General features: G+C 36.9%; 3 protein-coding genes, 1 long non-coding RNA gene and 1 other non-coding gene across 6 annotated transcripts; 2 read left to right on the top strand and 3 right to left on the bottom strand.

Annotated features, from left to right (window-relative positions):
- The first annotated feature begins 31801 nt into the window (after window positions 1-31801).
- Window positions 31802-31908, top strand: LOC146922203 (small nucleolar RNA R71). Its single transcript, XR_015012982.1, has one exon. It is a non-coding gene; the product is annotated as a small nucleolar RNA R71 (small nucleolar RNA).
- A 1344-nt stretch (window positions 31909-33252) lies between these two features.
- LOC146922200 (uncharacterized) lies at window positions 33253-60478 on the bottom strand. The gene is made up of 2 exons (XM_085711489.1): window positions 58275-60478; window positions 33253-33601 (listed from the first exon to the last, which is right to left on the bottom strand). Exons 1-2 carry the CDS (start codon window positions 60476-60478, stop codon window positions 33340-33342), a joined length of 2466 nt encoding a protein of 821 aa, XP_085567615.1. The 3' UTR covers window positions 33253-33339.
- LOC146922202 (uncharacterized) lies at window positions 50673-55233 on the top strand. 2 transcript variants are annotated; one of them, XR_015012399.1, is made up of 6 exons: window positions 50673-52821; window positions 53102-53187; window positions 53279-53407; window positions 53543-53606; window positions 54628-54945; window positions 55051-55233. It is a non-coding gene; the product is annotated as an uncharacterized LOC146922202 (long non-coding RNA). The 2 variants fall into 2 exon arrangements; XR_015012398.1 differs by having other exon boundaries at window positions 53276-53407.
- On the bottom strand, window positions 55670-58218 carry LOC146922201 (uncharacterized). Its single transcript, XM_085710512.1, has 5 exons — window positions 58214-58218; window positions 57971-58109; window positions 57049-57244; window positions 56486-56847; window positions 55670-56239 (listed from the first exon to the last, which is right to left on the bottom strand). Exons 1-5 carry the CDS (start codon window positions 58216-58218, stop codon window positions 55670-55672), a joined length of 1272 nt encoding a protein of 423 aa, XP_085566638.1.
- Window positions 60479-62249: 1771 nt separating the features above from the next.
- Window positions 62250-63923, bottom strand: LOC146922199 (uncharacterized). Its single transcript, XM_085711488.1, has 2 exons — window positions 62973-63923; window positions 62250-62876 (listed from the first exon to the last, which is right to left on the bottom strand). The coding sequence occupies exons 1-2, from the start codon at window positions 63921-63923 to the stop codon at window positions 62250-62252; spliced, it is 1578 nt and encodes a 525-aa protein (XP_085567614.1).
- Window positions 63924-72089: the final 8166 nt, after the last annotated feature.

Genomic DNA, 72089 nt, shown 5'->3' with positions numbered 1-72089 from the left:
TGACCTTCGCATGTCAATTTTGTGGACTTTCCGAATGCACATATGAAGGGATAAAGCAATATAAAATCTGAATCATATTCAGGAGTAAAATTCATATTATCGATGTATATCAAATATACACAATGCAAAATTGATCCCAAGCAAATCGAAATGAAAATCGTATAGCATACACAATCTAAATCGAAGCAAATCATATACAAACTAAAATTTAAAACATATATGCTTTATCATACGCCATACATCTCATGTATAAGAATCAGAAGCATAAGTCGATGACATACATATTTATATGATCGTATCACAAAATCAAGTTAGGCAAACAACAACAGATTTGAATTCAATGATTTAATCGCAACCAAATGCTCTGATACCACTGAAGGGATTTTAAGAGAGGTTTTTCAAAAATATATAATCCTCTTAGCGGAACAAATCCCATTGAAACGTATCTTGATTAAATCATTAATCACAAATCAAACAGAACACATGCTTAAACACTTTAAGGATTCATGTGTTTACCTCTTGAAGCGCAGAACCTTTGTAGAAGAAATATCTCTGATCATGAGCAAAGCAAAGCAGCGATGCCTCTACTCAGTCCACACGAACAGAACTTCTCCGATGACCGGTGCTAGCCAATTCCAACGGAGATTAGAGAGAATAGGTTTAGAGAGTGGCGACTAGGTTTACTTTGTGAATTAGGTTAAGCGTTTCAACCAACAGTCAATCAAGCTTCAACACAAGGGTTATATTTATAGAACCACTTGTGTGGTCAGCAAGACAAACACTTAAGTACACCATACCTTACGGTGCACCATATTTCACTGAAACACACCGTACCTTATGGTGGACCGCGTTTCTCTATTTTTCGTAAATTAAATAATAAATCATATTTAATTATTTAATTACTAATAAGTCTTACTTATTATTTTATAAATAAGTCTCACTTATTTATTTTATAAATAAGTCTTACTTATTTATTTCTCTCATCTATCTGTCCTTTGTGTGTGACCCTATAGGTTCTCATAACGTTGGCAATAATATTAAATCACATATTTAATATTATAAACAGTGAGCGGTATCTAGCAACACATCACTGCTACCCAAGTGACGAGAATGTGATGTGATCTGACGAAACCTTTCTGTGATAATGATCATGTGTATAATTACCCTTTTGCCCTCATGTCTATATTGAACACAAGGCATAGACCGTGTCATCCTTGTCTAGTTCAATATTGGGCCCGTAGACATTTCTCCTGTTATGTAGGAGGGGCAAATTCCATCTAGGTCACTCATGTCCCTCAGCATGATTCATGGAGTACCCATCTACCAACTTTATAGTCATCCTGTTACGGACAACGTTTGAATGGTGACAAAGCACTCGACTCCAACATCTAGGGTACATAGTGGTTTTAGGTCGAAGGGTGGAATACACCATTATCACTATGAGAATATCTTATGACACTTTTCATAACTTTTACTATGTAGTATTCTCATAGCGGGTCAATCCAATATAAATATTACTCCTAATATTTATATCTATGTGAAGACTTGATAACTCTTTTATCCATGATCTGTGAGATGTGATCATCAGTCTACCCACATAATAGTCTCTATGCTTTAATGATATCCCACTTCTCAATAAAGCTTGACTACGGATACTTTAAGAATAGTGTCCTTATGTTTAAGGGGGTCTCACAATTAAGTTATACTTAATGTTCCATAAAACAGACTAACTATTCTAGGGACTTTATTATTTTGAAACAAAACAAAATCAATAAAGAAATGCCTTATTATTATATATTCACAATATATACTTATATCAATATCATGATACAAAGCCAAACCCAATCGACATAGATTGGCTATTAGGGCTTATTCCAACACTGTTGGCCTAGTTCAGGGTCCGTGGTGCATTCTGAAGCTTTTCTTTCAACGTTTTACAACTTTATAACTTCAAAACAACATCTAGGCAATGCACATAACATCAAACGATTCTTGAAATGAAAATCATGGCAAACTTAATAAGAATGGCAAGAGTGATTCAAGAGAGTCTTAAGCCGATTTTCTCGGGTAGCAAATGAATTAAGAAAGGGAATGAAAGTAGAGCCTCGACATAGTTGTCGAGAACTAGCAAGTTAGCAAGATCCCTAGAATGATAAGACGCGAAGTTTAAGCTCTTCGCATATGTTTAAGAGTATTAACTTCTTAAAGAAGTAAGAGCCATACGAGTATGGCAAGACGTGAATCGATTTCATATTCATTCACGAAGTAAGTTAAGCAAGCCTTTAGTTTACCTCTAGTGGGATCGTTCAAGGATCAGAGGTAAAAGAGTTAGTATGATTAGGTTTAACCTTCATACATGCATAAGACCAAGATTATAATAAGAGTGTTATGTCTCTTGAATTCCTTCCAAGGTTGGGTTCAAGGGGTCCTCCTAGGGGAATGGTTAAGCCGAAAGGGAGCCGCATTTCACTAAGTTAAAGTGTCGTGTCTTTTATATACCTTCCAAGGTTGGATATAAAAGGTTCTCCTAGGGGAATGGGGCAAGCCGTAAGGGACCCACACGTTCACTAAGGGAGTCCGGTGCGCTATTGCAAAGCATTTTCACCGGTAGTAAGGGATGAACTTCCGGGGTTACTCCACTCGGGACTAATCCGTAAAATGAACTCAGATAAGATGCTTGTTACACGCTAACATAATCAATGAAGCTGACTATGCATATTTATCATTCATGTGTATGTTATGTCATAGAGACTCGGCGTAGATCGTCAAGAAGTAGAAATTTTAGAAAGAATCACTTTTGTGATAAGAGAGGTTATGTTGGTAGATATAACTTACTCAAGCAAGTAGAAGTTAGAAAAGAAATATGATGCCGGTGACGATCTTAGGTTTCCCCTAATCGTCCGGGTTAGAATCGTGTCATGATTATGATAAGCTTAGGCCTCGATACAAAGAGTGTATTCTTGGCAATGCGGTTTTAGATTCCCCCTCGACCGCCATGACACGTATAGGAAGTGAAGCCTATAACAAGTGAGATAAGCCTATGACGGGTCTAGCAAGCACTACCGTCTAAGAAAGCAAGTCCCCACACACGTATAATCAACCGTCAGGTTGTAACGTAGACACGTGGTGACCGTAGGTTTCCCCTGAGGTTACCTATAGCCTAGGATATAGGGGAACTCACTGAGACATTATGTCTCATCCCAATCCTTATTTCTTTCAGATAAGCAGGACGTTTATGCATGCTCGTAGCCGGATGGATATTACTTCAAGGGTTCGTTCGTACCGCTGCAGGACGTGATGGACATCAAGGATGTATCTTTATGTATGGATGAGATGTATTGTATTATTTTTATACGAACGAGACTTGATGTAAACATTATTTTAATGTTGTATATTTTAATGTATCCAGTACTAAATTTAATGCACGTGCTAGACTTTCTAGATACGTCTGGTATGGGTGTTATAATTGAAATTTCATAAGGACTAACCTTAAAAACTCATGATTTTGTAGGGACTAAAAACTTATTTAACCCTTAAATTATTCGAAAAATATATGTTGATATATATTTTTTTTTTGAAGGATGTTGATATATATTTTATTATTTGGAAATTTTAAATGAAATAATCAATTTAGTCATTATTAGAAAGTTTTTCATAGTCGCCAAATTTTGTTACAATATTTTGGAACACATCCTGATATATTTTCGTATGCAATCTAATATATTTTCGTATGTGATTAGACATATATTTTGGAACTCAATAATATATTTTTGTACTCAAAATATATTTTTTGTACTCAATATGATATATATTGTTATACCCTAATTTTGGACCTAAAAATACTTATTCAAAATATTTTTTCCATCTTGAATATATGTCTATTACTCTTGAAGAATTGTCAATTTGCTATTGTTTTACACTGACATTTTACTCTGCTTTATTTCCCAATTTAGCTTTAAAAAGTCTTTTCAACTGTGTATTTGTCTACGTTTTCTTGCATTTCAAGCTATCCAAAAATATTTTTCTTGCATTTCAAGTCATTTGAATTTGTCTCTGATCAATTGCATATTTCTCTGCATTTTATTTCAATATTATTTGCAAAATTCATGAAAAAAGGTATTTTAGTCATTTCCTGCATTCAATCTCATTTATGTTTGTCACTTAAATTTATTCATATTAGGAATTTGCCCCTCCTACATAACAGGAGAAATGTCTACGGACCCAATATTGAACTAGACAAGGATGACACGGTCTATGCCTTGTGTTCAATATAGACATGAGGGCAAAAGGGTAATTATACACATGATCATTATCACAGAAAGGTTTCGTCAGATCACATGACATTCTCGTCACTTGGGTAGCAGTGATGTGTTGCTAGATACCGCTCACTGTTTATAATATTAAATATGTGATTTAATATTATTGCCAACGTTATGAGAACCTATAGGGTCACACACAAAGGACAGATAGATGAGAGAAATAAATAAGTAAGACTTATTTATAAAATAAATAAGTGAGACTTATTTATAAAATAATAAGTAAGACTTATTAGTAATTAAATAATTAAATATGATTTATTATTTAATTTACGAAAAATAGAGAAACGCTGTCCACCGTAAGGTACGGTGTGTTTCAGTGAAATATGGTGCACCGTAAGGTATGGTGTACTTAAGTGTTTGTCTTGCTGACCACACAAGTGGTTCTATAAATATAACCCTTGTGTTGAAGCTTGATTGACTGTTGGTTGAAACGCTTAACCTAATTCACAAAGTAAACCTAGCCGCCACTCTCTAAACCTATTCTCTCTAATCTCCGTTGGAATTGGCTAGCACCGGTCATCGGAGAAGTTCTGTTCGTGTGGACTGAGTAGAGGCATCGCTGCTTTGCTTTGCTCGTGATCAGAGATATTTCTTCTACAAAGGTTCTGCGCTTCAAGAGGTAAACACATGAATCCTTAAAGTGTTTAAGCATGTGTTCTGTTTGATTTGTGATTAATGATTTAATCAAGATACGTTTCAATGGGATTTGTTCCGCTAAGAGGATTATAAATTTTTGAAAAACCTCTCTTAAAAGCCCTTCAAACAGGCCAAAGCAAGTTGGCCAAGTCCAGAGAGTTGCGCTAATAGCTCAGCTGGGGCGTGGCTCATCCTGAGAATTTCGCTATTAGCGTAGATTTCGCTAATAGCGTAGTTCTTCGGGTCTGAGGTACAAAATTTCCAATTTTGACCCAAAACTTGTCCAGTTTAATCCTGCAATGCACCATAATCATCCGGCAACATATATATACATTTATAAACATATTTCATGGCAAACTAACATGTATTTGACAAGAATTGCTCAAAGAGACATTAGGGTTGAAAACCTCTCATAAACATAAATATATACTTGTAACATGAATTTACACAACCCAAAGGGTGGTAATCTATCTATGGAACTCACTTAACATGTTCCTTGCAATTTCCAAGCATCAACCCTAGCTTTGATCCATTCTTGATCTTTACCCTTTTCACCAAACCATGCTTTAATCCTTTCCTTTATGTGTTTCTTGCTTGCTAAGCTGCCTTAATCCATGCTTGATCATGCTTTGAAGAAGTTTGGATGATTTGGAGAGGAGAGGGAGGGCGATTTCTTAGAGAGAAGGAAGAGAGAAATTCTTTCTCTCAAACCTAGAGAGAGAAAGTGAAAGAAGAAATGAATATTTTGTGACCAAATATGCTTATATACTCCCTTGTGCGTAAATACTTATATGCCCTTCGTCTCAGTCGTGTTTACCTGACACTGATACATAAGTCCATACTTGAGTGATATTACATATTAGTGTCGTCAGTCGTACTTAACACTCTTCCTCATAAGCACTCTCCATATACCTTAGTTCTCTGATACATTTAACAGATAAAGTTTCCATTAGCTGACGAGCGGGATGTTACACTCTACCCCCCTAAAAAAAAATTTCGTCCTCGAAATTTAGAGATAGACTATCATCATGACCAAAAACTTACCATCTATGGTCTGAGCCAACGTTTTCCATTCATACATATCTGAAGGGTCCATCGCATCATGTTTTCATCTTGTTTCTTAACCCACATGTAACTGAACATAGCCTTGTTGATCTTAATATCACTCGAACTTAGAGTCTTCTTAGCATATCATGATTCAGAACTTACCTTGCCACACATAAACTTATTGTCTCAGACTCGGATCTTACCCGCTTGATATTTACTGAGTTCAAAGCATAATATCTTAAAGTAATTCTCATATGGTGAAAATTTAACTCTTTCATAAACTCGGCCTAATTCGAATCATCTTGATCATAACTTATTCTTGTGACAGTCTGGGCTAATTATCTCAGACCCATCTTACATCCACCTAATGTAAATCATCCATATAAGTAACTTATCATAACTAGCACACTCAAGATTTTCCTTTTTAACTGGGTCCTCATGGAAATTCAGGTTCGCTCTGCAGTGCTTGCTTGCAACATAAAACATCTTATCGTGTAAACACATAATTCTTACATCATTTTACTTATTGTACCTTGATACACATGTGCCTCTTTCTTACAATACTTATCTTGTCGATTCTACAAATCTCTTTTCAGAGTCTTAAGAAACCTTCCGATTTCATTATCATTCTTATTGCACCCGAATTCATGGGTAACTCATATAACTTGTCATGGAGAGGTGATATTAAATACGCCGATACATAGGACATTCATCAATCCATCTTATAGCTTACATGCCCTTAAAACTTCCAACTTAGACCTCTTGCATTCGAATATTCTCAACATAAGCTTGTACATTTCATATGACCCATTTGGAGAACCTTGTTGTTTACTTCATCAAATCTTACCTTACATGGTATCCTATATACTCTCAAGTGTCGCTTCTTGTTAAATAATGACGGTACTCATTCTAACATATTACTTTAAGAAGTTTTCTAAACATGAGTATTTAAATTCTTGGAACGAATAAAGACATAATCTTTTAAAAGAATTTTGTGAAAAATATCATGTCAAAAACAATTTCGTTTCCAAGTCTCTCATTACTCATTTTAAATTTAGGAGTTTTTTTAAATCATAGTACGAAATCTTCATAACAAGTATCGTAAACATTTAACAAGTTTGACATAAGAGGGTATGCACTTCATCGTGCATAAATCCTGATTTATATTTCGATCCATAATGAAATTTTGGAACTTCAAAAGTAACTTCTTTCTTATCATACGTAGATAAAGACACATTCCTTATACCCTTCACTATCCATATCGGTCTCCTTACCTATTTAACATTTCGAGAACTTCTAGCTTGTCCTATAATGCTTCTAACGAAGGCTCTTACTATTACATTCCATGATCCATGATTACTGTCTGAAACTTTATCTATTAACTTTCGTTACGCCACTCTGATTCCCACCAGTTGACCTTAATTAATACTCTAATCCATTGAGACGATTGAACTTCACATTCTTTCTCCCATATGGGCATCATCTTCTCGAATCTTTCTCAAAACCTTTCATGTGACAACCATTGCCATAAACATGCACCTCACAATACCTTGCAAGTTTGAATCTCACTGGCTGAGTTCACCTCATGACATATATTTTTCATACATAACTTTTTTTCTGAGAAATCTCAAATCCTCATAGTAGATTCATCATAAATTATACATACCTTTCTTGATCCTGCTTCATTGTATCCTTGTATTCTCGCATACTATGTTTTACGTAATTAACTAATGCTTGCTCGTTAATTTCTTTCTTTAAGAAAACATCATAATTTAACACATTAACTTCCAAAGCTACCTTAAACCGTATCGATTTCGTTGATGGTTGCCCATGCCTTTTTCCTTGAAAATCTTAAGATATGATATGCAGTCGTTACTTGATGTCATAAAATATTTTATAACCTATACATGGCAACATCAACCTTTTCGATACAATTCTTGGCACGTCGGAAATCAATGCCTTAATCCTGATAACATAAAACTTTCTCTTGAATTCTTAACTTCCACCACTATGAATAACTTACCTCTTTACGTTGCCACCTAACGTAACTTGATAACTTACATGTTCTGAACTTCATTCATATAAGGCTATTCCTGAGAGCCCGCTAACTCCGTCAACATCTGTCGACTTCTCCCTATCTTATAACCCTGTTCTGACATTCCGAAATATCATAAATCCGTTCCAACAACAACTCTTACCGAATCTTTCGCTCATACTTAGATATATATATATATATATATATATATATATATATATATATATATATATATATGAAGGTGAGAAAAACACAAGAAGGGGGGGTTGAATTGTGTTTTGAAAAATTCTTCGTTTCTCCTAAGAACTGAACACACTGATCAGAAGCTAAGTGAGACAGCTTCTGAAGTGATGATCAGAATCTAAATGCAGCGGAATAAAACAGAGAGAGAGAAGAAGAACGACACAAAGCAATTATACTGGTTCCTTCCACAATCCGGAAGTAGTCCAGTCCCCCTTGCACTTCAAAGGAGATTTCACTAAGAGTAATATCTGATTACAATTGCTCAAGCACACAAGCAAGAGACTTCCTTTGCTCAAGCACACAAGCTAGAGACTTCCTTTGCTCAAGAACACAATCAAGAGACTTCCTGCTCAAGCACAATTGCAAGAGACTTCCTAACTAAACAAAATTACACAGAAAATTGTTTAATGTTGAACACTTGATATACAGTCAGAGGTGCTCACAATACAAATCAGATACAGACTCAATGGACTTAAGAATTTCTAAGATATGACTTTGAAACACAGAAATTCTAAGTGAATGCAGAACAATTTCAGCAGAGGTTTGGCACTTGTAAAAATGTTGTGAGTCTTTCGTTCAGCGTTCTTGCATTACCAAATCTCTAGGTCTTTACTCCTTTATATAGAGGTGTGAAAGAGACGTTGTGAAATTGCCAGCACACCAAAGAGTCGTTGTTGAAGCTTGATCTTTCACCAGTGATCTTTTGCCTGATTTGGTTGTTGTCCTATGAAGAACCAATTTGAAATCCATTCCTTATCCAAAGGAACATATATGCAGGCGAAACCGTATTCTGGAGCTGTTTTCTTGTCTTGTAGCGTGGACACAAAACAGAGTAGTGGAGAAGGTGGTTGTACAGTTCGTACAATAGTACAATGTCAACGCTTTTGTCCAAATTGCAAGCACATGCCTTCAAACACCTTTGAAATGACCGTTGCAATGTTCCACTAATTTTCTGCTGTGTTTTCGAATCCAATAGACAGCTTTTGCAATGTAGATTCATCAATCTTTGAATCTTTTGCAAATCCAGTTGATCTTCAGCTTCTGGTGAAATGACTTCTGATGAGGCAGCTTCTGATGAAGCAACTATTGCAGCTTCTGATGGTGCAGCTTCTGATAATTGTGGCTTCTGGTCCTCTTGTCTTCAGGAGCGCTTTTACTATCTTTAGGAGCAGCTTGACTTCAGGAGCGCTATTTCTTCAGGAGCAGCTTGACTTCAGGAGCGCTTTTACTTTCAGGAGCGTATTGCCTTCAGAATCTTCTAAGCTTCATTTTCTTTTGCTATTTATTTGCTCATTTAGAACCAATCAATGATGTAACTTTTTAACTGTGGTCCTGTACACTTGAACAAATATTAGCTAGTCCAATTTTACAATTTTTAATACCTTGTTATCATCAAAACTCTTTAAGGTTCATTGTTAAACATATTTTGTTCCAACAATCTCCCCCTTTTTGATGATGACAAACAATAGTATTTAAAATTGATCAATTGTTGTTAATCTAATTAACAGGTTGACCTTGGGGTTCTGAGGTTTGTAAGCTCAGAGTCTGAGGTTTGTAAGCTCTAACTCCCCCTGAGTCTGATAGTTTTTAAGGTCAGGTTTGTAAGCTCCCCCTAAGTTCTATCCAGGTTAATTAAATTCATTTTTCGCACAATAATATCAGAGCTTAAAAAAAAATTGAAAGAATTGACTTATAGATAAGAAGAATGGTTCAATTAATTTTTATTTGAAATTTAATACTCTCCCTTTTTGATACACCGATAAAAAGAGATAGAAATTTTCAAAATTTTCAAACATTGATTAATGGGGCTCAGAGCCTTTAAATACTATCACATATACTCCCCCTTTTGTCATTAGCAAAAAGACATAAACAAAAAGAAGAGATGAGAAAAACATAAGATTAAAGGTTCAGAGCATAATTCAAATCATTTTAAAGCACATTAACCATCTTCAAAGAATAAATAAACAGACATAGCAAATAATAACATACAAGGTATAAACAGTTAAAGATTTTCAGAAGCAGGAAAAATTCAGAAGCATCTAATATCAGAAGCGAAAGAAATCAGAAGCAGAAATGAACATAGAGTATCAAAAGCCTAAAAAGACAGAAAAATAAGCTAAAAGTGTGCAACTATGGGTTTGGCTTATTTCTCTAAAATCTTCTTCAGAAGCTCTTGAACATCAGCATACTTCTTGTCCATATCTTTTCTGTAGTTGTCTTCTCTGATCTTGGCTTCTTGCATGTCAGCTTCCAACTTTGATATCTTCAGCTTCTGCTCTATTAGCACTGTTTCCAACCTCTCATTTTCTTCTTTGAGCACCTTGTTCTCCTGAGCTAGAGCTAGGTTAGGTGCATCAAACTTCTCTAGGATCTCAGAAGGAATACTCAGATGCAGCTCCTTAGGCAGGAATTCATCAGGTGCTCTGCCTCTGATACTGAGTGGATTCTTCACCCAAGTACCAAGAATTTCAACATCTCCAGTATTCTCTTCTATGCCATTCAACCAATCTTCCAGCTTCTGCTTGGCTTGCTCTTGAGCCTCAATACAGGATCATGCAGCGCTGAAATTAGGTTGACGACCCTTTCCTTGATCCTTCTCCATTGCTTCTGATAGCTTATTGTATGACCCAGGTCATTTCTACTTGCTATCAGTTTGAGAACTTCAGAAGCAATATCTTCCCACACATCCTTTAGAACTTGAGAATCCAGGTATATGGTGGGAGGTGAAGGTTGTTTAGAGGGTTTTGGAGGGGCTAAGGGAATAATTGGTAGGTTTGGTGATGATTGGTCATTTGTAGTTACGGATTGGCTGGTTGATGGTTGGTCAGGAGTGGGGTCAACTACCATATCAGAGGCATGATCATTTTGATCATCCTCAGAGGTTAGCTCAGGAACAATGTGTTCAGGAGCGGCAGTTTCAGGTTCAGGTTCAGGAGTGGGTTTAGTAACTGGTTGTTCAGGAACAGAATGTTCAGGAACGGTCTTTTGAGGAGTTGGTTGTTCAGGAACAGATAGTTCAAGAACAAATGGGGGTGATGAAGTTGTAGGGGGTGAAGATTGAAGTGGTGAAAAGGCTTTTTCTGGTGAAGGTTTTTGTTGAGCGGGGGTCTTCTGAAACAACGTTATCAGAAGCAGCTGCTTCTGGAGTCATTTCAGAGGCTTTTTGTGAGGTGGAGTTAAAGCTAAATTGGGGTAGTTCACCTAGATAATGACTTTCTAGGTGATCTAGAAAGGAAGTGTCTTCAGAAGGAATAGAGGATGTGTGAGAAACTTGAGGTACCTTAGATAACATTGATGAGTTACCTACTGCTTCTGAAGTTCCATCTTCTGGAGCATCTTCAAAAATGATCATCATTTCTTCTTCCTCGTTGACTTCATCAGTCTTACCAGCAATTTTTCTTACTTCGGCCAATTTCTCTTTGAAGAACTTATCACAGTCTTCCATTCCCAAAGTCTTGAGCTTGTCATCTCTTTGTTGAAGGTATTGTGCTTTTAGTTCCTTTTTGCTTGATAAAATATCAGAAGCACATTCATCTGCCATCCTTTTCATTCTTGGAGTCATCTCAACCATAGGACTCACAAGTTGAAGGGGAGCCTTCTTCTTCTTCAGCTTGGGCTCAGCCTCTTCTTTCTCTATTTCTTCAAGAGCTTCCTCCAGCTGCTCTTCGGTGATTACCAAATCTGTCTTACCTTTTCTTCTTTTCTGAGGAATAGAAGCAGCACCAACCTTCTGCATCTTTCCTTTATCCTTGACAGAAACAGATTTAGCTTCAGACTTAGCAACTTTTTGCTTCTCAGTTTTAGCAACAGCAGCTTCTGACACAGTACTAGTTCTGGCCCTCTTTCCTTTAGTAGGAGCAGCATCAGATTCTGAACTAGTTCTGGCTCTCTTTCCTTTAGGTGCATCAGAAACAGCAGCTTCTGACACAGCAACTGCCTTGGCCTTCTTGCCTTTCCCTTTAGCAAGAGCAGCTTCCTCCTGAGAACTCACATCTTCCTCCAAGACGTACTCAGCTACTAATTTAGCTAAGTGTTCAGGATTACTTTCCTTACCAATGGAAGGAAAGTCCCTGATAATCTCAGATTCTTCTGTGGTCATCTCCAACCACTTCTCATCTTTAGGGGCTGTCTTGAATATGTGCATAGAATGCAATGTCTTGCTACTGATAGTCTTCTCTGCAGTAGAGACTTCGAAGCATTTATCAGAAGCATCCCTTGTCATTCTCAATAAATCCAGCACTCTCCCTTGATAAAAGATCTCAGAGAGCAATCTTCCATAGGGCACTTGTTTCCTTCCTTTGACTGTGCCTTCATTAATAGCCCAGCAGAGATGATCCAATACATATCTTGGGAAGTTTATCTTTTCCAGATTGGTCATGAAGTAAATTGCTAGCTTCTGTTGGTTGTTGGGTTGATCAGACCCACCTGCTCTTTGAAAGAAGCAATCGTTACTGAATTTCACTAACATTCTGTTGTGAATCTCCATTTCAGAAGGCTTAGCATCTTTGTTATCACCCAGAAGAGTGTTGTAGTAGTTTTGCAGCAGGACATCATCCTTCTTAACTATTTCTTGAAACCTTCCTTCTGCATTCATTCTACAAGCTTTAGCAATTATCTCCTCTGTGATGATTACGGGAATACCCATCACTTCAGACCTTATCTCAAGGCTACTGAAGGAAGTGGGATTCAACTTAATCTCCTTCTTTCCTTTCTTCGACCCAGCTTGTTTACCTGCTACCTTCACAGGCTTTCCATTGACGATTTCAGCCCTTAACCAGAAATCTTTGACCAAGTTCACATACGTTGGCCCATTTAGCATCTTGAAGTAACCGGACAGTTTCTGAATTTCTACATAACCTTCCATGTCCACTTCGTACTTCTTAAGTGAAGTGAAGTCCACTGGCGATTCTATTTGGACGATTAAGGAATTCCATGGAATATCCATAGTCTTTTCTTTGTAGACTGACCCAGATTCTGTTGCGCCTTGCTTGCTTGAAGTAGATTCTGAAACTTTAGAGCTTGATGATGCCATTTGATGATGATTGAAGAAGATTTAGAGAATTTAGGGTTCTAAGGTTTTTGCGCTTACTTCGCAAGAGGTTTGAGAGCAAAATGTGTTTGTTGTGAGTGAGTAGTGTGTGAATTGACAAAGTGTTAAAAGTAAAACGTTTGCAATTCAAAAGAGACAAACAAACATAACATTAATGACAAAATTGGGGGCGCGTGAAAAGTACTTTCAAAGCTATTAAATCATCATTGCCCTTTTAGTTATACACCAACACATACAGGCCACGTAAGAAGTTCACAGAGTAACTACCAAGTTAGTGGGCCAGAAGTTACTTTTAAAAAGTAACTCCCAACGTTTCCACTAATTCAACTATTCGAAAGCAACAAATCCAGCTTCTGGACTTCAGATGCTGACGTCATCATCAGAAGCGAGTTTTCCTCAGAACCTCAATAAAGAGCTTCTGATGGACTACTGCTTCTGAACTGACTTCAGAACCTAAAATCCTATTCAGGAGCAAGCAAACATCTAATCAGACACGTAATGCATGTTCAAATTTTTCTTTATAAAATCAAATCTTTCAACAGTTAAAGGCTTAGTAAATATATCAGCCCATTGATTTTCAGTATCAATGAATTGTATATCTAAAATTCCTTTTTGAACATAATCTCTGATAAAATGGTGTTTGATTTCAATGTGCTTAGCTCTTGAATGCAAAATTAGATTTTTAGACAAACAAATAGCAGCAGTATTATCACAATAAATGGGAATACTGTTAGCAGTTATCTGATAGTCTTCCAACTGATGTTTCATCCAAAGTAGTTGTGTACAACAACTTGCAGCTGAAATGTATTCTGCTTCTGCTGTAGACATAGCAATAGTTGTTTCTCTTTTGCTAGCCCAGGATATAAGATTATCACCCAGAAATTGACAATTGCCACTGGTTGACTTTCTTTCAATCCTATCACCAGCATAATCAGCATCACAGAATCCAATTAGCTTATAATCTAAGGATTTCCTATAAAGGAGTCCAAGATTAGTTGTTCCTTTCAAATACCTGAAGATTCTCTTGACAACAGTCATATGAGATTCTCTAGGATCTGATTGGAATCTTGCACACAAGCATACACTGAATAAAATATCTGGCCTAGATGCAGTGAGGTATAACAAAGAACCAATCATACCTCTATACAGCTTCTGATCTACTTTAGCTCCTTCATCTTCTTTGCTTAAGGTGCACGTAGGGTGCATTGGAGTGTTCATCACTTTACAATCTTCAAGTTTGAACTTCTTCAGAAGCTCCTTTGAGTACTTTGATTGATGAACATAGACTCCATCTTTGCATTGATTGATTTGAATGCCAAGGAAGAACTTCAGCTCTCCCATCATGCTCATTTCAAATTCATCCTGCATTAACTCAGAAAATTCCTTGCAAAGAGATGCATTAGTAGAACCAAATATTATATCATCAACATATATTTGCACAACAAGAATATCTTTCCCAAGGGTCCTTCTGAAGAGTGTAGTATCAACCTGTCCTCTTTTAAAATCATTCTTGATTAAGAAATTACTTAGTCTATCATACCAAGCTCTGGGAGCTTGTTTCAAGCCATATAGTGATTTCTTTAGTTTAAAAACATGGTCAGGATATTTAATATCCTCAAATCCAGGAGGTTGATTGACATACACTTCTTCTTCTATGACACCATTTAGAAATGCACTCTTGACATCCATTTGATATAATATTATGCCATGATTAACTGCATAGGAAAGAAGTAACCTGATTGCTTCCAATCTTGCAACTAGAGCAAACGTTTCAGTGTAATCAATGCCTTCTTGTTGACTATACCCTTGTGCAACAAGCCTGGCTTTGTTTCTTGTTACTTCACCTTGCTCATTCAGCTTGTTTCTGAATACCCATTTTGTTCCAATAATGTTCTTGTGCTGAGGTTTGGGTACCAGATCCCACACATCATTTCTTTGAAATTGATTCAACTCTTCTTGCATAGCTAGGATCCATCCATCATCTGAAAGTGCTTCATCAACTGTTGTAGGTTCAATCATTGAGATTAGTCCGATCATTGACTCCACTTGTCTGAAATGTGATCTTGTTCTTCTTGGACTATCTTTGTTTCCAATGATTAGCTCCTCAGGATGTGAAGACTTGTGTTTGAATGTGTTTCTGGGAGGATCTTCTTGATGTGAGCCATCTTGTGCTTCATCAGAAGCAGCTTCATCTTGCGCTTCTGATGTGGGTTCAGCTTCTGGACTGTCTTCAGACTCAGCTATCTGATCAGGTTCTGGAGTAGCTTCAGGAACCTGTATCTCTGCAAAACTTTCATCTTGCTTTGAAGTTTTATCTTCAAGCTCCTTGTCATCAAATTTAACGTGCATAGATTCTTCAACACATAGTGTTTCTGAATTATACACTCTGTATGCCTTTGACCTTTCAGAGTAACCTAAAAAGATTCCTCTTTGGGCCTTGGCATCAAATTTATTTAGGTAGAGCTTGTTGTTCAGAATGTAACATGTACATCCAAATTGATGAAAGTAAGAGATATTGGGTTTTCTTCCTTTAAAGAGTTCATATGCTGTTTTCTCCAAAATAGGTCTGATATAGATCCTGTTTTGAACATAGCATGCTGTATTCACTGCTTCTGCCCGAAAATGTTTTGGTAAATTGTTTTCATGAATCATGGTTCTGGCCATTTCTTGTAAAGTTCTATTCTTTCTCTCTACAACCCCATTTTGTTGTGGTGTTCTAGGAGAAGAGAATTCATGGAAAATTCCATGTTTTTCACAAAAAGCTTCAAATGGCTCATTTTCAAATTCTCCACCATGATCACTTCTGACTTTCAAAATTTTTGATTCTTTTTCAGATTGAATTTGAGTGCAGAAGCTACTGAATACATCACACGCAACATCTTTACTCTTTATGAATTTCACCCAAGTCCATCTGCTGTAATCATCAACAATGACTAATCCATATTTACTTCCATATAAGGATGCAGTACTCACTGGTCCAAATAAATCAATATGGAGTAATTCTAAAGGTCTTGAGGTTGAAACAATGTCTTTGGTTTTAAAAGATGATTTCACAATTTTCCCTCTCTGACATGCACCACAAAGTGCATCTGAATGATAGTCAATGTCTGGTAGCCCTTTCACAAGTTGTAACTTACTAAGCTTAGAGATTAACCTCCAGTTAGCATGTCCCAACCTTATGTGCCACATCCATTTCTTATCATTCACTGATAATAGGCAAATCACCTTCTGATCAGCCAATTCAGAAAAATTGATTTTATAGACATTGTCAACTCTCTTTCCCTTGAACACAATGGATTTGTCTTCCTTGTTGATTACTGTACAGTTGGGTTTTTCAAAAAGCACATCATAACCATTATCACAAAATTGACTAATGCTCAAAAGGTTATGTTCAAGACCATCTACCAACCATACATTATTAATTGAGGTAGAGGAATTACCAATAGTTCCTGTACCTATGATCTTGCCTGACTGATTGCCTCCAAATTTCACATTTCCTCCCTCTTTCATTGTTAGGCTGAGGAACATGGACTTGTCTCCTGTCATGTGTCTTGAGCAACCGCTGTCTAGGTACCATGATCTTTGCTTTGGCACTGCTCTTAGACATACCTGCATCATTGACATTTTTAGATTTAGGTACCCATTGTCCTATGGGTCCTGGAAGGTTAGTACTTAAGGCTTTACTCTTCACTTCTTGTACCTTGTGTTGTGAGTTGGGTTGCTTCTGATTAACCATCACCTTAGGTTTTGGTACTTCAGAAGCAGTAAATGTCTTCTTCTGAAACTTAGACTTCAGAACCCCAGATTTTGGTTTCACCAGACTCTGAGGAATAGGTTCTGATCTTTTCAGGATCCTAATCTTTGAAATCTTGGAATCAGATTTGATCATAACCTTTGACTTAGAGTTCTTTTGCTTTGAAGTAATCTTAGCCTTAGAACTAGAAGCTTCAGGTTCTGATTGAACAACAGTTTCCAACTCAGCCCCTTCTGGTACAAAGAATGTTTTCAGACCTTCCTTGATGCATTCACAACAAGATTTTAGATTGGTTTTCTCAAGTTTCACTTCTGGAAAACCAATTCCTCTGCCATTGTTCTTGTAAATGCTATAAATCATAGAAGCTACTCTGCTTCTGTCAATGCCAGATATAATAAAATCTTCAAGAGCAATTTCATGGTTACTTAAAGGTTTTTCATTACACTTTTCTTGTAGCTTCTGACATAAGAACCTGAGCTGATCTTCATATGTTTTACACATGAAGTCAAAGCCCCTAAGTCCTTGTTCAGAAGCTTTCAGATCCAATAGAGTTGATTTTTGCTGTTGTACCAAATCAGCATATTTTTCTTTTAAATCCTTCAACTCATTGGTTCTTACTTCAAAATATGTAAGAAGTTCTTTAAGTGACTCAACAAGTTCATCTCTGGGAATTTTGGAATATACCTCGTTTTCATCTTCTGAGTCTGAATCTGATCCAGCTTCTGAAGTTGCTGTTGCTACTAACCCAACAGCTACCTTTGCATCTTCATCAGCTTCCTCTTTATCAGATCCAGATTCACTACCCAAATCATCCCAGGTTGCCATTAAACTCTGCTTAATCTGCTTCTTGAATTTGCTTGGTTTGAATGTAGACCTCTTTGACTTGTCCTTTGACTTTTCTCTTTGAAGATCAGGGCATTCAGCAATGAAGTGTCCAGGCTTCTTACAGTTGAAGCATCCCTTCCGATCTTCTTTCCTTAAGCTTCTGGAGTTACCCCTTTTGGCGAGAAACTTTCTGTTCTTCTTGGCCAGATATTGAAGTCTGTTTGAGAGCATGGCCATTTCAGCAGCATCTGGTTCAGAATCTGAACTTGACTGTTCTTCCTCTTCAGATTCAACCACTTTGAGAGCTTTTGATGACTTGCCTTTGGATGGAAGAGCTATTGATTTACTCTTCTTAGTAGACTCATGTTCATTAAGACTTAACTCATGAACTTTGAGAGAACTAACAAGATCTTCGACACTTAAAGTGTTTAAATCTTTAGCTTCCTCAATGGCAGTCACCTTTGGTCTCCATCTGGCAGGTAAGCTTCTGAGTATCTTGCTTACATGATCAGAAGCAACATAGCTCTTCTTTAGAATCTGTAGCCCAGAAACTAAGGTTTGAAACCTTGAGTACATCTCCTCAATAGTTTCATCATCCTTCATCTTGAATAACTCATACTGATGTACAAGCAGGAGAGCCTTTGCTTCTTTGACCTTCTTGCTCCCTTCATAATTTGAACAGAGAGAAGCAAACATAGCTTTAGCAGTGGATTTGTCACTCATCTTCATGTATTCTGCTTTGGGTATGGCAGTGACAAGAGCTCCTCTGATAATATGATGCTTCTTGTAGAGTTTCCTCAGTTCTGGAGTATGTTTCTTTCTATCCACAACAGCTCCTTCTTCATCAAGGACTAAATCACCAACACCATCTTCCAGAATATCCCATAATTCTTCATCTAGGCTCATGATGTAACTGTAAAAGTTGGTCTTCCACCAAGAGAACTCTTCAGCATCTCCATTGAACTTTGGAACTTTTCCAACACTGGTTTTCTTACTATCACTATAATCATGTGAGACATTTTTATAGGTAGTATCACCAGGACCAGTAGGAGGAGGAATAGACATGTTTTTCTCAGATCTTTGACTGTTGCACGGTTAAGTGTTACACAACAGACCAAGGCTCTAGATACCAATTGAAGGTGAGAAAAACACAAGAAGGGGGGGTTGAATTGTGTTTTGAAAAATTCTTCGTTTCTCCTAAGAACTGAACACACTGATCAGAAGCTAAGTGAGACAGCTTCTGAAGTGATGATCAGAATCTAAATGCAGCGGAATAAAACAGAGAGAGAGAAGAAGAACGACACAAAGCAATTATACTGGTTCCTTCCACAATCCGGAAGTAGTCCAGTCCCCCTTGCACTTCCAAGGAGATTTCACTAAGAGTAATATCTGATTACAATTGCTCAAGCACACAAGCAAGAGACTTCCTTTGCTCAAGCACACAAGCTAGAGACTTCCTTTGCTCAAGAACACAATCAAGAGACTTCCTGCTCAAGCACAATTGCAAGAGACTTCCTAACTAAACAAAATTACACAGAAAATTGTTTAATGTTGAACACTTGATATACAGTCAGAGGTGCTCACAATACAAATCAGATACAGACTCAATGGACTTAAGAATTTCTAAGATATGACTTTGAAACACAGAAATTCTAAGTGAATGCAGAACAATTTCAGCAGAGGTTTGACACTTGTAAAAATGTTGTGAGTCTTTCGTTCAGCGTTCTTGCATTACCAAATCTCTAGGTCTTTACTCCTTTATATAGAGGTGTGAAAGAGACGTTGTGAAATTGCCAGCACACCAAAGAGTCGTTGTTGAAGCTTGATCTTTCACCAGTGATCTTTTGCCTGATTTGGTTGTTGTCCTATGAAGAACCAATTTGAAATCCATTCCTTATCCAAAGGAACATATATGCAGGCGAAACCGTATTCTGGAGCTGTTTTCTTGTCTTGTAGCGTGGACACAAAACAGAGTAGTGGAGAAGGTGGTTGTACAGTTCGTACAATAGTACAATGTCAACGCTTTTGTCCAAATTGCAAGCACATGCCTTCAAACACCTTTGAAATGACCGTTGCAATGTTCCACTAATTTTCTACTGTGTTTTCGAATCCAATAGACAGCTTTTGCAATGTAGATTCATCAATCTTTGAATCTTTTGCAAATTCAGTTGATCTTCAGCTTCTGGTGAAATGACTTCTGATGAGGCAGCTTCTGATGATGCAGCTTCTGATGAAGCAACTACTGCAGCTTCTGATGGTGCAGCTTCTGATAATTGTGGTTTCTGGACCTCTTGTCTTCAGGAGCGCTTTTACTATCTTCAGGAGCAGCTTGACTTCAGGAGCGCTATTTCTTCAGGAGCAGCTTGACTTCAGGAGCGCTTTTACTTTCAGGAGCGTATTGCCTTCAGAATCTTCTAAGCTTCATTTTCTTTTGCTCTTTATTTGCTCATTCAGAACCAATCAATGATGTAACTTTTTAACTGTGGTCCTGTACACTTGAACAAATATTAGCTAGTCCAATTTTACAATTTTTAATACCTTGTTATCATCAAAACTCTTTAAGGTTCATTGTTAAACATATTTTGTTCCAACAATATATATATCCAACTTCTTCACTTACGGGTACACAAAGTATTTTGCTAACATCTTACCCTGACATTGTTGGAACGTCCCTTCTTAACATGCATTACATTCCCGAAGGATTCACACTTATACTTGCTTAGTTCACCGGTCACTTACTGGCACAATCAACCCCTTAGTATTACTCACTCCGAGTTCTTACTTCTGAGTTCACACTTTCCAGTGCATCTTCATCACACACTTCATTCCTCCTGGGTCCTATTCAGCTCTCAGGCATCCATTCTAATCGTTGAATGCTAAATTGAGTTGATCAGGCTCAACTAACATCAACAACTAAAACATTTACCTGGAACCCAATGGTCCCACTGCCTTAGTTGTAATTTAATGACCCAAGGCACGGTCTGAATCGACCTGCTCTGATACCAAATGTAACACCCATACCAGACGTATCTAGAAAGTCTAGCATGTGCATTAAATTTAGTACTGGATACATTAAAATATACAACATTAAAATAATGTTTACATCAAGTCTCGTTCGTATAAAAATAATACAATACATCTCATCCATACATAAAGATACATCCTTGATGTCCACCACGTCCTGCAGCGGTATGAACGAACCCTTGAAGTAATATCCATCCGGCTACGAGCATGCATAAACGTCCTGCTTATCTGAAAGAAATAAGGATTGGGATGAGACATAATGTCTCAGTGAGTTCCCCTAAATCCTAGGCTATAGGTAACCTCAGGGGAAACCTACGGTCACCACGTGTCTACGTTACAACCTGACGGTTGATTATACGTGTGTGGGGACTTGCTTTCTTAGACGGTAGTGCTTGCTAGACCCGTCATAGGCTTATCTCACTTGTTATAGGCTTCACTTCCTATACGTGTCATGGCGGTCGAGGGGGAATCTAAAACCGCATTGCCAAGAATACACTCTTTGTATCGAGGCCTAAGCTTATCATAATCATGACAAGATTCTAACCCGGACGATTAGGGGAAACCCAAGATCGTCACCGGCATCATATTTCTTTTCTAACTTCTACTTGCTTGAGTAAGTTATATCTACCAACATAACCTCTCTTATCACAAAAGTGATTCTTTCTAAAATTTCTACTTCTTGACGATCTACGCCGAGTCTCTATGACATAACATACACATGAATGATAAATATGCATAGTCAGCTTCATTGATTATGTTAGCGTGTAACAAGCATCTTATCTGAGTTCATTTTACGGATTAGTCCCGAGTGGAGTAACCCCGGAAGTTCATCCCTTACTACCGGTGAAAATTCTTTGCAATAGCGCACCGGACTCCCTTAGTGAACGTGCGGGTCCCTTACGGCTTGCCCCATTCCCCTAGGAGAACCTTTTATATCCAACCTTGGAAGGTATATAAAAGACACGACACTTTAACTTAGTGAAATGCGGCTCCCTTTCGGCTTAACCATTCCCCTAGGAGAACCCCTTGAACCCAACCTTGGAAGGAAGTCAAGAGACATAGCACTCTTATTATAATCTTGGTCTTATGCATGTATGAAGGTTAAACCTAATCATACTAACTCTTTTACCTCGGATCCTTGAACGATCCCACTAGAGGTAAACTAAAGGCTTGCTTAACTTACTTCGTGAATGAATATGAAATCAATTCACGTCTTGCCATACTCGTATGGCTCTTACTTCTTTAAGAAGTTAATACTCTTAAACATATGTGAAGAGCTTAAACTTCGCGTCTTATCATTCTAGGGATCTTGCTAACTTGCTAGTTCTCGACAACTATGTCGAGGCTCTACTTTCATTCCCTTTCTTAATTCATTTGCTACCCGAGAAAATCGGCTTAAGACTCTCTTGAATCACTCTTGCCATTCTTATTAAGTTTTCCATGATTTTCATTTCAAGAATCGTTTGATGTTATGTGCATCGCCTAGATGTTGTTTTGAAGTTATAATGTTGTAAAACGTTGAAAGAAAAGCTTCAGAATGCACCACGGACCCTGAACTAGGCCAACAGGCCAAAGCAAGCTGGCCAAGTCCAGAGAGCTGCGCTAATAGCTAAGCTGGGGCGTGGCTCATCCTGAGAATTTCGCTATTAGCGTAGATTTCGCTAATAGCGTAGTTCTTTGGGTTTGAGGTACAAAATTTCCAATTTTGACCCAAAACTTGTCCAGTTTAATCCTGCAATGCACCATAATCATCTAGCAACATATATATACATTTATAAACATATTTCATGGAAAACTAACATGTATTTGACAAGAATTGCTCAAAGAGACATTAGGGTTTAAAACCTCTCATAAACATAAATCTATACTTGTAACATGAATTTACACAACCCAAAGGGTGGTAATCTATCTATGGAACTCACCTAACATGTTCCTTGCAATTTCCAAGCATCAACCCTAGCTTTGATCCATTCTTGATCTTTACCCTTTTCACCAAACCATGCTTTAATCCTTTCCTTTATGTGTTTCTTGCTTGCTAAGCTGCCTTAATCCATGCTTGATCATGCTTTGAAGAAGTTTGGATGATTTGGAGAGGAGAGGGAGGGCGATTTCTTAGAGAGAAGGAAGAGAGAAATTCTTTCTCTCAAACCTAGAGAGAGAAAGTGAAAGAAGAAATGAATATTTTGTGACCAAACATGCTTATATACTCCCTTGTGCGTAAATACTTATATGCCCTTCGTCTCAGTCGTGTTTACCTGACACTGATACATAAGTCTATACTTGAGTGATATTACATATTAGTGTCGTCAGTCGTACTTAACACTCTTCCTCATAAGCACTCTCCATATACCTTAGTCCTCTGATACATTTAACAGATAAAGTTTCCATTAGCTGACGAGCGGGATGTTACACTCTACCCCCCTAAAAAAAAAATTTCGTCCTCGAAATTTAGAGATCGACTACCAATCATCATGACCAAAAACTTACCATCTATGGTCTGAGCCAACGTTTTCCATTCATACATATCTGAAGGGTCCATCGCATCATGTTTTCATCTTGTTTCTTAACCCACATGTAACTGAACATAGTCTTGTTGATCTTAATATCACTCAAACTTAGAGTCTTCTTAGCATATCATGATTCAGAACTTACCTTGCCACACATAAATTTATTGTCTCAGACTCGGATCTTACCCGCTTGATATTTACTGAGTTCAAAGCATAATATCTTAAATTAATTCTCAAATGGTGAAAATTTAACTCTTTCATAAACTCGGCCTAATTCGAATCATCTTGATCATAACTTATTCTTGTGACAGTCTGGGCAAATTATCTCAGACCCATCTTACATCCACCTAATGTAAATCATCCATAAAAGTAACTTATCATAACTAGCACACTCAGGATTTTCCTTTTTAACTGGGTCCTCATGGAAATTCAGGTTCGCTCTGCAGTGCTTGCTTGCAACATAAAACATCTTATCGTGTAAACACATAATTCTTACATCATTTTACTTACTGTACCTTGATGCACATGTGCCTCTTTCTTACATTACTTATCTTGTCGATTCTACAAATCTCTTTTCAGAGTCTTAAGAAACCTTCCGATTTCATTATCATTCTTATTGCACCCGAATTCATGGGTAACTCATATAACTTGTCATGAAGAGGTGAAATTAAATACGCCGATACATAGGACATTCATCAATCCATCTTATAGCTTACATGCCCTTTAAACTTCCGACTTAGGCCTCTTGCATTCGAATATTCTCAACATAAGCTTGTACATTTCATATGACCCATTTGGAGAACCTTGTTGTTTACTTCATCAAATCTTACCTTACATGGTATCCTATATACTCTCAAGTGTCGCTTCTTGTTAAATAATGACGGTACTCATTCTAACATATTACTTTAAGAAGTTTTCTAAACATGAGTATTTAGATTCTTGGAACGAATAAAGACATAATCTTTTAAAATAGTTTTGTGAAAAATATCATGTTAAAAACAATTTCGTTTCCAAGTCTCTCATTACTCATTTTAAATTTAGGAGTTTTTTTAAATCATAGTTCGAAATCTTCATAACAAGTATCGTAAACATTTAACAAGTTTGACATAAGAGGGTATGCACTTCATCGTGCATAAATCCTGATTTATATTTCCATCCATAATGAAATTTTGGAACTTCAAAAGTAACTTCTTTCTTATCATACGTAGATAAAGACACATTCCTTATACCCTTCACTATCCATATCGGTCTCCTTACCTATTTAACATTTCGAGAACTTCTAGATTGTCCTATAATGCTTCTAACGAAGGCTCTTACTATTACATTCCATGATCCATGATTACTGTCTGAAACTTTATCTATTAACTTTCGTTACGCCACTCTGATTCCCACCAGTTGACCTTAATTAATACTCTAATCCATTGAGACGATTGAACTTCACATTCTTTCTCCCATATGGGCATCATCTTCTCGAATCTTTCTCAAAACCTTTCATGTGACAACCATTGCCATAAACATGCACCTCACAATACCTTGCAAGTTTGAATCTCACTGTCTGAGTTCACCTCATGACATATATTTTTCATACATAACTTTTTTTTTCTGAGAAATCTCAAATCCTCATAGTAGATTCATCATAAATTATACATACGTTTCTTGATCCTGCTTCATTGTATCCTTGTATTCTCGCATACTATGTTTTACGTAATTAACTAATGCTTGCTCGTTAATTTCTTTCTTTAAGAAAACATCATAATTTAACACATTAACTTCCAAAGCTACCTTAACCCGTATCAATTTCGTTGATGGTTGCCCATGCCTTTTTCCTTGAAAATCTTAAGATATGATATGCAGTCGTTACTTGATGTCATAAAATATTTTATAACCTATACATGGCAACATCAACCTTTTCGATACAATTCTTGGCACGTCGGAAATCAATGCCTTAATCCTGATAACATAAAACTTTCTCTTGAATTCTTAACTTCCACCACTATGAATAACTTACCTCTTTACGTTGCCACTTAACGCAACTTGATAACTTACATGTTCTGAACTTCATTCATATAAGGCTATTCCTGAGAGCCCGCTAACTCCGTCAACATCTGTCGACTTCTCCCTATCTTATAACCCTGTTCTGACATTGCGAAATATCATAAATCCGTTCCAACAACAACTCTTACCGAATCTTTCGGTCATACTTAGATATATATATATATCCAACTTCTTTACTTACGGGTACACAAAGTATTTTGCTAACATCTTACCCTGACATTGTTGGAACGTCCCTTCTTAACATGCATTACATTCCCGGAGGATTCACACTTATACTTGCTTAGTTCACCGGTCACTTACTGGCACAATCAACCCCTTAGTATTACTCACTCCGAGTTCTTACTTCTGAGTTCACACTTTCCAGTGCATCTTCATCACACACTTCATTCCTCCTGTGTCCTATTCAACTCTCAGGCATCCATTCTAATCGTTGAATGCTAAATTGAGTTGATCAGGCTCAACTAACATCAACAACTAAAACATTTACCTGGAACCCAATGGTCCCACTGCCTTAGTTGTAATTTAATGACCCAAGGCACAGTCTGAATCGACCTGCTCTGATACCAAATGTAACACCCATACCAGACGTATCTAGAAAGTCTAGCACGTGCATTAAATTTAGTATTGGATACATTAAAATATACAACATTAAAATAATGTTTACATCAAGTCTCGTTCGTATAAAAATAATACAATACATCTCATCCATACATAAAGATACATCCCTGATGTCCATCACGTCCTGCAGCGGTACGAACGAACCCTTGAAGTAATATCCATCCGGCTACGAGCATGCATAAACGTCCTGTGATAAAGCCAAACCGCAAGTGCACGGCCTATCGAAGTAATAGTAGTAAGAAGAGTATCGTTCCGCTAGGGAGTTGTGAATTCAATTAACTTTTAGAGAATGATTAGAAGAGAGAAAAGTTTATAAAAAGGGGGTTTAATTGCTGAAAGTAAATAACAATAATAATAAAGGGCCTCGAGATCATTGGTTCATCATAATGACAAATCCTTCACTAGACAAAACCTAAACATCTAATTTCATGGTTTACACACTAATTTCTAAAGACCGGTTTCCCTTAGCCCCTCACCTTTCCGATGAAAGTCCGGTGAGAGTTTACTTCTAGCAACCAAGCCTATTTCGCTGACATGATTACTAGAAGATGCATAGAGGATTGAAACTACTCTTTGTCTCAATAATTGCAAAGACTATTTCACTGTTTTGCAATTATTGTCTAGATTCACTTGTTCCAACATCAAGACTCCGCTCTCGCTTTATGAATTGATGTTTGGGATGATGGATTAACGATTATCAAACCCTCCGCTTTCGCTTCCACAGTTTGATAATTGTTAATCCACGTTAAGACGGTGAATCTAGATTAGAAATTAGGGTTACATAGAAATTAGGGTTTAGGCTTGTTTTGTTTAGGATTGAGTCATTAGACTCCCCAACAATCCCAAGACGAAGAAGTCTACTCACTCATGTTCATCGTAGACATGGGGGAAGAAGAGAGATAAACAGTAAAATAAATTGCAAAGAAAGTAAAAAGGAAATAAAGACTTTTTATTGAAATAATACTTGAAATAAACAAAGTAAAAGGTGAATGTTTATGGTGGAGAGCTACTCTATTTATAGCTTTACAATCGACTTAGAAACTAAGCAACTAAAAGGGTAAAACAGTAAAGCTGCAACAGGGTAACTTGGGCCCGAAGAAAAAGCAGCAAAAGAGACTTCTGGAGGTGGCACGGCCGTGCCACATGTTGGCACTGGCCGTGCCAAGCTTCTGACTTGGTGGGAACATATTTTTGTTCCATATCTTCGTATTTTCGCACTGTATTTGTTCTAGTCCTCTTTCTTTTGCTCCAAGACACCTTCCACCATATATTCGTTCCTAAAATAAAATAAAAAGCAATTTAAAGTAAAATATTCTAAAAGGAAATAAAATGCAATAAAATCAAATCAAATCTTATTTAAAACTAAACTAAATAAAGCATTAAAATATACTAATCTATGACTCATCAAACTCCCCCACACTTGAATCTTTGCTTGTCCTCAAGCAAAAGGCAATAGACATAGCAGGCAACAAAAGATTTATTCATGGCAATATTAAGAACACATGTCTCAAAAGAAAGGCTTTGCTTCAAGTACACTAATTACAATTTCAAATACTTCTCATGAACCTATTCTACCCAACATCAAGTCTCAAGTGAGTGTGTGTGTGCAGTCCAACCCTTTTCTTGCTCCTGTATAAGACAGATATTATGAGGAATAGGTTCTATCCTTAGTGCTAAAGTAACCGAGAAAAGTCCTTTCTTCATTTCATATAAGAGTGATGGGAATTTAAGTTAAAATTAGATTAGATTAACAATTAAGCACAAGGGGCTGCGGATGCTTAGGGGCTATCTATCCTCGTAGGAAGTCTTCTCGGATGTAATTGTCCTTTCCCCCTAGATTCAAAATCACCCTAAGCAGTGCTGCAAAATTATTATTTGTTTCATCTCCGCGTAGGAAGTCTTTTTGGATGTAATTGTCCTTTCCCCCTAGCATTGATGAATTTGTTTCACTTTAAGTTCAAATTAGGGAGTCACCACCACAATTAGGAAGTTAGGGATTGTCCTTTCCCCCACATGTTGGTGCCATTCTCCCGCCCCATTTAACTTTAACAATTTAAGAATATAACAATTAAGAACATTGGTTAATTTCCCACACAAACTTATACTACTTTTACTCTTAAGACTTTAAAGGGTCTAAGTTAACACTAAAGATAGAACGTGTTCCTTAAAATACATATTCATACATTTGCTCAAGGATTGCAACCGGGTGCTTTTCTCATTGGAGATTTTCACAATAAAACAAGACATGGGTATAGCAAGAACATAAGAAACACAAGAAACTACTTTCATGTACAAGAAGCAACCTAAAGAAGAGACAAAACAAAAATTTTCATGCCATTTTTTACATTAAACACAAGCTACTAGTCATGCCTTTCACTATAAAAACAAAACAAAAGAATAAAGTTCAAGGGAGATTGGACACTACGACTCTAGACACTTTATTAGCCCCCCCCCCCCCCCCCCCCCCACACACACTTAGGGGAAGCATTGTCCTCAATGATTCAAAAGAAAAAGAAGTTAAAAGAAAGGAAGAAGAAGTAGAAGAAGAAGAAGGAGTGAAGAAGAAGAATTAGGGAGAGAAGAAGAAGAAGAAGGGAAGAGAGGAAGAGGAAAGCTCACATGTTCTCATTGAGGTCCATAAGGAGGACCTTGGAGATTGAATTGGTGCATCATCCTTCGGAGCATTGCATTGTTTTATTCCGACAAGCGGTTGCCCCTTTGGACATCATTTCTCAGCCCCAAAAGTTCGACACCTTGCCTTTGTTGCTCGGTGCTTATCCTTTCGACCTCGGTTCGCATCCATGCCCATCTTTCATCATTAATGAGTTCTCCGGCATTATGGTCATGGTGCTCCTCCTCATGGTGCAAGTTAGCACCTTCTCCTTCATCATGTTGCTCATGTACCTGTTCATTATCAACATACAACCAATTTTCCTCCACCTCGGTGTTAGTCCGAGATGGGTTAGGAAGCAAAAACAGAATAGGCACATTGAGTTTAAGGGCATATTGCATGGGTGGATGATGTGTAATGAATTTCATAGAGATTAGAGTCTCTATGTTAAGCCTATTGTTGCCCTGAATTTCATGTATCCCTTCCTCCTCGCTCACTCCAAACTTACTAGCAATGAATGTGATAACACCCCCCACTACTATGTCGGCTACAAGATTAGGCTTAGTTCCTATTGAGGCAAGGTAGTCAAGCATGTAAAAACAAGTATTCACGGGGTAATTATGAAGCATAGCCCAAAGCATAAAGATTTCATCCGTCCTACATGTTCCTACTTCCTTCCTACCCCAAATGGTACAAGCCATTACCCTTTGAAGGTACCTAAGAACTGGGTTGTGGATGTTACTAGCCTTGTTTGAATGTGAAACGTATTGATCTAGACCAGTTATGCGTGTCCAAAAGCTAGCAGGGTTATAGTCTTCCGGCTTTAAAGCTTGATTCCAAGAGTCATGGATGAACCCCGCATTTGGGAAGCCCATTTTAGTGCAAAAGTTTTCAAGGGACATCTCGTAATCAATATTCAAAAGCCGGAAGGAGACTCTATGATCGGGGTCATCTAAATTCAACTTATCTTTCTTGAATTGGATAGAACTTAAAAACTCATAAGTAAAATTTTCATACCCCCTCATAGGACTAATCATCTCACCCCATCCTAATCTATTCAGCAATTCAAAAGCATTGTCCCTAATCCCTAAGGTATTCATAGTATGAAAATGAGGGTACCTACAAGGATGCAAAGGTTTAGTGATAAGGACTTTATACCTTTCTTTTTGGTTGTTATCCTTGAAGGTGATGCCATGATTCTTTGCCGTTTCCCTTTTCTTTGATGGAGGTCCTCCGGAAGATGTTGTTGGTTCCTTGCCACTTCTTCTTGAAGCCATTAGACCTTTGACCTTGGGTTGATTATGGAATTTTGGTGAAGGTTAGGGTTTGTGAAGAATTTTGTAGAAAAGGGTGGTTGAGGGTTGGGGTTGATGTTCTAGTGAGGTTTATGTGTTTAGATGTGGAGATTGGTTAAGATTTTGTGGTTTTTGGGTTAGGGTTTATGGTGATAAGGGTTTGGTGAATTATGGGTTTGAGTGGATGAAAGATGTTTTTGATGGGTGGTTTGTGTTTGAAATGAAGTTTGTGATTGATTGGTGAAAGAAATGAGTGAATTGGTGAAGTTTTGAGGGAGATATGAAGGTTTGAAGGTTATGGAGGTTTAGAGAGTAGTTTGAAAGATGAAAGAGGGTTGTGGTTTGTGAATGAGGAAGAAGGAAGAAAAATTTATGTTATATGGTGTGTAGAGGTCGGGCACGGCCGTGCCACCCTTGGCACGGGTCGTGCCAACTTACTGACTTCATGCTCCAAATTTGCCTTAAAAACCTGGCACGGCCGTGCCAGCCTTAGCACGGGCCGTGCCAACCTTCTGGTCCTGGGGGCTTCAAAATTTTTCACTTTTCTTGAATCATACTTGGACAATTACCTACAAAACACTTAAAACAACCAAAAACAAACAAAACAAAAGCAATTAAATGCATGGGTTGCCTCCCACGAAGCGCTTGTTTAGAGTCACTAGCTTGACAGTTAGAAAGTGGTTTTAACTATCCTATACCCAATCACACATGGCTTTCTCAAATGTTTTATATCCTATGACACAAGGTATGGAAAATCTCTCTGGATCCTTAAGTTTAGGTGGCAATTTGTTTGGAAGTATTTCAATAAATTTCTAAACTGCTCATCTAACTTGGATTTAGCAAACTCTTGTGTTAAAGGAATTTTAGGCTCATGAGATGGTGAAACAAATGGCTTGTCATTCTCTCTTATAGCTTTCTCACTTTGAGGCTTATCACTTCCTATGTCTCCTTCATTGTTCTGAATTTTCACAACGGGGTCCTCTAATTGGTTACCATCCCTAAAAATAATAGCACTTATATGGTCTTTGGGGTTGGTTTTGGTTTGGCCTAGAAGGACTTCGGAGGTTTGAGAGGGAGTAGCCACCTGTTGGGGTACTTGAGAAGTCAGAGTCTCTATCACCTTACTGTGAGTAACTATGTAGTCTACGTTCGATGTATGTTTGGCAAGAGAGTCCTTCAAAAATTCAGTTTGATTTTTAAGCTCTTGGAGCTGCTTGGATTGATCAATAACACATTTTTCTAGTAAAATTTCCAAGCTGGATTTTTGAGGAACTCCTTGGTTGTTTGCATAACCGGGTGGTGTTGTTTATTGTCCAAAAAGATTTTGAGGGGTTTGAAAAAAAATTGATTGTTTTTAAACCCTTGATTATATTGAGCATAGTTTACTTGCTCAGGACTTCTAACAACACTACCTAGTTGGCAATCAATGCCAATATGGCCAAAACACCACAAACTTCACAAAGAGGTGATACAGGGGAAGGTGTGACAGTACTAGTATTTATTTTATCAAATTTTTGTGTGAGTGTGTCAACCTTAGCAGCTAGATGATCAAGGGAAGAATTTTCATACATACCTACCTCTCTCTGAGAGGGTGAAGGAGCAACATTAGTGGTGTCCCTTCCGTAGGTCCACTGAAAGTGGTTTTGTGCCATGTCCTCGATCAAAGCATATGCTTCTGTGTATGTTTTGTTCATCAGAGCTCCACCTGCAGCTGTATCAACATGAATTTTTGTGGGATACAAAAGACCATTATAAAAAGTGTGAATAATAAGCCAGTTCTTTAAACCATGATGGGGACAAAGTCTAAGCATTTCTTTGAAACGCTCCCACACATCGTAAAGAGATTCTCCATCTTTTTGAGTGAATTGTGTGATTTGATTCCTTAATTGAATTGTTTTAGAATAGGGGAAGAATCGAGCGAGAAAAGTTTGCTTCATTTGATGCCATGAAGTGATAGAACCATTTTCCAATGAATTAAACCAAGTACTAGCTCTACCCCCCAGGGAAAAAGGAAAGTAGTGCAGCCTTACGACCTCTTGGTTTGCATTCACGGTTCCACTGAGTCTTAAAAAAGTTGAAATATGAAAATTCGGATCCTCAGTGGGTGATCCGAAAAATTGATTTTGCTGCACTAACTCGATAAGTGCAGGTTCTATTTCAAAATTGTCGTCAACCGTTGGGTACACAATAGCATCGTATGACTCATTTGAAGATGGGATTGCATACTCTATGAGAGTGCATTCCTTAGTCATATCGTTATTATCTTCCCAAGAAGTTAAAGGCAAAAGAAGAAATAAAACAAGATAAAATAAAGGAAAATATTTTTTTTTTTTGGAAAGAAATATAAATATAAAATAAAATATAATAGAACAAAAGATTTTTTTTTTTTTTAAGAAATGTAAAAAGAAATAAAATAAGGAAAAATATTTTTTCTCTAATCACTATTAAAAAGTTAATCAAATTACAACAACTCCCCGGCAACGGCGCCAAAAACTTGATAAAGCCAAACCGCAAGTGCACGACCTATCGAAGTAATAGTAGTAAGAAGAGTATCGTTCCGCTAGGGAGTTGTAAATTCAATTAACTTTTAGAGAATGATTAGAAGAGAGAAAAGTTTATAAAAAGGGGGTTTAATTGTTGAAAGTAAATAACAATAATAATAAAGGGCCTCGGGATCATTGGTTCATCATAATGACAAATCCTTCACTAGACAAGACCTAAACATCTAATTTCATGGTTTACACACTAATTTCTAAAGACCGGTTTCCCTTAGCCCCTCACCTTTCCGATGAAAGTCCGGTGGGAGTTTACTTCTAGCAACCAAGCCTATTTCGCTGACATGATTACTAGAAGATGCATAGAGGATTGAAACTACTCTTTGTCTCAATAATTGCAAAGACTATTTCACTGTTTTGCAATTATTGTCTAGATTCACTTGTTCCAACATCAAGACTCCGCTCTCGCTTTATGAATTGATGTTTGGGATGATGGATTAACGATTATCAAACCCTCCGCTTTCGCTTCCACAATTTGATAATTGTTAATCCACGTTAAGACGGTGAATCTAGATTATAAATTAGGGTTACATAGAAATTAGGGTTTAGGCTTGTTTTGTTTAGGATTGAGTCATTAGACTCCCCAACAATCCCAAGACGAAGAAGTCTACTCACTCATGTTCATCGTAGACATGGGGGAAGAAGAGAGATAAACAGTAAAATAAATTGCAAAGAAAGTAAAAAGGAAATAAAGACTTTTTATTGAAATAATACTTGAAATAAACAAAGTAAAAGGTGAATGTTTATGGTGGAGAGCTACTCTATTTATAGCTTTACAATCGACTTAGAAACTAAGCAACTAAAAGGGTAAAACAGTAAAGCTGCAACAGGGTAACTTGGGCCCGAAGAAAAAGCAGCAAAAGAGACTTCTGGAGGTGGCACGGCCGTGCCACATGTTGGCACTGGCCGTGCCAAGCTTCTGACTTGGTGGGAACATATTTTTGTTCCATATCTTCGTATTTTCGCACTGTATTTGCTCCAGTCCTCTTTCTTTTGCTCCAAGACACCTTCCACCATATATTCGTTCCTAAAATAAAATAAAAAGCAATTTAAAGTAAAATATTCTAAAAGGAAATAAAATGCAATAAAATCAAATCAAATCTTATTTAAAACTAAACTAAATAAAGCATTAAAATATACTAATCTATGACTCATCATCCTGCTTATCTGAAACAAATAAGGATTGGGATGAGACATAATGTCTCAGTGAGTTCCCCTAAATCCTAGGCTATAGGTAACCTCAGGGGAAACCTACGGTCACCACGTGTCTACGTTACAACCTGACGGTTGATTATACGTGTGTGGGGACTTGCTTTCTTAGACGGTAGTGCTTGCTAGACCCGTCATAGGCTTTTCTCACTTGTTATAGGCTTCACTTCCTATACGTGTCATGGCGGTCGAGGGGGAATCTAAAACCGCATTGCCAAGAATACACTCTTTGTATCGAGGCCTAAGCTTATCATAATCATGACACGATTCTAACCCGGACGATTAGGGGAAACCTAAGATCGTCACCGGCATCATATTTCTTTTCTAACTTCTACTTGCTTGAGTAAGTTATATCTACCAACATAACCTCTCTTATCACAAAAGTGATTCTTTCTAAAATTTCTACTTCTTGACGATCTACGCCGAGTCTCTATGACATAACATACACATGAATGATAAATATGCATAGTCAGCTTCATTGATTATGTTAGCGTGTAACAAGCATCTTATCTGAGTTCATTTTACGGATTAGACCCGAGTAGAGTAACCTCGGAAGTTCATCCCTTACTACCGGTGAAAATGCTTTGCAATAGCGCACCGGACTCCCTTAGTGAACGTGCGGGTCCCTTACGGCTTGCCCCATTCCCCTAGGAGAACCTTTTATATCCAACCTTGGAAGGTATATAAAAGACACGACACTTTAACTTAGTGAAATGCGGCTCCCTTTCGGCTTAACCATTCCCCTAGGAGAACCCCTTGAACCCAACCTTGGAAGGAATTCAAGAGACAAAACACTCTTATTATAATCTTGGTCTTATGCATGTATGAAGGTTAAACCTAATCATACTAACTCTTTTACCTCAGATCCTTGAACGATCCCACTAGAGGTAAACTAAAGGCTTGCTTAACTTACTTCGTGAATGAATATGAAATCGATTCACGTCTTGCCATACTCGTATGTCTCTTACTTCTTTAAGAAGTTAATACTCTTAAACATATGCGAAGAGCTTAAACTTCGCGTCTTATCATTCTAGGGATCTTGCTAACTTGCTAGTTCTCGACAACTATGTCGAGGCTCTACTTTCATTCCCTTTCTTAATTCCTTTGCTACCCGAGAAAATCGGCTTAAGACTCTCTTGAATCACTCTTGCCATTCTTATTAAGTTTGCCATGATTTTCATTTCAAGAATCGTTTGATGTTATGTGCATTGAATAGATTTTGTTTTGAAGTTATAAAGTTGTAAAACGTTGAAAGAAAAGCTTCAGAATGCACCACGGACCCTGAACTAGGCCAACAGGCCAAAGCAAGTTGGCCAAGTCCAGAGAGCTGCGCTAATAGCTCAGCTGGGGCGTGGCTCATCCTGAGAATTTCGCTATTAGCGTATATTTCGCTAATAGCGTAGTTCTTCGGGTCTGAGGTACAAAATTTCCAATTTTGACCCAAAACTTGTCCAGTTTAATCCTGCAATGCACCATAATCATCCAGCAACATATATATACATTTATAAACATATTTCATGGCAAACTAACATGTATTTGACAAGAATTGCTCAAAGAGACATTAGGGTTTAAAACCTCTCATAAACATAAATCTATACTTGTAACATGAATTTACACAACCCAAAGGGTGGTAATCTATCTATGGAACTCACCTAACATGTTCCTTGCAATTTCCAAGCATCAACCCTAGCTTTGATCCATTCTTGATCTTTACCCTTTTCACCAAACCATGCTTTAATCCTTTCCTTTATGTGTTTCTTGCTTGCTAAGCTGCCTTAATCCATGCTTGATCATGCTTTGAGGAAGTTTGGATGATTTGGAGAGGAGAGGGAGGGCGATTTCTTAGAGAGAAGGAAGAGAGAAATTCTTTCTCTCAAACCTAGAGAGAGAAAGTGAAAGAAGAAATGAATATTTTGTGACCAAACATGCTTATATACTCCCTTGTGCGTAAATACTTATATGCCCTTCATCTCAGTCGTGTTTACCTGACACTGATACATAAGTCCATACTTGAGTGATATTACATATTAGTGTCGTCAGTCGTACTTAACACTCTTCCTCATAAGCACTCTCCATATACCTTAGTCCTCTGATACATTTAACAGATAAAGTTTCCATTAGCTGACGAGCGGGATGTTACACTCTACCCCCCTAAAAAAAATTTCGTCCTCGAAATTTAGAGATCGACTACCAATCATCATGACCAAAAACTTACCATCTATGGTCTGAGCCAACGTTTTCCATTCATACATATCTGAAGGGTCCATCGCATCATGTTTTCATCTTGTTTCTTAACCCACATGTAACTAAACATAGCCTTGTTGATCTTAATATCACTCAAACTTAGAGTCTTCTTAGTATATCATGATTCAGAACTTACCTTGCCACACATAAACTTATTGTCTCAGACTCGGATCTTACCCGCTTGATATTTACTGAGTTCAAAGCATAATATCTTAAAGTAATTCTCATATGGTGAAAATTTAACTCTTTCATAAACTCGGCCTAATTCGAATCATCTTGATCATAACTTATTCTTGTGACAGTCTGGGCTAATTATCTCAGACCCATCTTACATCCACCTAATGTAAATCATCCATATAAGTAACTTATCATAACTAGCACACTCAGGATTTTCCTTTTTAACTGGGTCCTCATGGAAATTCAGGTTCGCTCTGCAGTGCTTGCTTGCAACATAAAACATCTTATCGTGTAAACACATAATTCTTACATCATTTTACTTACTGTACCTTGATACACATGCGCCTCTTTCTTACATTACTTATCTTGTCGATTCTACAAATCTCTTTTCAGAGTCTTATGAAACCTTCCGATTTCATTATCATTCTTATTGCACCCGAATTCATGGGTAACTCATATAACTTGTCATGGAGAGGTGAAATTAAATACGCCGATACATAGGACATTCATCAATCCATCTTATAGCTTACATGCCCTTAAAACTTCCGACTTAGACGTCTTGCATTCGAATACTCTCAACATAAGCTTGTACATTTCATATGACCCATTTGGAGAACCTTGTTGTTTACTTCATCAAATCTTACCTTACATGGTATCCTATATACTCTCAAGTGTCGCTTCTTGTTAAATAATGACGGTACTCATTCTAACATATTACTTTAAGAAGTTTTCTAAACATGAGTATTTAGATTCTTGGAACGAATAAAGACATAATCTTTTAAAAGAATTTTGTGAAAAATATCATGTTAAAAACAATTTCATTTCCAAGTCTCTCATTACTCATTTTAAATTTAGGAGTTTTTTTAAATCATAGTTCGAAATCTTCAGAACAAGTATCGTAAACATTTAACAAGTTTGACATAAGAAGGTATGCACTTCATCGTGCATAAATCCTGATTTATATTTCCATCCATAATGAAATTTTGGAACTTCAAAACTAACTTCTTTCTTATCATACGTAGATAAAGACACATTCCTTATACCCTTCACTATCCATATCGGTCTCCTTACCTATTTAACATTTCGAGAACTTCTAGCTTGTCCTATAATGCTTCTAACAAAGGCTCTTACTATTACATTCCATGATCCATGATTACTGTCTGAAACTTTATCTATTAACTTTCGTTACGCCACTCTGATTCCCACCAGTTGACCTTAATTAATACTCTAATCCATTGAGACGATTGAACTTCACATTCTTTCTCCCATATGGGCATCATCTTCTCGAATCTTTCTCAAAACCTTTCATGTGACAACCATTGCCATAAACATGCACCTCACAATACCTTGCAAGTTTGAATCTCACTGGCTGAGTTCACCTCATGACATATATTTTTCATACATAACTTTTTTTCTGAGAAATCTCAAATCCTCATAGTAGATTCATCATAAATTATACATACCTTTCTTGATCCTGCTTCATTGTATCCTTGTATTCTCGCATACTATGTTTTACGTAATTAACTAATGCTTGCTCGTTAATTTCTTTCTTTAAGAAAACATCATAATTTAACACATTAACTTCCAAAGCTACCTTAAACCGTATCGATTTCGTTGATGGTTGCCCATGCCTTTTTCCTTGAAAATCTTAAGATATGATATGCAGTCGTTACTTGATGTCATAAAATATTTTATAACCTATACATGGCAACATCAACCTTTTCGATATAATTCTTGGCACGTCGGAAATCAATGCCTTAATCCTGATAACATAAAACTTTCTCTTGAATTCTTAACTTCCACCACTATGAATAACTTACCTCTTTACGTTGCCACTTAACGCAACTTGATAACTTACATGTTCTGAACTTCATTCATATAAGGCTATTCCTGAGAGCCCGCTAACTCCGTAAACATTTGTCGACTTCTCCCTATCTTATAACCCTGTTCTGACATTCCGAAATATCATAAATCCGTTCCAACAACAACTCTTATCGAATCTTTCGGTCATACTTAGATATATATATATATATATATCCAACTTCTTCACTTACGGGTACACAAAGTATTTTGCTAACATCTTACCCTGACATTGTTGGAACGTCCCTTCTTAACATGCATTACATTCCCGGAGGATTCACACTTATACTTGCTTAGTTCACCGGTCACTTACTGGCACAATCAACCCCTTAGTATTACTCACTCCGAGTTCTTACTTCTGAGTTCACACTTTCCAGTGCATCTTCATCACACACTTCATTCCTCCTGGGTCCTATTCAGCTCTCAGGCATCTATTCTAATCGTTGAATGCTAAATTGAGTTGATCAGGCTCAACTAACATCAACAACTAAAACATTTACCTGGAACCCAATGGTCCCACTGCCTTAGTTGTAATTTAATGACCCAAGGCGCGGTCTGAATTGACCTGCTCTGATACCAAATGTAACACTCATACCAGACGTATCTAGAAAGTCTAGCACGTGCATTAAATTTAGTACTGGATACATTAAAATATACAACATTAAAATAATGTTTACATCAAGTCTCGTTCGTATAAAAATAATACAATACATCTCATCCATACATAAAGATACATCCTTGATGTCCATCACGTCCTGCAGCGGTACGAACGAACACTTGAAGTAATATCCATCTGGCTACGAGCATGTATAAACGTCCTGCTTATCTGAAACAAATAAGGATTGGGATGAGACATAATGTCTCAGTGAGTTCCCCTAAATCCTAGGCTATAGGTAACCTCAGGGGAAACCTACGGTCACCACGTGTCTACGTTACAACCTGACGGTTGATTATACGTGTGTGGGGACTTGCTTTCTTAGACGGTAGTGCTTGCTAGACCCGTCATAGGCTTATCTCACTTGTTATAGGCTTCACTTCCTATACGTGTCATGGCGGTCGAGGGGGAATCTAAAACCGCATTGCCAAGAATACACTCTTTGTATCGAGGCCTAAGCTTATCATAATCATGACACGATTCTAACCCGGACGATTAGGGGAAACCTAAGATCGTCACCGGCATCATATTTCTTTTCTAACTTCTACTTGCTTGAGTAAGTTATATCTACCAACATAACCTCTCTTATCATAAAAGTGATTCTTTCTAAAATTTCTACTTCTTGATGATCTACGCCGAGTCTCTATGACATAACATACACATGAATGATAAATATGCATAGTCAGCTTCATTGATTATGTTAGCGTGTAACAAGCATCTTATCTGAGTTCATTTTACTGATTAGTCCCGACTGGAGTAACCCCGGAAGTTCATCCCTTACTACCGGTGAAAATGCTTTGCAATAGCGCACCGGACTCCCTTATTGAACGTGCGGGTCCCTTACGGCTTGCCCCATTCCCCTAGGAGAACCTTTTATATCCAACCTTGGAAGGTATATAAAAGACACGACACTTTAACTTAGTGAAATGCGGCTCCCTTTCGGCTTAACCATTCCCCTAGGAGAACCCCTTGAACCCAACCTTGGAAGGAATTCAAGAGACATAACACTCTTATTATAATCTTGGTCTTATGCATGTATGAAGGTTAAACCTAATCATACTAACTCTTTTACCTCGGATCCTTGAACGATCCCACTAGAGGTAAACTAAAGGCTTGCTTAACTTACTTCGTGAATGAATATGAAATCGATTCACGTCTTGACATACTCGTATGGCTCTTACTTCTTTAAGAAGTTAATACTCTTAAACATATGCGAAGAGCTTAAACTTTGCGTCTTATCATTCTAGGGATCTTGCTAACTTGCTAGTTCTCGACAACTATGTCGAGGCTCTACTTTCATTCCCTTTCTTAATTCATTTGCTACCCGAGAAAATCGGCTTAAGACTCTCTTGAATCACTCTTGCCATTCTTATTAAGTTTGCCATGATTTTCATTTCAAGAATCGTTTGATGTTATGTGCATTGCCTAGATGTTGTTTTGAAGTTATAAAGTTGTAAAACGTTGAAAGAAAAGCTTCAGAATGCACCACGGACCCTGAACTAGGCCAACAGGCCAAAGCAAGTTGGCCAAGTCCAGAGAGCTACGCTAATAGCTCAGCTGGGGCGTGGCTCATCCTGAGAATTTCGCTATTAGCGTAGATTTTGCTAATAGCGTAGTTCTTCGGGTCTGAGGTACAAAATTTCCAATTTTGACCCAAAACTTGTCCAATTTAATCCTGCAATGCACCATAATCATCCAGCAACATATATATACATTTATAAACATATTTCATGGCAAACTAATATGTATTTGACAAGAATTGCTCAAAGAGACATTAGGGTTTAAAACCTCTCATAAACATAAATCTATACTTGTAACATGAATTTACACAACCCAAAGGGTGGTAATCTATCTATAGAACTCACCTAACATGTTCCTTGCAATTTCCAAGCATCAACCCTAGCTTGCTAAGCTGCCTTAATCCATGCTTGATCATGCTTTGAAGAAGTTTGGATGATTTGGAGAGGAGAGGGAGGGCGATTTCTTAGAGAGAAGGAAGAGAGAAATTCTTTCTCTCAAACCTAGAGAGAGAAAGTGAAAGAAGAAATGAATATTTTGTGACCAAATATGCTTATATACTCCCTTGTGCGTAAATACTTATATGCCCTTCGTCTCAGTCGTGTTTACCTGACACTGATACATAAGTCCATACTTGAGTGATATTACATATTAGTGTCGTCAGTCGTACTTAACACTCTTCCTCATAAGCACTCTCCATATACCTTAGTCCTCTGATACATTTAACAGATAAAGTTTCCATTAGCTGACGAGCGGGATGTTACATCAATGGTAATTTTAGTCCTCCAAAATTTTTAAGTTTGTAAAAATAGTCTCTATTTTGAAAACATTTTACAAAAATTGGATAATTTTAGTCCTCCAAAATAGTCTCTATAAAATTCAAATAGGGACTAAAAGTTAATAAAAAAATTTAAGGAGGGACTAAAAACATATTTAACCCATAATTTAATCTCGACAAATTTCCACTGAATTTATTATTAATTCTGAAAGGAACAAATTGGAACAATAAAAATAGAATTTGAGGTCTTTTAGAAAAAGTTTCTCAAATTTGTTTTGTTCTTTGAGCATATTTGAAAATGAGTGAAGACATATTCTGGTCCCGGGGAAAGTCATCGACAAAAAATAAGACCAATTTTTGTTCTATTTTTTTTTTTCTATTTTTTCTTCAAAATGTGGGTCCAATTTATCCCTTAAAATATACACAAACTTTAGCGTAGTAAAAAGAGAGGTCAGGCAGGCATGATAGTTCCCTTATTTTCGCTAGTTATTTATAAAAAATGTGCTCCCATTTTACTCGGTAACTCGAGATTTTTTTTTCATATTCCAGAAATTTAGGTTCATCAAACATTATTGCTTATGTGACTCATGAAATTTTACAAAATAAATCATGGGAATGCTTCGGTCATGATAAATAAATTCATATGATATATTAATAAATTAATAACAAGAATTCATCAGCTTATTAATACAAAATAAATAACAATCTATTATGAAACCAACTTGTGTTAAAGGTACTCAATTTTACACGAAGTTAAAATATTACTGAATCTAGTATTGCTTTTAAGATTTTCTTCTTACATTCAGTAATTTTTCATAAAAGTTTTTGTAAAAACAGTTTATCGAGTCACAAGTTAGTTTTATCAGTTGCCACAATCATGCTTTTAGGTGGAATTTATCTCCAAGAAATTATATACAATTGTAGAACTTGATATATATACAAAAGCGAAAAGGAGATACCATCATTTAGTTATATATATATATATATATATATATATATATATATATATATATATATATATATAGTTCTTTAAAATCATTCTCCATCTTCTTATTCTTCTTCTTCTTCTTCTTCTTAAAGTTTCTTTTTAACCAAGAAAGTCTACATGAACAATCAAAACGATTAATTTGTTAATTAAAACACCTACAATGAAAAACAACAGGAAAAGAACATAGTGAGAGAACCATTCCAAGCCCAACCCCAAAACTGATGAGGCTTTGAATTAGTTATTTCCAAAAAAAAATTTCGTAACAAATCAAAAGCTTCGTCAGTCATGGAGTTGAACGAGGAATAGTTCTCTCTCACTCTATTTTTTCCTTTTGTTTTTCATCATAGGAGTTTAAATTCACAATGTAAATGTTTTTATTTTTCTTGGACACATACTTGCTTAAGAAGAAGAAGGCAAGGATACAACAAATTTTAGACAACTTTTGTGACAATTTTGGATAGGGGTGACTGGAATCTGGATTACCTGATCTGCAGGGCCAGCTTCCGATTCTGAGAACTATATATAATTAGTTATATGCTTGTATCTCCCTTTCTAACATCTAACTTATGCAAGAATTGAGGTGGAATATATTTTTATGATCATTATGATTATATCGAAAAAGGGACCATGGTCTTAAAATATTATTTATTCCGAAGGGACATAAATTATCAAAGGTACTAGGCTCTTAAGACCATTCTTAATTCCCAAGTGACATTATATCTATAAGGGTATATGGTCTAAAGAACACTCTTAATTTCGAGGGAAAAGAATGAGATGAAGGGAAGAAAACTTCTTCAACACAAATCAAAAAGGGAGAGAGAAGAAAATGGTTAATTTCATGGACAAAAAAAAAAAAGGAGATGAAGGGAAGAATGACTCGTCAACACAAGTCATAGAGGGAGAGAGCAGAAAAGTATTTGAAGTTTCAGAATACCTTTCAGTGTGTAGAATGCAATATATGTGAGCTCGCTATTTATTGAAGAAATTCACAACTAATATATGAGAAACTTTGGGAAGAAGTTAGATCTAGTACAAAAATATCTCAAATTCAGTACAATATATATATATATATATATATATATATATATATATATATCATATTGAGTACAAAAAATATATTTTGAGTACAAAAATATATTATTGAGTGCCAAAATATATGTCTAATCACATACAAAAATATATTAGATTGCATACGAAAATATATCAGGATGTGTTCCAAAATATTGTAACAAAATTTGGCGACTATGAAAAACTTTCTAATAATGACGAAATTAATTATTTCATTTAAAATTTCCAAATAATAAAATATATATCAACATCCTTCAAAAAGAAATATATATCAACATATATTTTTCGAATAATTTAAGGGTTAAATAAGTTTTTAGTCCCTACAAAATCATGAGTTTTTAAGGTTAGTCCCTATGAAATTTTCATGGTAATTTTAGTCCTCCAAAATTTTTAAGTTTGTAAAAATAGTCTATATTTTGAAAACATTTTACAAAAATTGGATAGTTTTAGTCCTCCAAAATAGTCCCTATAAAATGCAAATAGGGACTAAAAGTTAATAAAAAAATTTAGGGAGGGACTAAATACATATTTAACCCATAATTTAATCTCGACAAATTTCCACTGAATTTATTATTAATTCTGAAAGGAACACATTGGAACAATAAAAATAGAATTTGAGGTCTTTTAGAAAAAGTTTCTCCAATTTGTTTTGTTCTTTGAGCATATTTGAAAATGAGTGAAGACATATTCTGGTCCCGGGGAAAGTCATCGACAAAAAATAAGACCAATTTTTGTGCTATTTTTTTTTTCTATTTTTTCTTCAAAATGTGGGTCAAATTTATCCCTTAAAATATACACAAACTTTAGCGTAGTAATAAGAGAGGTCAGACAGGCAAGATAGTTCCCTTATTTCCGCTAGTTATTTATAAAAAATGTGCTCCCATTTTACTCGGTAACTAAAGATTTTTTTTTCATATTCCAGAAATTTTGGTTCATCAAACATTATTGCTTATGCAACTCATGAAATTTTACAAAATAAATCATGGGAATGCTTCAGTCATGATAAATAAATTCATATGATATATTAATAAATTAATAACAAGAATTCATCAGCTTATTAGTACAAAATAAATAACAATCTATTATTGTAACACCTAAATTTGAAAGTGTCTAGAATATTCAAATAAGCGTTAAACCTGATATTGGATACATTAATTATACAATAGAAAACGGCAACAAGTCGAAAGTATAGATACATCATCATTCCAAAGTTTTTATGTTACATTATTACACCAAAAGTTTGCCATACAGAGTGTATATACAAAGCTATAACAACTCGTCTCATAATATAACATAGGCATCTCTAATATACATCAAGGCGAATACATGTAGTCACGATCAATCCAAGACTTTTTCTTTACCTTTTCCTTGCACAACCTGTGAACCTAAACACATCCCATGGTTGGATACTAACTAAGAACTCACCTTAAAAATAACCTCAAATCAAGTTGACAACTTCAAAACCTTGACAGCAAACCCTAAGACCAAAACCCTAGATAAGAGATGGATGTTTGGTGAAGCTTGCTTCCAACTTGTCACCAACAAACATCAAACCCTAGCCTTGCTTAAACTTCAACTTCTTGAATGATTAGGAGAAGATTAAAGGAAGATTGAGAGTAGAGAGGAGTAGAGAAGTTTGCTTCATCATATCACTAAATAAAAACCATAAACCCTAACTAACTCATGCTTGATTCCAAAGAGGAGAAAGATAAAGCAAAGATTGCGGATGAAGAAAGTTGGTGAGGACCGATTTCTAGAGAGAAGGGAGAGCAAAGTTTTCTCACAAACCCTAGTGAGAGAAAGTGAAGAGAAGAATGAAGAATTTTGGACTTAAAGTCGTTAAATAGTCCCTTCCCGAGCAATTACCATTTTACCCTTGACCTTAACGCACTCAATCTATCGTTATCAGGTAAATCATCATATCATAAAAGTGGGATATTAGATCCTACCCCCTTAAAAAAATTTCGTCCTCGAAATTTGAAATATACCTGAAAACAAATGCGGATATTGACTCAACATCTCTGATTCAAGTTCCCATGTTGCTTCACCATCTGGCGATCCTTTCCATACTACTTTCACTATGGGAATCTCTTTGTTCCTGAGAGACTTGACGTCACGATCTACTGTACCCTCTGGTTCTGGCTGAAACGTCAAATCTGATCTTAACTCTATAGAGTCTAACTCAACAGGCTGGAAGGGATCCGGAACATACTTCTTCAGCTGCGACACATGGAATACATCATGCAATCCCGACATAGCTGGAGGTAAGGCCAACTGATAAGCTACTGGTCCGATTCGCTTCAGTATCAAAAACGGTCCCACATAGCTGGAGATTGTCAATTTCTTGGTTCTAAAAACACCTCTCAAACCCAGTTTAGGCGTAACTCATAGAAATACATGATCGCCTTCAGAAAACTCCAAAGGTCTTCGTCTCTTGTCCGCATAGCTTTTCTGACGACTCTGAGCTATGTTCATCTTTTCTTGAATTGACTTAATCTTCAAAGTCGTTTCTTGAATGATCTCTGGTTCAAGGATGCTCTTATCTCCAACTTCAGCCCAACATAATGGGGTTCTACACTTCCTACCATACAAAGCTTCATATGGTGCCATTCCGATACTTGAGTGATAGCTATTGTTGTAGGAAAATTCTATCAAACGTAGATGATGGTTCCAACTTCCTCCGTCTTCCAAAACACAAGCACGTAACATATCTTCTAAGGTTTGGATAGTCCTTTCTGATTGACCATCGGTCTGCGGATGATGAGACGTGCTTAGTTTTAATTTAGTCCCCAAAGCTCTTTGAAAAGCTCTCCAAAAGTGTGAAGTAAATATTGGATCCCTATCTGACACGATACTCACTGGAACACCGTGTAGCTTGACAATCTCGAAAATGAACAAATCCGCATATTGTGATGTCTTGTAGGTAGACTTTACTGGTAAGAAATGTGCTGACTTGGTTAACTTATCCATAATTACCCAGATTGAGTCATGACCTCTTTGAGTACGGGGTAAACCTCCCACAAAATCCATGGTAATGTGCTCCCATTTCCACTGAGGAATCTCTAATAGTTGCAACATACCGGCTGGTCTTTGATGTTCTATCTTGACTTGTTGACATACAATACAGCGCGCTACAAATTCAGCAATATCCTTTTTCATGCCGGGCCACCAGTACTCCTTCTTTAAATCTTGATACATCTTGGTTGTACCAGGGTGAATTGAAAAACTACTCTTATGAGCTTCTTCCAATATCAATCTTATAAGCTCTTGGTCATTTGGAACGCATAATCTTCCTTCGAACAAAATTGCTCCGTTCGAAGCCATAGAAAACTCTGGGTAACTACTTCGTCTCTGAAGTTCTGCATCGTCTCCTTGAGCTTGAACGATTCTAGATCGCAAGTCACACGAGACTTCCAAATTATGCTAACAAATACCATCACCAACTTCTGTGATTCCAAGGTTAAAATCACGAACTGTTTCATACATCTTGCAAGCACGCATCATAACTTCAGCTTGAGCTAAGGCCTTGCGACTCAAAGCATTCGCTACAACATTGGCCTTTCCTGGATGATACTTCAAATCAAAGTCGAAGTCTTTAAGATACTCCATCCAACGCCTCTGCCTCATATTCAAATCCCTTTGATCAAATAAATATTTCAGACTCTTGTGGTCACTAAACAATTCAAAATGTGTTCCATAAAGGTGATGCCTCCATATCTTTAAAACGAAGACTATAGCTGCCAATTCCAAATCATGGGCGGGATAGTTTGCTTCATGCGTCTTGAGTTGTCTAGATGCATAAGCTACCACATTGTTTTGTTGCATAAGTACTCCAACGAGTCCCTTAGACGATGCGTCACAAAATACCACATATTTCTTTTCTGGATCTGGAATCGTCAAAACAGGAGCTTGAGTCAACTTCTTCTTCAAGGTCCTAAAACTCTTTTCACATTCCTCATCCCACACGAAGGGTACCTCTTTCCTTGTGAGTCAAGTTAAAGGCAAAGCGATTTGAGAAAACTTCATGATGAAACGTCGGTAATAACCTGCTAGTCCCAAAAAGCTTCGAACTTCAGAAAAATTCTTCGGCCTTGCCCAATTTTGAACAGCCTCAACCTTTGATTGATCAACTGCTACACCACCCTGAGAAATAACAAGGCCCAAAAATTTGACTTCTGATAACTGATAGAGCCAAACCGCAAGTGCACGGCCTATCGAAGTAATAGTAGTAAGTAGAGTATCGTTCCGCTAGGGAGTTGTTCAACTTAATTAACTTTTAATGAATGATTAGAGGAGAGAAAGTTGATAAGGGAGAGTTTGATTGTTGAAGGTAAAAACAATAATAATAAAGGGCCTTAGGATCATTGGTTCATCTTAATAACTAATCCTTCACTAGACAAAACCTAAACATCTAATTTCATGATTTACACACTAATTTCTAAAGACCGGTTTCCCTTAGCCCCTCACCTTTCCGATGAAAGTCCGGTGAGAGTTTACTTCTAGCAACCAAGCCTATTTCACTGACATGATTACTAGAAGATGCATAGAGGATTGAAACTACTCTTTGTCTCAATAATTGCAAAGACTATTTCACTGTTTTGCAATTATTGTTTTCACTTGTTCCAACATCAAGACTCCGCTCTCGCTTTATGAATTGATGTTTGGGATGATGGATTAACGATTATCAAACCCTCCGCTTTCGCTTCCACAGTTTGATAATTGTTAATCCACGTTAAGACGGTGAATCTAGATTAGAAATTAGGGTTACATGGAAATTAGGGTTTAGACATGTTTTGTTTAGGATTGAGTCATTAGACTCCCCAATAATCCTAAGACTAAGAAGTCTACTCACTCATGTTCATCGTAGACATGGAGGAAGAAGAGAGAAATACGGTAAAATAAATTGCAATGAAAGTAAAAGGGAAAATAAAGACTTTTATTAAAATAGCAATTGAAATAAACAAAGTAAAACGTGATTGTTTATGGTGGAGAGCTACTCTATTTATAGCTTTACATCTGACTTAGAAACTAAGCAACTAAAAGGGTAAAACGGTAAAGCTGCAATAGGGTAACTTGGGCTTGAAGAAAAGCAGCAAAACAGGTCCTGGAGACGGGCACGGCCGTGCCACATGTTGGCACGGGCCGTGCCAAGCTTCTGAGTTTGGGGGAACTTATTTTTGTCCCGTATCTTCGTATTCTTGCGCTGTATTTGCTCCAGTCCTCTTTCTTTTGCTTCAAGGCACCTTCCACCATATATTTATTCCTAAAACAAAATAAAACACAATTTGAAGTAAAATATTCTAAACTAAAATAAAATGCAATAAAATAAAATCAAATCTAAAATAAAACTAAACTAAATAAGGCAATAAATAATACTATCTATGACTCATCAAACTACCCCACACTTGAATCTTTGCTTGTCCTCAAGCAAAAGGCAGCAAACATAGCAGCAACAAAAGATTTGATTATGGCAATATTAAGAACACATGTCTCAAGAGAAAGGCTTTGCCTCAAGTACACTAATTACAATTTCAAACACTTCTCATGAACCTATTCTACCCAACATCGAGTCTCAAGTGAGTGTGTGTGTGCAGTCCAACCCTTTTCTTGCTCCTGTATAAGACAGATATTATGAGGAATAGGTTCTATCCTTAGTGCTAAAGTAACCGAGAAAAGTCCTTTCTTCATTTCATATAAGAGTGATGGGAATTTGAGTTAAAAATTAAATTAGATATAACAATTAAGCACAAGGGGTTGCAGATGCTTAGGGGCTATCTATCCTCATAGGAAGTCTTCTCGGATGTAATTGTCCTTTCCCCCTAGATTCAAAATCACCCTAAGCAGTGCTGCAAAATTGTTTGTTTCATCTCCGCGTAGGAAGTCTTTTTGGATGTAATTGTCCTTTCCCCCTAGCATTGATGGATTTGTTTCACTTTAGGTTCAAATTAGGGAGTCACCACCACAATTAGGAAGTTAGGGATTGTCCTTTCCCCCACATGTTGGTGCCATTCTCCCGCCCCATTTAACATTAACAAATTAAAAAGAATATAACAATTAAGAACAATTTGATTAATTTTCCCACACAAACTTATACTACTTTTACTCTTAAGACTTTAAAGGGTCTAAGTTAACACTAAAGATAGAACGTGTTCCTTAAAATACCTATTCATACATTTACTCAAGGATTGCAACCGGGTGCTTTTCTCATTGGAGAATTTTCACATTAAAACAAGACATGGGTGTAGCAAGAACAAAAGAAACACAAGAAACTATTTTCATGTACAAGAGGCGACCTAAAGAAGAGACAAAACAAAAATTTTCATGCCATATTTACATTAAAAACAAGCTACTTAGTCATGCCTCTTGCTATAAAAACAAAACAAAAGGAATAAAGTTCAAGGGAGTTTGGACACTACGACTCTAGACACTTTATTAGGCCCCCCCCCCCCCCCCCCCCCCCACACTTAGGGGAAGCATTGTCCTCAATGATTCAAAAGAAAAAGAAATTAAAAAGAAGAAGAAGAAATAGAATGGAAGAAAGGGGTGCAGAAAGCTCACAGTGTGCTGTAAATAGCAAAAATTGATGAATTTTGGGATCTGTAAGCTGGCACGGCCGTGCCAACCTCAGCACGGGCCGTGCCAACATTCTGTTTCCTTGCCCCCCATTTTGCTTGAAAAACATGGCACGGCCGTGCCAACCTTAGCACGGGCCGTGCCAACCTTCTGATAAGGAGGCTTCAAAAATTTTCAATTTCTTGAATTCTTGTCGAATCATACTTGGACAATTACCTACAAAACAACTTAGAACAAAGAAAAACAAAACAAAAGCAGTTAAAAGCGTGGGTTGCCTCCCACGAAGCGCTCTTTTACCTTCATTAGCTTGACAAAAAGAAAAACAACTTTAAGGCGGGTCAATAAGTCTCCAAGCAGCCATTACTTCAGTCCCTTCCCCTACATTATAAACCTTTAGCCTATGTCCGTTAGCTTTGAATGGTCCGGTTTTTTCAGAAAAGATTTCAATAGCCCCATAGGGATAGACCTTGCGGACTTGAAACGGACCAGACCACCTAGACCGTAGTTTTCCTGGAAAGAGCTTCATCCTAGAATTAAAGAGTAGTACAAGGTCACCTATTTTGAAGTCCTTTTTAAGGATATGTTTATCATGCCATTTTTTTGTTCTTTCTTTGTAAATGCGGGCATTCTCATAGCACTACAAGAAATTTTCCATATAGCAACGGTAGCCTTTAGTAACCGCAGTAAAAAGCGTTGCTATAGATAAAATATAGCAACAGAAATTTCAAACAGGGGTTGCTATAGGTTAAGAGAGAAAAAGCGGCACAAGTTTCCACGAAATATTCATTTGGCTCAAAGGAAGCCCGCTAAAATTTTCACCATTTTCTTTAATTCCCACAACAAAAATTCAAAAAAAATACAAAAAACATTTTTTGATACAAGGATTTTAAGTGGGTTGCTATCCAATTGACTTAAAAAGGTGACCGGGATGAAAGGTTTTTAGTTTCAATAGATATTAAGTTGTTTAACCCCACTTAAAAAGTAAAATAAAATTAAAATAAAATCCAAGAAAAACCACATACACACTTAATCAGCAAAACAACCAAAAGCTCTCGGGAAGCTTTCTCCTATAGAAAAAACTAAACCCATCTCACCGTGAAACCACACACTTCACTTCAGATCTAGCTAGCACTGTGAAATTTCCTATCCAAACCCTTCTCATAGTGAAACCCAAACGCTCACAGGAAACCCAAACCCTCTTGTCACCGTGAAACCCAAACCCTCATTCTCTGCCATTCTCTCACCCTCATCCTTCATTCTCACCGTGTCTCTATTCTCTTCTTCAATCTGTTGGATTCTAATTTCTGTTTGAGTCATTTTGCATTATACAGGTCCCATGTCTCTCTTAAGCTTCATGCTTTCTCCAACCTCAACAATTTGGTCGATAGCTTCTGGCCAGAGATCTCCACCAGCGTTCCCCTCATGTATGTAATCGCTCGTTTTTTCAACTTTCTTTGATTTCAAGATTTTTGGTTTCAATTGCTTCACTGATCTTTGTTTTTTTTATTAGTTTTTCAATTATAGCAATACTTTTGATTTCAATTATGTTTTTGTAATAGAATTCTATCTGCAAGAGTTTATTTTCAATCATGCAAGTGTAGTGACATAATTCCACAATTCAGTCTTGAATAGTGTTTTCGAACAGCAATGATATACTGTAGTAGAATTGAAACAAACTGTTATTGATCCACTATAGGTTGTTTATTACAAACTGTTGTTTACAGCGGTTATAGCGGGAATTTGAACAAAATGCTATTTTCCACGATTCACGATTGACAACATAGGTTTTGAAAGCTTCTCAATCAAAGGAATTTTTACCAAAATATTATGACTTTTTATTGTAGCCCTCTGTGGTTTTTTGGCTTGTTGATAGCATGTTTCGACCTACTGTTACTTGGTTGTATTAGTTTTTTAGTGTGACCTGCCAGGATGGGAATGTTGAAGATTAAACATGTTGGTTTTGTATGTGTGTGTTTAACAACGAGAGTTTCTATGAAGATGAGGAGTTTGATCAGCACCAAAGGCAACTCGCTGCACCACTTGTATCAAAGGTATTTTTATTCTGCTCAGTATTTAAACTGAGAAAGAGTAACTTAGAAGTTGAGACTGATGATGAAGGAAAGGGTAAAAGTGAAATGACAAGGTATAGAGAAAAATTTGGAGAAAGGAAAGGGGTTATAGATTTGTTGGAGTGTTTGGAAAAGGAAGCAATAATGGGTTATGATGAAGGGAAAGAGCCTAATGATTACAATTGAAGGGCGCATATATTTGATAAAAGCTCTGAATCATTTCAAGCACTTAAGGACAAAATAGTGACAAAATTAATAGTGAATTTGATATATGGTTTTGACTTGTTTAATATTTGTATTTGATATAAGCAAATAGTGACAAAATTGCTTTAAAACCCTCTTATGTGTGCCTTTCTTATTTAAAAGGTTGAGAAGCTGATTAATGTGTATATTTTGTTGGGTGTTTCTTTCAAATATGCATCTAGAAGTAGGACAAAGGTGTGTTTTTTATATCAAAACTTTACCATACGAATAAGAAAATTGATCAACTTTGTGAGCGGGTACCTGAGGACTATGATGAAGAACAAGAACTAGATTCTCATATTTTCTTTTTATTGTAGTTGTCTTTTGATAATTTTAATGTACTCTATGATTTTTCTTCTTTTCTTATGATTAATTTCACATTGGATATCAATGACTTGTAAATGAATCAATTTGCTTTTATTATGAGTTGATTGTGCTTACACTGCCTAAAATTAGATGTCAATGATCTCCACCAAAATAATAAGTGTTTTGGTTCGAAGGTAAGAAGATTGTGTTTTTGTTTGAAGATTTGTTTAAGTTTATGCTATATAATGATGCTTTTATTATAATTATTGGCAGTTGTAATTGCATATGCCTTTCTTTGTTTCTTCGTTTGTGTGTTGATCCAAAATAGTTCAATATTATGTAATGATAGATCTATATTTGCTCGGTTGGATTCTAATTTCTGTTTGAGTTGTTTTGTGTTATACAGGTCACATATCTCTCTCAAGCTTCATAGCTTCTGGCTAGATATCTCCACCAGTGTTCCCCATAAATGACTATGTTCATCATGTGGTTACCAAGGTCCTATCAACTTGTGTGAAACTATCAGAAAAAGTTGGTGACTCAATATCTTCGATGTCAGGTATGTATTGTGATATTTCAGAGAATTCGAGAATGAGAGAAATTTAAAAAGAATGGAAATGGATTTCTATATTCAATCAGCAAATGGATCTGATGAAGGGAACTGTTTTTAATACTAGTGTGACTGCTCGACAACTGACTTAGTTTTTACCGCTGTACACAGCTCAATTCTTGGCTTAACGACCAAACTGTAGTTAATGCAATAGTTTTAGCCTGGTCAATTATCATTTGATGCCTAGTTTATTATCCTCACAACTTTTTTTTTTTCAAATGTCAATTAGCTGGCTGGGCAAAAGAGACTCTGAAATTTTTTGATGCAAAGCAGTATCCTTCTGAACTCTCTGCAGCAGTTCATCATTTTCTTTAGGTGTGCTGAAGAACTTTACGCTTTTCTTTGTTAGCAATAATTGTTAGAAATTCTGAATTGTCTGAACTTTGCACTTGTTCAACTTCAGCAGCATACCGCATGACATTCTAAGAAAGACAATTCATTGTATAAGATTTAATGTAAGATGTTGGATGGGAATTTGAATTCATCATCTGATATTTCGAAGTCAAAAGTTTGGTTTGGCTTGTATCATCCAAAGGTACCACATACTTTTTATTGAATTTTCACTGTCTATTATCCTGAAGTGTGTATATTCTCTTGTTCAACGTTCATCTATTTTCTGTTGGTGCGTACTAGCTTCATTCTTATTTGATATGATGTAAGCTGATATTAGACGTACTACACTGCTTGATATAAATTCTTCGGGCATCTTGAAAAACAAGGCATTTGTTTCAGAGGTATCTATGCTTACTTTTACCCTCTCCTCCCAAAACTGTACGTTTATACTGATTTATATTTTCATGTTAGAGACTGTTGTAAAACCATCCCCGATGGTTATCCTTTTGGGTTGAACTTACTAATTATGAGTGTGGCTACTATCTGTATCATAATACATATGTTGAACATTATATCAGCTTGTATTACTGATTCATGGGATCTTGATGCGTAATTGAATATTTCAATTATCTGTGTTTTTTGAAGCTAGTATGATATTATAATTATTTATTTATTTAGTAAGACTTTCTTTCGTTCATACCTTTTTTGATTCTATAACTTATACTGAAACGATATGTTAAATCAATGAAATTGGATCCCTGGCTGTTGTATAAAATTGAATGTTTTATAAAATTGAATTATGACCGTAAGAATTGAAACTGGTTCAATTGTTCTGTTTTAATTGTTCTGAATTATGTTCTGATTGTGACATAAAATTGGACTTACTTATTCAATTTTAATTGTTCTGTAACAATTGTTCTGGTTCAATTGCTCTGATTGAATTCTGTTCTGAAGTTTGTTTTGCAAGTATAGTTCAGTTAGTTCCCTTTGAATGATTTTTATGATGCCATTCAGGTGGGGAATTTTGTTATTTATATTGGCCTCATTTCAGATTGTCTTGTCATGATGCTGTGTGTTTTTATTGTTGGTAAAATTGAACTAGTTGTTACAAATAACTGATATATTCGAATGAGTAGTCCCCTATTCGAATGACCATCCACAACCATTACTTTGATCCTGCTTATTCTGTTTTAATTGTTCTGGTTCATTTGTTCTAATTTAATTATGTTCTGAATTTTGTTTTAAATTAATGAACTCTGTTTTGAATTCTGTTCTGAATTATGTTTAATTGTTCTATTTTAATGAACATTTCTGTTATGATTATGACATAAAAGTGACCCTTTTCAATTGTTTTTATTGTCATATTAATGAATTCTATTTTAAAATGTATTCTTATAATCTATATATCTTATAATTTTTCAGGAAGAACTAAACAAATATAATAATGAGGCAGAAACTTCTCAATCGGTTGGGACACAAAGTCATATGCCTTGGAAGAATGACATTTATTCCCGAGTAAAAGGAGCTGAAAAGAGGGGACATGTGAGTTGTATAGGCAATATTCCCAAACCTAAGAAATGAAAAGCTTCTTTGTCTGAAAATCAAGAATTGAGGGATGAACTTAAGAAAATGCGAGAAAGTCAAGAGAGGACAGATGTGTTTATGGCAAATATGATGTCAGTGATACAAAATCGATTATCTCAAGAAGATTTGAATGATATTTTACAAGCTGCAAAACAGGTATATTATATAATTGATATTTTACTTTTCAAGTTCATATTTCGAATATTATGATAACATGAATTAAGTAGAGTTTGTAACATATTTTATTTTTATTTTTAATAGGCCGCAGATGGTGCTAGTACTCCAAACCAGATAAATTCTTCAAGTCGATGCAGTGATGAAGACGGAAGAGAGAAAGAATAGAAATTGTTTTTATCTTGGATATGTTTAGGCTCATTTAGTGTTTTTTTGATGTAGTATCTATTTTTGTGTTGGTTATTATATAAAATTGACATTATTTTGTTATTTTGATATGTTTGTAAGACTTACTACTTTGATCATATAATTAATTTTTTTTATGTTACCTTAAATTTTGTGTAGTGCAATAAAAAAGTATTGCCGAATATATTATTTTTTTGGTCAGGAATTATTGTGAAAATTTTATTATTATTAAAAAATATTTATATTAGGGTGAATTTTATTAAAAAAAAATAAAAAAAGAGAACCTATAGCAACGGAAAGTTTGGTCCTATACCAACGGATATGGAGGTTGACTAAAGCTATTTAATAGGTGTAAAATGTCGTTGCTATAGCTCCGAAATCTATAGCATCAAGCTAATTTTCCGTTGGTATAAGCTATTGGGACGGCATTCTTGCCGTTGGTATAAGCATAGTATCCTAGACGGTAGCAGGTGGGCGTTGGTATAGGTTTTATGACCTATAGCAACGACTTTTGAGACCTTTACCAACGGTTTCTGCCGTTGCTAAATGGCAAGTTTCTTGTAGTGTAGGCATCTAACCTAAGTTCTTCTAACTCACTCAGTTGAAGTTTCCTTTTTTGACCGGCTAGTTTTGGGTCCAAGTTAAGGTTCCTAATTGCCCAATAAGCCTTGTGCTCGAGTTCAACCGGAAGGTGACAAGATTTCCCATAAATTAGCTTAAAAGGAGTCATTCCAATGGGAGTTTTGTAAGCCGTTCGATAGGCCCAAAGAGCATCATCAAGCTTACTTGACCAATCTTTCCTAGAGATAGAAACTGTCTTTTCAAGGATGGCCTTTATTTGTCTATTTGAGACCTCGACTTGTCCACTAGTTTGTGGGTGATAGGGTGTTGCAACTTTATGTTTCACTCCATATTTTTGTAAAAGTTTTTCAAAATTTTTAGAAATGAAGTGAGACCCTCCATCACTTATGACAACCCTTGGCACCCCAAACCTTGGAAAGATAATTTTCTTGAACAATTTCATAACTACATGTGCATCATTGGTGGGGGAAGCAATGGCCTCAACCCATTTGGACACATAATCAACAGCCACCAATATGTATTGATTACCAAAAGAAGAAGGAAATGGCCCCATGAAATCAATACCCCATACATCGAAAATTTCAACTTCAAGGATGTTGTTTAAGGGCATTTCATTCCTTTTAGTAATATTACCGGTGCGTTGACAATTGTCACATTTAGAAACAAAGAGATGCACATCCTTAAAAAGTGATGGCCACCAGAAACCAGATTGTAGTATTTTAAAAGAAGTTTTTTGACTACTGGCGTGGCCACCATAGGAGGAGGAGTGACAATGGTGAAGAATACTACTTACCTCGCTTTCAGGGATGCATCTTCGAAAAACACCATCCGAACCTCTTTTGAAGAGGTAAGGCTCATCCCAATAGTAGTGCTTGAGATCATGGAAGAATTTTTTCTTTTGCTGGTAGTTCAAGTTAGGCGGTAGTACTCCTGCTGCAAGAAAATTAACAAAATTTGCATACCAAGGTGCGTTAGTTTGCGCCAATAAGAAGAGTTGGTCATCCGGGAAGGAATCATCCAAAGGCAACTCATCCTCATTGGGTTCCTTAAGGCGGGACAGGTGATCAGCTACAACATTTTCAGTGCCTTTTTTATCCTTTATTTCGATGTCAAATTCTTGGAGGAGCAAAATCCATCGGATCAATCTTGGTTTGGCATCTTTCTTGTTTAACAAATATTTTATTGCCGAGTGATCTGTGTAAATAATGATTTTTGATCCTACCAAGTATGGCCTGAATTTGTCAATAACATAGACTACTGCTAATAGTTCCTTTTTAGTTGTAGCGTAATTTACCTGTGCCTCATCAAGGGTCTTACTTGCATAATAAATGGCGTGCATCTTCTTGTCTTTTCTTTGCCCCAACACAGCCCCAACTGCATAGTCACTTGCATCACACATTATTTCAAAAGGTAAATTCCAATCTGGTGGTTGTATGATTGGGGCAGTGACCAGGGCCTCTTTTAACCTGCAAAATGCTTTTAGGCATGCATCATCAAACACAAAAGTTGCATCCTTAAGGAGCAAGCTTGTTAGTGTCTTAGTGATTGAAGAAAAATCTTTAATGAAACGGCGGTAGAATCCCGCATGTCCTAGGAAGCTTCTAACTTCTTTGACCGAGGTAGGAGGAGACATTTTTTCAATAATTTCAATTTTTGCTTTATCTACCTCTATACCTCGTTCAGAGACTAAGTGTCCTAGGACAATTCCTTCTCTTACCATGAAGTGACATTTTTCCCAATTCAACACTAAGTTCACCTGTTCACATCTTTCCAAAACTTTTTCCAGGTTAGTCAAACAATTATCAAAACTAGATCCATGCACAGAAAAATCGTCCATAAAAACTTCCATTATATCTTCAACAAAATCAGAAAAAATAGACATCATGCATCTTTGAAAGGTAGCGGGGGCATTGCAAAGACCAAAGGGCATTCTCCTATAGGCAAAGGTACCAAAGGGACATGTGAAAGTGGTTTTCTCTTGGTCATTAGGGTGAATGGGTATTTGGAAGAATCCAGAATAGCCATCTAAGTAACAAAAGTGTGAATGCTTAGCTAACCTTTCTAACATTTGGTCTATAAAGGGGAGTGGGAAATGATCTTTACGGGTTGCTTTGTTAAGCTTCCTATAGTCAATGCACATCCTCCAACCGGTGACGGTTCTAGTTGCAATGGATTCATTTTTATCATTCTTGATAACTGTAAGACCACCCTTTTTAGGTACTACTTGAACCGGGCTAACCCATTTAGAATCAGAAATTGGATAGATAACACCTGCATCTAGGAGCTTTAAGACTTCCTTTTTCACAACTTCTTTCATGTTAGGGTTTAGTCTTCTTTGGTGTTCAACGGAGGGTTTATAGTCCTCTTCAAGCAATATCCTATGTGTACACAATGAGGGATTTATTCCTTTAATGTCATCAATGGTATAACCTATGGCTTTAGGGTATTTCTTGAGAACATAAAGCAATTTTTCAGTTTCTACCTCATTCAAGCTTGCATTCACAATAACAGGGTAGGTTGAGTTAGGGCCTAAGAATTCATACCTCAAGCTTGGTGGAAGTGGCTTGAGCTCCACCTTTGGTGCCTCTTTTGGTAGAGAGGCTGTTTCTTCTTTCATTAATTCTTCCATGCCCAAGCCTTCCATGGGAGGGTTTTCATTCAATAACTCCTCGTAGGCTTTGGCATCTCCTTCTAGCTTTGTACCTGCATCACTAACCAAACATACCTCCAAACCATCATGTGTAGTTGATGCTAAGGAGCATTCTTTCACACAACGGTCAATTATATCTAACATGCAACAAGAATCTTTAGCGGAGGGATTTTTCATAAGTTTAGCAAGTTCAAATTCAACAGTATCTTCACCAACATTAAATTCCAATTTCCCATGTTTAACATCAATTATAGCCCCGGCGGTAGCAAGGAAGGGCCTTCCCAAAAGTATGGGTACTTGGTTATCCTCCTCTATTTCCATCACAACAAAGTCCGTAGGGACGTAGATTTCTCCTACCTTGACAGGGACATCCTCTATGATTCCAGCTGGATACTTAAGGGAATGGTCTGCTAATTGTAGGGTCATCCTAGTTGACTTAAGCTCCCCCAATCCCAATCTCTCATAAAGAGATAAAGGCATCAAGCTGACACTGGCTCCTAAATCACACATTGCCCTCTTTACTATTTCAGACCCTATGACACAAGGTATTGAGAAACTTCCTGGATCCTTAAGCTTGGGTGGCAACTTATTTTGGATGATGGCACTACATTCCTCCGTAAGGTTCACCGTTTCACTTTCCTCAATTTTTCTCTTTTTTGAAAGAATTTCCTTTAAAAATTTAGCATAGGTGGGCATTTGAGTTAGGACATCGGTGAAGGGAACGTCAATGTAGATTTTATTCATCATTTCAATGAACCTTTTAAATTGCTCATCAAGCTTAGACTTGGCAAATCTTTGAGGGAAAGGAATCTTTGGTTTGAAGGGAGGTGGTGTAACTTCCTCACTTTGTGGTTTCTCACTCTCTTCTTTAGCCATCTCACCTTGCGGTTCACTAGTCTCTTCCTCACTAGGCTTGACTCTTAAGGGGTCTTCTAATTGCTTACCACTTCTAAGTGTAACGGCGTTCATTCTAGGTTGGCAAAATTGAACAACTAGAGAGAGCTGAGCCTCTAAGACCTTATTGTGAGAGGAGATAGAGTCAACTTTTGATGTAAGTGAAACAAAAGAGTCATTCAAAAGTCTAGTTTGATTTGCAAGCTCTTTGAGCTGCTCGGATTGGTTAAGAAGATAATTTTCCATTAAAAGTTCAAGATTAGACTTTTGAATAACCTTTTGGTCATTAGCATAACTTGGTGGTGTTGTTCTTTGAACCAAGGGATTTTCATTAGGGCTTTGGTCAAAACTTACCCCTTGGTTGTTTTGAATAAAGTTTATTTGTTCAACACTACCTAGTTTGCATTCACTACATGTTTTACAAGGGGATGTAGGAGTAGTATCACTAACATTAAGTTTTTCAAATTTGTGGGTTAGTGCATCAATCCTAGAAGCAAGGTGGTCATAATTAGAGACTTCGTACATACCTGCCCTCTTTTTGGAGGGTGAAGACTTTGTAGCGAGTTCTTCATCAGTCCATAGAAAGAGATTTCGAGCCATGTCTTCAATCAATGCATAGGCTGTTTCGAAGTCTTTGTTCATTAGAGCACCACCTGCAGCTGTATCAACAAAGATTTTAGTAGCATGAGATAAACCATTGTAAAAAGTGTGAATGATCAACCATTCCTCTAGTCCATGGAGGGGGCAAAGTTTAAGCATATCCTTAAAACGTCCCCATGAATCGTGAAGAGATTCCCCCTCTGTTTGAGTTAATTGAAAAAGCTTTGCCCTTAATTGGGCAATTTTTGATGAGGGAAGGAAACGGATGAGAAATTCACGCTTCAATTGGTCCCATGAGGTGATGGAACCAACTCTTAGGGAATGGAACCAATTGAGAGCTTTATCTTTTAGAGAAAAAGGGAAGAGATGCAGTCTCAAGGTTTCTTGGTTTTTCTTATATGTTACGGTGAGCCGCCAAAAAGTTGAGATATGGAGATTGGGATCCTCACCGGGGGATCCCGAAAAATAATTTTGCTGCACCATTTTAAGTTGGGCAGGCTTAATTTCAAAATCTTCATCTTCAACCATTGGATACACAATAATAGCATATGGCTCTTCCATTGAAGGAGTCACGTATTCTTTAAGAGCACGTCTTTCAGCCATGTTTGGTATTATTTTTATGCTTTCCAAGAAGTTAATGATGAAGGAAAAGAATAAAAAGTTAAAAATAAAAATAAAAAGAAAAGAGAAAGAAGAAGAGAATTCTAATCACTAAGAAAAAGCTAATTAAATTAGTTAACTCCCCGGCAGCGGCGCCAAAAACTTGATAGAGCCAAACCGCAAGTGCACGGCCTATCGAAGTAATAGTAGTAAGTAGAGTATCGTTCCGCTAGGGAGTTGTTCAAATTAATTAACTTTTAATGAATGATTAGAGGAGAGAAAGTTGATAAGGGAGAGTTTGATTGCTGAAGGTAAAAACAATAATAATAAAGGGCCTTAGGATCATTGGTTCATCTTAATAACTAATCCTTCACTAGACAAAACCTAAACATCTAATTTCATGATTTACACACTAATTTCTAAAGACCGGTTTCCCTTAGCCCCTCACCTTTCCGATGAAAGTCCGGTGAGAGTTTACTTCTAGCAACCAAGCCTATTTCACTGACATGATTACTAGAAGATGCATAGAGGATTGAAACTACTCTTTGTCTCAATAATTGCAAAGAATATTTCACTGTTTTGCAATTATTGTTTAGATTCACTTGTTCCAACATCAAGACTCCGCTCTCGCTTTATGAATTGATGTTTGGGATGATGGATTAACGATTATCAAACCCTCCGCTTTCGCTTCCACAGTTTGATAATTGTTAATCCACGTTAAGACGGTGAATCTAGATTAGAAATTAGGGTTACATGGAAATTAGGGTTTAGACATGTTTTGTTTAGGATTGAGTCATTAGACTCCCCAATAATCCTAAGACAAAGAAGTCTACTCACTCATGTTCATCGTAGACATGGAGGAAGAAGAGAGAAATACGGTAAAATAAATTGCAAAGAAAGTAAAAGGGAAAATAAAGACTTTTATTAAAATAGCAATTGAAATAAACAAAGTAAAACGTGATTGTTTATGGTGGAGAGCTACTCTATTTATAGCTTTACATCTGACTTAGAAACTAAGCAACTAAAAGGGTAAAACGGTAAAGCTGCAACAGGGTAACTTGGGCTTGAAGAAAAGCAGCAAAACAGGTCCTGGAGACGGGCACGACCGTGCCACATGTTGGCACGGGCCGTGCCAAGCTTCTGAGTTTGGGGGAACTTATTTTTGTCCCGTATCTTCGTATTCTTGCGCTGTATTTGCTCCAGTCCTCTTTCTTTTGCTTCAAGGCACCTTCCACCATATATTTATTCCTAAAATAAAATAAAACACAATTTGAAGTAAAATATTCTAAACTAAAATAAAATGCAATAAAATAAAATCAAATCTAAAATAAAACTAAACTAAATAAGGCAATAAATAATACTATCTATGACTCATCAATAACCAAAACTCGCACTTACTGAACTTTTCAAACAATTGCTTCTCCCGTAGAATATCCAACACTATCCTTAGATGTTGAGCATGCTCTTGCGGATTCTTAGAATAAACCAGAATGTCATCAATGAAAATAATGACAAACTGATCTAGATATGGTTGGAAAATCCGATTCATATAATCCATGAAAACTGTTGGTGCGTTGGACACTCCAAAAGGCATAACCAGGATTTCATAGTGTCCGTAACGCGTTCTGAAAGCCGTCTTGGACACATCAGAAGATTTAATGCGTATCTGATGATAACTCGATCTAAGATCAATTTTTGAGAACACTGATGCTCCCTTAAGCTGGTCAAGTAGGTCATCAATCCTTGGCAAGGGATACTTGTTCTTAATGGTTACCTAGTTCATCTGACGATAATCAATACACAGCCTCATGCTGCCATCCTTCTTCTTAACTAACAAAACTGGTGCACCCCATGGAGACACACTAGGTCTAATGAAATGCTTCTGAATAAGCTCTTCCAATTGAGTTTTCAATTCCTTGAGTTCTAGGGGAGACATTCTGTAAGGTGCTACTGACACTGGTTCGGCTCCCAGAATCAAATCAATCGAAAACTCAATTTCTCTTTCCGGTGGCAAACTAGTAATATCAGCAGGAAAAACATCCAGATACTCACTTACAATAGGAATATCACTTGGACTCAAATCTGACTCCGAAGTCACGGTGAGCATAACATAAAAACCCTTATCCTGGGCACAAATAAACTGAGCCATCTGATACGTGTGCTTAATCAATTCCGACAAGGCTACTCCTTCCACCATACTACTAGTTGGCATGTAAATACTCTTTTCTGCACACCCTATATATACATGATTGGCTGACAACCAGTCCATACCTAATATAACATCAAGTTGCTTCATCGGAAGACATACTAAATCTATATAGTACGTCTTACTAGATACGATGATGGGGCAATTCTCACAAACATAACTCGCTACAATACTTCCGTCAGTGGTCGTGGTTACCTTCATAGGGGGATTTAATAACGAAACAGACAACTGAAGAGCTTCAACACATTGAAATGAAATGAAGGAACATGATGCACCACAATCAAATAAAACATTAACAGGATTCTGACCAAGAAAGCACGTACCACCAATCAAGTCTTCATTTGCCTGTGCCTTCTTACCATCAAGAGAATACACTCTACCTTTACTCATTGTGGCACTTACACCTTTGCCCTTATTTTCTCTGGTTGGACAATCCGCCACATAGTGCCCTGATTGACCACATGTAAAACAATTACATGAACCTACTATGCATTCTCCCTGATGAGCCTTGCCACACTTCCTGCAAGTTGGATACGTTCTAGGTGGACCTGTGTGCTTTCCCCTAGTTGGAGATCCCTTAGGCTTCAGCTTATCATGATACCTGTCGGCAAAGTTACCTCTGCTCCTAGCTCCTGGTCTAGAACCTTCCCTAGCTGCCCTTTCAAAACCTCGTTCGGCCTCCAAACTGTTATGCACCATCTCATCAAAATTCGTCAATCTCTGTTGCCTGACCACGGCGTAGATATCTCCCCTCAAAGAATGCCTATATTGATTAACTTTCCACATCTCATTGACCGCATACTCATGGTGAGTAGAGTAATATGATAGCTCCTCAAACTTCTTCGTAAAATCTGTCACCGACATCTGACCTTGCCTCAAATGGAGAAATTCCTGTTCCTTCCTGACCTTGTATGACAAGGGAAGATACTTTTCTTTCATCACTTGTTTGAAATTCTCCCAGTTCAACTCTAGCCCGTTAGTCTCCATCCTACGCCGAGCAGTTTCCCACCAATCCTGCGCTGCACCCCGAAACTGATTTGTTGCAAAAACCACCTTATCCTCCTCGGTACAGTTAACCATCATAAAAATCTTTTCCATTTTCTTGATCCACCTCTTAGATTTAGGTGGCTCACCGCTACCATCAAACTCCGGGGGATGGTTCCGATTGAATTCTTGAAAAGTTGGATTCCCCACAATAGGAGGTGGTGGAGGCGGTTGATGTATTCCCGGACCTTGCTGCATAGTTCAAGCCCACTGCTGCTGAGACTGAGTGTTCTGGTGAATCTGCTGCTGCATCATATGCATCATCTGTTGATTTTGTTGCATTAGTTGTGCCCACATATGAGCATCAGGGTTAACATTCTCCTGTACATCCGGGTTAACTCTTGGCCGACCTCGTCCCCTCCGTGCTCCAGACATTTTCGCTCTAACTGTCATATTTAAGTCAAAGTGATCAATTGCAACCAATATAACAATGAGGTCAATATCTTAAACACAAAAAGAACGAATACTTGGATTGTATTATTAATGACCCAAGGCACGATCTAGAATGACCTGCTCTGATACCAAATTGTAACGCCTAAATTTGAAAGTGTCTAGAATATTCAAATAAGCGTTAAACCTGATATTGGATACATTAATTATACAATAGAAAACGGCAACAAGTCGAAAGTATATATACATCATCATTCCAAAAATTTTATGTTACATTATTACACCAAAAGTTTGCCATACAGAGTGTATATACAAAGCTATAACAACTCGTCTCATAATATAACATAGGCATCTCTAATATACATCAAGGCGAATCCATGTAGTCACGATCAATCCAAGACTTTTTCTTTACCTTTTCCTTGCACAACCTGTGAACCTGAACAAATAAGGAGTTGGGTGAGACATAATGTCTCAGTGAGTTCCTTCTAGCCCTAGGCTAGTGATAACCTTGGGGATACTTAGGGTTATCACGTGTCTACATTACAACCTGACGGTTGATTATACATGTGTGGTCATTTACCCTTGGCGGTCGTGCAAACTAGATCCGTCTTAGATTTTCTCCTAATTTGTTATAGGCTTGCTAAAATCATACGTGCCATGGCGGTCGAGGGACCCTATAACCGCTTTGCTAAGATACGCTAAATTTATCTAAGCCTAATCATGAAACAATCATGACACCACCTAATACCAGACGAGTAGGGTAACCTAAGATCGTCTTTTGCATACTTTCTTAACATGTTCATATCTAACTTCATATCATAATCATGCATGAATATATGTTCATTAATACTTATGTTAGTGTTGAACAATCAAACATTAACTTGATTCGTTTTACGGAGAGTCCCGGGTGGAGTAACCCCGAGTACACTCCCATACATGACCGATGTACGTACCTTGGACTCCCTCTGTGACGTGCGGGTCCCTTATGGGTTGAACCATTCCCCTTGAGTCGAGAACCTCTCGTATCCCCCTGACGTGGATAACGAGAGACACGAGCACCTACATCTTGTATTAGCCTTGATCTTATGCATACATGAAAGGTTAACTACATGAGTTAAATACTTATAACTCGGATCCTTGATCAATAACTTGGGGTAATAACATACAAGTTCATGAGCGTAAGAAAGAATTCTTCGCATCTTAACATAATACAATCTTGAATAACATTCTAGTTCTTGACAACTACGTCAAGGCTCTAATTCCACACCCCTCAATAGTTATTGTATACTACTCATTCATCTCAAGCTATAATTCCCATTCGCCATGCTTAATTATACCATTTGAATACTTGTTTAACATTCAAGAAAACATTTTGAAAGTTTATGCCTTGGGGTCTTGGTTGGAGGGGTTATTGCTAAAAGAATCCTTTAAAGAAAAACCGCCGCGATACGCCTAACCACCCATGACGAGCAAAACAATGAGGCTTCCCCACTGTCTGCTCGCCATGGCGAGTAAAGTTGTGTGGGAGGCGAGCAGCTGCTCACCATGGCGAGTAGGAGGCGAGCAGGACCCCGTGTTCAGCCTTCTTGATCGCCTAGCGAGCTATTTACTCGCCGTGGCGAGTTATGACAGTCCAGCACCCCTAAAAATGGCATTTTTGACCCAAAAACCTCAAAACAAAACATCCCAAGGCATATCAGGGTACTAGGAGTCATATAGAACCTGTAAAACAGCCATTGAACAAGTATCCACAAGTATAAAGATGCATGGCATAAAAGGGGTAACATTGTTACACATAAACCCTAGAAAAATTATATAGTTTTCCTTGCAAGCAAAACACATCCCATGGTTGGATACTAACTAAGAACTCACCTAAAAAATAACCTCAAATTAAGTTCACAACTTCAAAACCTTGACAGTAAACCCTAAGATCAAAACCCTAGATAAGAGATGGATGTTTGGTGAAGTTTGCTTCCAACTTGTCACCAACAAACACCAAACCCTAGCCTTGCTTAAACTTCAACTTCTTGAAAGATTAGGAGAAGATTAAAGGAAGATTGAGAGTAGAGAGGAGTAGAGAAGTTTGCTTCATCATATCACTAACCAAACACCATAAACCCTAACCAACTCATGCTTGATTCCAAAGAGGAGACAGATGAAGCAAAGATTGTGGATGAAGAAAGTTGGTGAGGACCAATTTCTAGAGAGAAGGGAGAGCAAGGTTTTCTCACAAACCCTAGTGAGAGAAAGTGAAGAGAAGAATGAAGAATTTTGGACTTAAAGTCCTTAAATAGTCCCTTCCCAAGCAATTACCGTTTTACCCTTGACCTTAACGCGCTCAATCTATCGTTATCAGGTAAATCATCGTATCATAAAAGTGGGATATTACAATTATGAAACCAACTTGTGTTAAAGGTACTCAATTTTACACGAAGTTAAAATATTACTGAATCTAGTATTGCTTTTAAGATTTTCTTCTTACATTCAATAAGTTTTCATAAAAGTTTTGTAAAAACAGTTTATCGAGTCACAAGTTAGTTCTATCAGTTGCCACAATCATACTTTTAGGTGGAATTTATCTCCAAGAAATTATATACAATTGTAGAACTTGATATATATACAAAAGCGAAAAGGAGATACCAACATTTAGCTATATATATATATATATATATATATATATATATATATATATATAGTTCTTTAGAATCCTTCTCCATCTTCTTCTTCTTCTTCTTCTTCTTCTTCTTCTTCTTCTTCTTCTTCTTCTTCTTCTTCTTAAAGTTTCTTTTTAACCAAGAAAGTCTACATGAACAATCAAAAAGATTAATTTGTTAATTAAAACACCTATAATGAAAAACAATAGGAAAAGAACAGAGTGAGAGAACCATTCCAAGCCCAACCCCAAAACTGATGAGGCTTTGAATTAGTTATTTCCAAAAACTTTTTTCTAACAAATCAAAAGTTTCGTCATCCTTGGAGTTGAACGTGGAATAGTTCTCTCTCACTCTATTTTTCCCTTTTGTTTTTCATCATAGGAGTTTAAATTCACAAATTAAATGTTTTTATTTTTCTCGGACACATACTTGCTTAAGAAGAAGAAGAAGGCAAGGATCGATTCTGAGAACTATATATAATTAGTTATATGCTTGTATCTCCCTTTCTAACATCTAACTTATGCAAGAATTGAGGAGGAATATATTTTTATGATCATTATGATTATATCGAAAAAGGGACTATGGTCTTAAAATATTATTTATTCTGAAGGGACATAAATTATCAAAGGTACTAGGCTCTTAAGACCATTCTTAATTCCCAAGTGACATTATATCTATAAGGGTATATGGTCTAAAGAACACTCTTAATTTCGAGGGAAAAGTGTAATATACCGCCTGTCAGTGTTGGAATATTACCGTCGATCATGCCATAAGATTAATATAAAGGAAAGTAAGTTTATGGAGAATATTATTCAGTGATGACAGTCAAATACAAGCTAAGTCTCAGAGTCGTATTTACACGCTTAAGACAAAGGGTATTTTGGTATTTGCACGTCAACGGAGTATTTAATTGATTTTGGGGCCAAATTTCTTCATAATCTTTTCCCCTTTCTCTCTCTAGGGTTTGAGTTTGGCAAGAAGTTCTCCCTTCTCTCTACTCCCACGCCTCCTTCTCTCTTTCTCTTCCTCTATCCTTTCCAACTTCTTCCATCCATGGCAAGGCTTTACCTTATGATTTTTCAAGACACCATAAACATATGAAGCTTGTTTTGCATTGTTTTTCTCTTCTTCTCTCCATCAAGAATGGTTCACGAAGTTAGGGTTTGTTAATGCTAGAAGAGGATGATGCTTGGAAGCTTGGGGTTAAGTGATCATCTTGGTGAAATCATGGTCAAGAGCTAAAGAGAAAGTTGATTGGAAGATTGGATTGATGAACCAAGAGCTAGGGTTTGATGTTGTTATGGTGTGTATGGAAAATTGGAAGCAATTAGTGGAAGATTGAGCATAAGCTAGAGTATGGGTTGTGTTCTTGGTTAACTTAAACTTTGGAAACAAGGAAGCAAACTAGGGTTGGTTGTGAAGGGAAGATGATGCTTGCTTGAGCTTGAGGCTTGGAATTGCTTTAAGAACTTGCAAGGTGAGTTCCTTAGATAGTTCCCACCCTTGGGATTATGTGTTTAAGCTTGCAAGGATAACTATATAATTTTCTAGTGTTTATGTGTAGAAAGTTACCCTTATTATTATACTTGTGAATACTTGTTCAATGGCGGTTTTACAAGTTCCATATGACTTCTAGCACCATAATATGTCTTGGGATGTTTTGTATTGAGGTTTTTGGGTCAAAAAACACCATTTTTGCAGGCCTGGACTGTCATAACTCGCAACGGCGAGCAATTACTCGCCATGGCAAGCAAACACCACAGAAAGGGGTGTTTCCTCGCCACGAACTCGCAGTGGCGAGTTAAGAAACTCGCAGTGGCGAGTAGGTGAACTCGCAGTGGCGAGTAACAGGGTGGCAGCACCCTGTTTGCCCGCTTCAGGCCCTTTTCCCGTCGTTCGGTCTAGTTTTCTTCAAGCATTCTTTTACAGTAATAAACCCCTCAATACATGACTCCAAGGCATGGTTTTTAAACATGTTTTCTTGATCATTTAACAAGTATTGTAGTGTATAATTAAGCATGGCATAAGAGAATTATGGCATGAGTTTAACGAGTAGCAAGCAATATCTAATGCGGGAAATAAACTAGAGCCTCGACATAGTAGTCGAGAACTAGAATGATAGCAAGAATCACTAGGGTGATTAGGAGCGAAGTATGTTATCTTCGCACATGATTAAATAGATATAGCAAGCATAAAGTTGTGGATAGGATAGATATCTCTCCACCATGTTTATGAATGAACAAGAGCACTTACCGCTAATCGGATCGATCAAGGTTCCGAGGTAAGCTTTAAGCATGATTGGGTATAACCTAAATAAATGACAAGTATAAGTAGGTGGCATGTCTCTTGCTATCCACATCAAGGGGATACAAGGGGTTCTCATTATGAGAATGATTCAAGCCGTAAGGGACCCGCATGTCACCGAAAACGCAAGACTAAGTTTATAACCGCATGTCGGTGCTCGTGTCTCTTGTTATCCACGTCAGGGGGATACGGGAGGTTCTCGATTCAAGGGGAATGGTTCAAGCCATAAGGGACCCGCACGACACCGAGGGAGTCCGATGTACGTACATCGGTCATGATGGGATTGTTCTCGGGGTTACTCCACCCGGGGCTCTCCGTAAAATGAACCAAGATAAGAATGTTTGTTCAACGCTAACATAATGAGTAATGAACTTAGATGCGAATATGTATGATATAACTATGATTATGATCACGAATGAACTCATGCATGATTATGTTATGTACAAGTACAAGTTAAGTAAAGAATGTGATGCCGATGACGTTCTTAGGTTTCCCTAATCGTCCAGCTTAGGATTGTGTCATGAACATGTTACATGAAGACCTCGATGTGTTTACCGTATCTTGGCATAGTGGTCTTAGGTTCCCTTGATCGCCATGACACATATGATGATAGTAAGCCTATAACAAGTAAGATGAATTAAGACGATCCTAGTATGCACAACCGTCTAAGCATGCAAGTCCCCACACACGTATAATCAACCGTCAGGTTGTAAAGTAGACACGAGGTGATCGTAGGTTTCCCTTGAGGTTACCTATAACCTAGGATTAGGTGGAATTCACTGAGACATTATGTCTCATCCCAATCCTATTTTGTTTCAAATAAACAGGTTGGACATCAAGCTAGTTGCCGAATGGATGATTCAGCAAGTATGCGTTCGTACCGGCGAAAGATGAGATGGACCTTCAAGGATGTACCTTTTTATGTTTGGACAAGTTGAGTTGTATCATTATGTACGAACGAATTTAGTTGTATAATGTATTCATTCGATGTATTATTGTTGTAAATTTTTAATGTATCCAGTACTAAATTAATGCACTTGCTAGACTTTCTAGATACGGTCGATTCAGACCGTGCCTTGGGTCATTAAGTTACAACTAAGGAAGTGGGACCATTGGGTTCCAGGTAAATGTTTTAATTGTTGATGTTAGTTCAGCCTGATCAACTCAATTTAACACTCGACGGTCAGAACGGATGCCTGGGAGCTGAATAGGACCAGGAGGAGCGAAGTATGTGATGAAGATGTTTGAGAAGGTAGAAACTCGGAGTAAGAATAGTAAGAGTCTAATCGTGCCAAATGGTGGCTGGTGAGCTTATCAGTTTAAGTTTGATTTCTCCGAAAATACAAGGTAAAGTTAAGATGGATTGATTCGACAACGTTGGGGAAGTTGTTAAAGATATTTTGTATATCCGAAAGTGAAGAATTTGGAAGTTTTCAGGGTTAAAGGTATGTGAGTGAAGCTAAAGATTTGAATGCCCAGATAGGATAAGGCTCTAATGTTGGAATGTTGAGCGAGTCGACAGAGAAACAAGTTAAACCGTCCGCAGCAAATTAAGTTAAGATTTTATGTGGATATTCTATGATATCAGGATTAAGGCAATAATTTTTGAATGTGCCGAGAATTGAATCGAATGATGTTGATGTTTGTCGTGCATATGATATGAATGTTTTAATGATGTTAAGAATGGATAATGTGCATTGGATTGCTTGAGAAATAAGATTTAGTACAAAATATATATATATATATATTTTTTTTTTTTTTTTTGAGAACTGAGATGAAGAAACTCGCCAATAGCTAAATTTTCACTAATAGCGAAATTACTTAGATGATTTCGTTGATAGCGAATATGGGGCGAAATTTTCAGTTTTTTTTCCGAAAACTGTCAGTTCGTCTCTAGGGTCTGCAGTGACTATTGGAGAGTTGTCTTCACAACCTTTTTGCAATAACACTTTTTACAACATCAAGTAATGAATGCACATTACATCCTAAAGTTTCAAAGGAAAAAAAAAAGAGAGAGAGAGCATGAACAACCATTAACATAATCGATTCAGTTTAAGGTAACCTTGGAGATTAATGTGTCAAGAGTTTAAAGGAGTTTAGACCAAGTGTTTAGAGATTCCTGTATATGGAACGGAAATGAAGGCATGAAGTAAGAAGTTAAGGTGGAAAGGAGTTATGTTAGATGACAAGATTCTCAGGTTTTGTGGAGTATTAATTACCCCTCGAATCTATGATTTGCTTAATTAATTTACTAAGGCTCGTTACTATGACGAATTCTAATATTTGTAAAGTTTATAAGATTTTAGAAAAGATATACGCATATGGGTGATTGGAATTGATGTTCATAAGTTTTAAATGGAATTCTATAGGTACCGGTCGGTTACAACACATGTAAAATAATTTGAACACTTGGAGCAAGATTTGATGACACTGTTGTGTTATCAACTCGTTCCACGAAATTTTATGGTAACAACCGGGACCCAAAATTCAATATTTTATACATATAATAGAGAAACATCAACACCAATGATCCATGTGTAAAGTTATGAAGTTTTCTTCAAGAAGAAAATTAACGAGCTAGCATTGGTAAGATTAAGCAAAGCATAGCATGCGAGAAACGAAGATGCAAAGTAGGATGTTCAAGAAAGATATGCACGATGTGCAATATGAGCATGCTATGGAAATTCGAGATTTGCTCAGGAATAAACTTAAGAATGGTAATGATACGACAGAAGGTAAGTTTACTAGTAAGTATGTAAAGTTCAACCACAAGAAGGTAATATGAGAATACGGTAAGTCTATCATGAGATTCTGTCAAACAAGGCCTTATGAAGAGCAAGTTGCAGCATTGGATGCCACATGAATGGTCTTGAGTAGAGTTTAGAAAGATGGTAAACATATAAGAATAGGAACGTGAAGTTTCATTCGTCTCCGTGATTTTGAGGATTGGTTAAAGACAACCGATGGGAATTAGAGTAGCGCAACAGAATTAAATTGGTTAAGTTGTTAACAGTAA

The sequence above is a fragment of the Medicago sativa genome, chromosome 5 (assembly GCF_051527215.1).
Source record: "Medicago sativa cultivar Bolivia chromosome 5, Bolivia_mono, whole genome shotgun sequence".
Lineage (NCBI taxonomy): Eukaryota > Viridiplantae > Streptophyta > Magnoliopsida > Fabales > Fabaceae > Medicago > Medicago sativa.
This window is presented reverse-complemented; position numbering and strand designations above follow the sequence as displayed.

What these genes read in the sequence shown, in the direction of transcription:
- LOC146922201 (XM_085710512.1), bottom strand. An exon ending in GCACGCCATTTATTATGCAA is followed by an intron (nt 56,848 to 57,048) that starts GTAAGACCCTTG and finishes TGCTCCTCCAAG; the next exon opens with AATTTGACATCGAAATAAAG. An exon ending in ATTGTCACTCCTCCTCCTAT is followed by an intron (nt 56,240 to 56,485) that starts GGTGGCCACGCC and finishes TACATATTGGTG; the next exon opens with GCTGTTGATTATGTGTCCAA.
- LOC146922200 (XM_085711489.1), bottom strand. Translation starts at nt 60,478, where the DNA reads ATGGCTGAAAGACGTGCTCTTAAAGAATACGTGACTCCTTCAATGGAA. An exon ending in CCACTTCCACCAAGCTTGAG is followed by an intron (nt 33,602 to 58,274) that starts GTATGAATTCTT and finishes ATTTTATTTTAG; the next exon opens with GAACGAATATATGGTGGAAG.
- LOC146922199 (XM_085711488.1), bottom strand. Translation starts at nt 63,923, where the DNA reads ATGCAGCAAGGTCCGGGAATACATCAACCGCCTCCACCACCTCCTATT. An exon ending in TTGGTCAGAATCCTGTTAAT is followed by an intron (nt 62,877 to 62,972) that starts GTTTTATTTGAT and finishes CCCCCTATGAAG; the next exon opens with GTAACCACGACCACTGACGG.